We start from the raw sequence: 71,875 nt of genomic DNA, 5'->3' as shown, positions 1-71,875 counted from the left end.
CTTCTTCTTCTTCTTCTTCTTCTTCTTCTTCTTCTTCTTCTTCTTCTTCTTCTTCTTCTTCTTCTTCTTCTTCTTCTTCTTCTTCTTCTTTCCCCAGGATCACACATCCAGGAAGTGTTGGTGCTCAGGGCTGGTGCTCTATCCACTGCGTCCCCTAGCTACTCCCTCCTCCCTTTTAATTCTTAAAAAAATCTGTTGCTTCCTTCAAGATTCAGCAGCTTCCATCTATATAAGACTTTATATGGGAACTTTTTCACAATTAACCGGGGGAAGATATTAAGGAGAAAGACGCCATTAACATGTGGCAAGTTCCTAATGACTCTGTAAGGTGGACTAGATTCCTATAGAAGCAGTTTTAGAGGGGATAATGCTCCATAAGTGGACTAATCCTAAAAAAAAGTTGGGGAGGAGGGATCACAGTAGATTAGGTCTTTGCTAGAAATAGAGCTTGGCGGTGGATATCATAACTTAGCTTTCTGATTAGATCCAGTTCATTGGATCTATGATCCGGTGTGATATTGATGCGGGAAAGATTCCAATCTTTGATTCTCACCCCCTCCTAGTTAATGTAAATTACCCTTTGACTCACAAATCCTGGTCCCTTTGAATTCCAATAGAAGATCGGGACCTGTCCCAGCCCCACCCGGATCTGAGCCAACTTTGGGGCTACACCCAAAAGCCCTTCGAGTTAAGTCTCCTATTATAAAAGGGCCATGCTGGGAATCCCTCTTTGCAGAGATTCCCAACATGCTAGCCATGTGAGGACCCTCTGTCCACTGGACCCTCTATCCAGTGCCCTCCTTATCTCTGCCTTCACCTATCTCCTACCTCTAAACTCCATAATAAACCTCTTTTATCAATCTAGCTCTTGGGCTAATAAATGCTTTTATTGGGGACTCGCACTGCTAGTAGACTTCATTTACCGCCGTATCCTCGCACTGAATCCCAGGGGGTTGCAGGGGAGCTTTACTTGACTCCCTGTACCCCAAACTTGCCACTAGACCTAACTAAACCTTGATTTCATTTAGGTATCCCAAATCTAGACCTAACATTTGGTCTACGCCTCAACAATATCAATTTAGCTTTCTTTCGGATTAGAGCCAATGACACTGTGGTGTCCTGAAGATTTTGTCAATACCCGGTAATTCACAAGGAATAAAAGAATTACTTAAGAACAAAAGATCCACTTTAAAGAGATAATTCCATCTGCTTCTCCCTGCTAGCTTCTGGACAGTAGCTTGGACAGTAAATTTGAAGCTCTCTCCCGACACCACTACTTGCTACCAAAGACCTGGAATCCTATTCAGCTCCCTTCTTTTCCTTCTCCGATTCATTTTACAGATGAGGAAACTGAGGCAAATAGTGAAGTGACTTTGTAATGCTGGAGAAACTGAGGCAAGATAGAGATTAGAGTTTTTAATATTTTATTAAATGGGAGAGATATACTGAGGCCAAATTAGGATCCATGGTTGGGTCCCAGGGCTGAATGAGGCTCTCGTCTCCAAGAATCCAGCCTCCAGTAGTCAATTCGAGTTCTCCATGACATATTTATACACAGTAGCTAAACAAAGGCAGGGGAGTGGAGTCCAAACTCTGGTGGGCGGGAATCTCCAGGCAGGAATCATAAATCGGGTTCTGATAGGTTGGGGGGTAGGACCATAAATTCTAACAAACTAGGAGTTAAGAAAACATCGGACTCCAGACATTGTGTCTGGTTCCTCTTTCTGAGTTTACACATTGACAGTTTATAACCTTAGAGCAAATAGCCCTGAGTTATATCAGTCTTCATGAACCGGGGGAGGGGGCATTGCAATTAAGGGGACTGAAGCAGAACAATTAAGGAAACAAAGGCAGGACTAATTAGGGAAACTGAGTCAGAACCAATTTAGGGAAACTGAGTCAGGACAATAAAAGAGAACTGTGGCACAACTTGTCCAGAATCACACAGCTAGTAAGGCCAGATTTGAACTCAGAAAAATAAGTCTTCCTAACTCCAGGTCAACTGCTCTATCCATTATGGCATCTAGCTTCCCCAGCCATATTTTATCATACGCATCTAAAAACATGTTTCTCAGAAGGCATCCATAAGCATCCTCAGGCTGCCAAAGGGACACAAAAAGTGATTAAGACTCCCAGTTTATGGGGAGCCTTCCCAGGTTTTTGGTGTTGCCATGCAACAGAAGTGGTCTGGTATTATTTATCTCTTTGCACATCAGTTGCCCCCACTTCCCCTTGCAGTTCAAAATAAGCTTCCGGAGGGCACTTCTAGCTCCAGTCCATTGCCCACTGCCTGAGGCAGAGAATGGACGTGGACCTTTGTGGAAGTGAGTTCGTCCCTCTGCTTTCCCACTGATTTGAAGAGGGTGAGAGTTACCTAAATCACGAAAGGACAAACCATTTCCAGCTCTTTAGACTCGGTTCTCATTTGGTTCGGAACTCACCTCCCTCGGGTCAGCAGAAACTTAGGTAATTCGGTGCACCAACAGCTGATTCTGAAATGACAACCACCACAGGGGCAATCATTCACTTCCTGTCTGTTAGGTCAACTTCATTTTTCAAGGAATTTGGGAGTCGCTGTGCCCCCCACTTTTCCATAGATGTTGATGGGGGCAGCTAGGTATGCTATCTTCTTTTGTTCCCTAATCTAGAACCAGGTTTTTTTAATTCCTTTTTTCAGCCAGAGCTGTAAGTCTAGACTCTAGACTCTAGAATATTTGAAGTTTCTCTAAAAAGATAGACTTTGATTAGACGTGTCCACTAAGCCCCTGTTGTGTTCCAGGCTAGTGCAAGTGAAGATGATGGGCTTGGAGGGAAAGGGGGGGGGGGGGAATATTACTCCCCCACTAGAAGACTCTCACTAATTTAACTAAATTTAAAAAACAAACCAGCCTTTATTCAGGGCCTGGACTTGCTAAGGAGGCTGGGGATATAAAGACAGACAAAGAAACAGCCTGCCTGCCCTGAAGGAGTTTACTTTGGAGGAGGGGAGAGCTTTTTCATGGACTTTCTCTGCCTTCTCATTCTCTGCCACAGTAGAAAGTTTAAGATACGAATGGTTTCCATAGCATTTTCTCTCAGAATCTCCCCAAGGGATCCTGGGATCAGCTAGGTAGCCCCAGCACCCAGTCCCTGGAACTAGACCAAGTTTTTAGATTTGATTTCAGAAATTTACTAGTTGTGTGATCCTGGGCAACTCACTTAACCAGTTTTGCTTCAGTTTCCTCACCTATAAAATGGGAGGAATAATACCAGCTATCTCATATAAAATTGTTTTGAGGGTCGAGGGAGTGAATAGTTGTGCAGCACTTGGTCCAGAGTCTGGCAGATAGTAAGTTATGTGTGTTATTCTTGTTCCGTTCTCCTTCTTTGTCACTGTAGGCTCTCCTATCTGTATTCGCAGAGATTCTCCTTTTTTCCTCAGTCTCCTCGTCTTTCCCTCTATCCCCTCAGTCTTGTGCCCTCTCTCCATAATTTTACCGTATTTCAATTTCTGACTTTCCTCCATTCCTTTGATTTCTCTTCTCTTTCCTCAGTTTCTCTTCTCCCCGTCTCCCATTCTCTGACCCTCTGCCTCTCCTCTTTCCTCTTCTTGGATTTGGGGGTTACTTGGGGGGGGGATGAGGAGGAAACAGCTTGTGGTCGCCGATATGGGCTAGGAGGAAGCCTGTCTGAGTAATAGCTTTTTGGGTGGGGGTGGGGTGGGTGGCTTACTGAAAAAGTCAAGCCATCTCCTCCACGAGCAAGGTAATAGAACCGAGCTTTGGAAGCGATTTCTTGCTTTTAGCTCGGCTGCAGGATGGCATCCGAAAGTGCGAGAGGCGGGTGGGACCCGCTACTATCCCGATCTGATCCTCATTTCTCCTGCGGGGATATTGGGTTGATTGGAAAGTTAAAAGCTGAATAGTTTTGGGTTTTCCTCTTTCTTTCTTCAGTCTAAAGTTGGAAGCGCGAGCCCCAGGCTCGGTATTCGGCCCTTCCAGCTATTGCCAGATGTTGGAGGCGGGGCACAGATTCGTAAAGAAGCCTGGGATTCCGATCGCAGCGTCGGGAAGATTTCAGGGAGGAAAGACAGCCCTCCTTCCTTCCCCCCCAAATTTCAGCGAGGCCTTGGACTGGTCCAAGACGTCGAGGATCTGGACGAGAGGGGCGGATACTGGAGGCCCTCCCCAACGAGCTTCGATCTACGTTGGGGAGCCTGCCCCTTGGTCCCTCCCCTCCTTTCTTCTCCTCCTCTCTCTCAGTCTCTCCCTCCTACTTCTTCAAGCCCCTCCCCGAGGTGGGACTCCGGACCGAGGCGTCTGTCTGGATCCCAAACTCGCTCCTCCTGTTGGCAGCTTCACCGAGCTTCGCCTTTTCCAGCCAGGCTCGGACACGTCGCCCGAGCCGGAGACTTTGTGTTGGTCTCCGCCGCGGCACTTTTCCCCCGGGACTCCGGGGGTTCTCGGGTAGGGATTAGGGAAGAGACCCCCTCGTTCCCCTACGCCGGGGTCTCCCCGCCCGAGCGCGTCTGTCCTGCGCTGGGAAAGGCCCTCCCTCCCGGACGCCTGGGTCTCCCCGCCGGAGCCAAGTCTCTCTGGCCCCACGTCCTGGACGCTTCAAGGACCTTCTCCGCCGTGGGCTCGTCTCCCCGACTTAGGGCTCTCCATCGTCCTCGACTCTCGGACGCCCGAGCCTTCCCAGACCCGGGGAGCCCTCGGCTTCAGGACACTTAGGTGTCCCCGCTGGGGAGGGGCGATTTTCCAGTGATTTTCGCCTCCACCCCACCCCCACTGTCGGGACTTTCCGGAGCCGAGGAGCCCCAGCTCCCGGACGCCTGGGTTTGCCCTCCATCGGGAGGCCGGAGCCGCGAGGGCCTGGGGTGGGGGTGGGGGGGGGAGATGCGGCGGGGGGCGCTCCTGGCCCTGGCCCTGCTGGTGTACGCGGGCTACCTGCTGCTGGGCGCCCTCCTGGTGTCGGCGATCGAGCGGCCCCACGAGAGCCGGCTGCGCGCCGAGCTGCGGGCGCTGAAGGGAGCGCTCCTGGAGCGCAGCCCCTGCCTGGACGACCCGACGCTGGAGCGCTTCCTGGCGCGGGTGCTGGAGGCCGGCCGCCACGGGGTGTCGGCGCTGCGCAACGCCTCGGCGCCCTCCAGCTGGGACTTCGCCTCGGCTCTGTTCTTCGCCAGCACGCTCATCAGCACCGTGGGTGAGCGCGCCCCGACTCCCGGCCCTCCCCCCCGGCCCTCCCGCCCAAGTTCTCTGCTCCTCCACTCGATCTTCCCCCTCGCCCGGCGCCTCTCCCTTCCTCCCCTAAAGCCCTTTTCTTCCCCTTCCCCCAAACTTCCTCTTTGTTTTTAGCTTTTAACCTGTTGTTGGAAGCAAAGGGGAGGGAAATCCCAGCTCCTTCCAGCCTCCCCCTTCCCGGATGAACCTAGAACTTTCTTCCTATCCAGCTCAAGGAAGGAAGAGGGGCCAGTTCGCTGGAAAGGCCCCAGTCCAGGACTAGTTTCCCTCTCCTAGCTGTCTCCTAGGTCTGGGACACGTTAAACCTCCCTGTGCCCTAGCGGGGGCCTGAGATTCCAGCCTCTAGCCTGCCTCTTTGCCCCTGCCCTGGTCCCCCGACCCCCCTGTAGCCTTCCTTGGTCTGCGAACGGCCCCAGATCTCATGCTGTCTGCAGCAGAAGCAGTAGGGGGTGCAGTGGGACCAGCAGCCTCTAGTCCCATCCCAGAGCCTTTTCTCCATCACCCAGAGATTCCATGTCAGGGGAGTCTAGTCCAATTTCCCCCCGCAAAGCCTTGTCCGAGGCGGCATCGTGGATGGAGAATGCTGGGAAGAAGGGCTGGAACACAGGAAAAAAAAAAGGTGGGGTTTTTTTAAACCCCACCTCTTCCTCAAAGGGATTGTAGAGAGGTAATTTGAGAAGACGCTGGGGAGGACAGTTTCAGAGTTATGAAAACAGGGAGGAACCAGTTGGAGCTTCCCAGCAAAGTGGGACCAGACTAACAGGGGCAATGCGTTTTACAGGAAGGGATATAAAACTCGGAGTCAACAAGAGCTGGGTTCACATCCTGCCACAGCTGTGTGATGCTAGGCCACTCAATTTTTCTGGGTCTCACTTCCCCCATCTGTCAGATAAGATAGATGTTGTTTTCCATCTCAAAACCTAGGATGCTAGAAATAATTCATTTGCCTCAGTGGGGAAACTGAGACCCTGGCAGGGTTACCGACTTGCTGAAATCCAGTCTTTGGGCAGGAATTGGCAGCTTGATGGGGGAGCAGAACTTGGAAATGCCATCCTGCCTTCCTCCCCCCCTCCCCCATGAAGCTGGCTCCTCTCTTACTTTTGTTTTTTCCTTCTCATCCCTAGGTTATGGCTATACCACCCCTCTGTCGGATTCGGGCAAGGCTTTCTCCATCTTCTTTGCCTTGCTCGGGGTGCCGTTTACCATGCTGGTGCTGACTGCCACAGCCCAGCGTGTGGCCTTGCTGGTGACGCACGCGCCACTGCGCTGGCTGCAGTTACGTCAAGGCTGGGACCGAAGGCTGCTGGCCCGCTGGCACCTGGTGTTGTTGATGCTAGGGGTGCTGGCCATCTTCTTCCTGCTGCCGGCCGCCATCTTTACCTACTTGGAGCAGGCCTGGACTTTCCTTGATGCCTTCTACTTCTGCTTCATCTCTCTTTCCACCATTGGGCTGGGGGACTATGTGCCTGGAGAACAGGAAGGTCAGAAGAACAGGGCCCTCTACAAGGTTCTGGTCACAGGTGAGTAGTGGATCTATCAGCAAAGGATCTGGGATCCCAAGGCCCTCTGCAAAGGGCTAATTAGGAGAAATTGGGGAAGGTATGATCCTGTGCAAGGGGAGCTTGCACACACACAACACACACACACACACACACACACACACACACACACACACACCCCTGTCTGAAAGGGCAAGGTTTTAGCCTGTGTCTTACCTGGATCAGGGAATCCTTGAAACCTGGGAGTCCGTGGGTCATGTTATTGCCAACATTTATTTCCCATTCCTTTCCTTTACACTCAGTGTACCTGTTCCTGGGACTGGTGGCCATGGCTCTCCTTCTCCAGACCTTCCGGCGTGTGGCTGACCTCCATGGATTGACTGAGCTTGTTCTGCTGCCCCAGGAGTGCCAGGCTGAGAATGAGGAGGAGGAACACGCAGATATCCTGGACTCTAGAGTTCATTCCATTCGCCAGCAACTCAACTCTGGCATCCACTCAGACTATGCTTCCATCCCCCGGTAGCCCCCATCCCGTTTCCCTTGCTCAGGCCTTTTCCTTGGGGGCAGGGATGGACTTTGGACAAGACAGCCCCATTTCATCCTTGCTGTGACTGTTCCCTGTGTCTAATTCCTGAGCCCTGCTGTTCCTTGGCATGGGATAATATCACAAGTGTTTTAAAAGGGTCCCCCATCTCATTCAATGCCAGCTGTGCCCAAGTGTGATTGGGGGCGGGGGGAAGGCTGAGAGAAGAAGGACATAGGTTGGGAAGGGAAGTCCCTGGCTGGGTCCCAATTCCCACACTCACAAGAGTCCTTCAAGCTTCTTGGGGTGAAGAGATAAATGCCCCAGGTTTATAAGACTCATGATATGAGTAACCGGGAGGAGGAAGGCAAGGTCCTTTCAGGAAGAGAGAAGTTGGAATTTCTGAGTTGGTCACTTTCTCTACTCTGTTTTCCCTTCTGTACAATGAAGAAATTGAACTAGATAGCCTCTCAAGAGTCCTTTCAGCCTTTTCAGTGGGGTACATTTCTGGGTCTTTTTCATATCCCAGCTAGGCATCTCTGTCCCATTTCTTACTCAGTAGAGTCAGCAACTAGGGCTAGGTGATCAGGATTTAGTATTAGGGCCTCCAAATTTAGGGTCCCTGTCTACAAGATGCACTTTCGCCCTCTGGCAGCCAAATTGAAGGTAGGTTACTTTGCCCCTGACTCCTACTTGCCTTGGGCACAAATTCCTAATTATAGTTCTTCCCTCACTCTTTATATTCTGGTTGTGATTACTGTTGCTCCTTTTTCAAAGAGGACCATAAGACGTCACGAGGGTGATGTCTTGACTTGTAAGTGAGTCAGATTTGAAGATTGCCCCAGATGCAGTGGGAGACCCAGGTCTTTTTACATTTCCCAAGTCTTAAGTAAGTCTTAAGAGGCAACACCCATTCAGTAATTGAAAGTTAAGTAAGAATCGAGGCAAAAGAAGCCCAGTTTTCCTTCATAAAGAGTAAACTTGGGAGGGGAAGAATTATCAAGCCATTGTATGTAGGGACCCCCTTTTTCTTCACTTATCCCTATCTGCTTTCTCTTTGACCTCTTATAGGCCGAAGGAATGATCCTTTGGGAAAAGGCAGTGGTTTATAGAGTTGAAAACAGGATCAGTGATCTCTCCCTCTATCCCTGCCTATCTCCAAGCTCTAGGACTGCCCTTCCTCCACTATGTACAATGTGGAGTCTACCTGGTCCCAAGTTTGGTGAAAGAAAAATTCTGACCTTTGCCAGAAACAAAATTATTTTTATTTAAAAAATTAAAATTTTTTAAAAATTTATTTTTAATACACATTGCTTTAGGAATCCTGGTGGGAGAGAAAAATCAGAGCAAAAGGGAGATTTATGGAGAGATTTTAAAAAAAAGAAAAAAGTGAACCTAGCATGTGTGAGAGACAAAATTCTTAATCCAACGATTCTAGTTATAAGCCTATCTGTTTCTGGAGGAAAATCCAAAAAAAAGTCCAGTCCTGCCTTTAAAAATCTTTGCCTAAGCCATTTTCCACCTACAATGGCTAGGATAAAGTGTGAATTCATCAATAGACGTGTCTCCTCTCTCCCTCTAGTGGTCAAAAGTGGTACTGCTCAAGTCAAATAGAAAAGTGACTTCTCTCCCTCTAGTGGTCAAACGTGGTACTGCTCAGGTCTTAGCAAGGCTATCAGGCACCCCGAGTAGTTTTAGAAATGCTATTGACTGACTGCTCATAATTAAGCTAGGGCCTCTTTTTCCCAGCCAAGAAAAGCCCAAATGGGATCAAAAAGCCAGACATGACATGACTGAACAGCATCGAATTAATGGGCAAGCCGCTTAACCTTAAATCTGCCTCAGTTTCCCCATTTGTATAATGGGGGAAAAATAATAGTACCTATTAACCAAGCTTGTCAGGAAGATAACACACTATGTAAACACTGGCTGTTATTGGTAAGATTTTCTATGGAGGGGGTCACATAGGAGAATACAAAGATACTGAAAAAAAGTTTCTACATGACGGGGACAAGATGAGTTTGAAACAAAACCAAAAATTCCAGTAATGGCTGAAAAAAGCAAACGATAATTTTTGTTAACTTTTTGCCCAGATCGGCCTGACTCTTTATGACCCCATTTGGGGTTTTCTTGGCAGAGAGGTAGAGTGGTTTGCTATTTTCCTCACCAGCTCATTTTACAGATAGGAAACTGAGGAAAATAGGGTTAAGTGACTTGCTCAGCGTCATGTCAATTAACCAGGAAAAAGACCACTAACAATGGGAAAGCCCATAAGGCAGGCCATTCCTAACGAATCCACAAAAAATTGGGAGATTACAACATGGACTGGTAGGCTAACCCCAAAAGGCTTTGGGGAGGTAGCTAGGAAGTGAGGTACAAGTAGGTTCTTGTAAGGGAAAAATAACAGGGTTGACATTATAACTTGGCCTTCAGTGGATACAGTAACTGTGGGGTTTGTCAATAAAAGGAAATGAACAAGGAATACAACAAAGTATGGATCAATTCTCTGCTGTTGGGCTAATTTTGGTCTAACACCACTAAGAAAACAGATACTACATCAGTGGAATCACTGGTTACAGCAAATGGAGAAGTTTTGGATGCTCTGGATAAGTTCATTATTTCAGTAGCACGCTTTCCAGGAATGTACACATTGACAATGAGATTGCCAGAGTGAACTCAGTGTTTGGGAGACTGAAAGTGTGGCAGAGGGGAGGTATTAGCCTGACTACCATTCAGAAGGTCTACAGAGCCATTGTGCTGACCTCATTGTTGTATACCTATGAAACCCGGACAGTGTGCCGGCGCCAGGCCATGAAGCTGATTTGCTTTCATTTGAATTTTCTTGGAAGATTCTGAAGATCACCTGGCAGGTTAAGACAGCAGACACCGAGGTCCTCTCTCTACTGCAAAGAGCACAACTCTGTTGGGCTGGCCACATTGTTCGAATGCCAAATGTACGCTTGCCAAAAAACTTATGGAGAACTCGCACACCCCAAATCTTCATGGGGACTATTTGTGTCCAATCTGTGGCAGAGCATACCAAGCTCATATTGGTCTAACCAGCCACAGCTGAACACACTGTAACTCGACTCTAACATAGTGATGACATTTTGGTCCTCTTTGAGAAGAAAGGACAACCACCAATCGATCAACTAAAACTGTGCCATGTGATAAGTTTTGTATTTTGGGTAAGATCCAGTCTGCCAGAAGGACAGCTAAATGGCTCAGTGTATAGAGCACTAGGGCTGGAATCAGGACCACCTGAGCTCAAATCCAGCCTCAGATACATACTCCCTGTGTGAGCTGACACAAGTATCCATTTCGTGATCTATAAAATGAATTAGAAAAGGAAATGTAGCGAAAACACTTGGGTATCTGCCAAGAAAACCCCAGAAGATACTGACTACAGCAGCCTGCCAGCAACTGAGAAAAGGTTCTTATTGAAATAAAATGAGGATGCTTAAATTGTTACAAAATAATGTATCCTTGTTAGTGTAGCCATTTACACTGGGCAGAAGAAAACAGCCTGGGAGCATTTGTTCTGGGTCCGCTTCATAGGACAGGAGTATTGTGAATCCACGGTGAGGGGTGGGCAAGGTAGTCATTCCGGCCTTTGAAGGTCAGGAGACTCATGGAAGATGAGAGCCCAGTGGCCAGAGGCAGGTGGTGATTTGAAGTGGTTCATTTTTTTTTAACCGCAATTGTAAGAATTAACATTTCTTCCTACTGCATTTACCCATATTAGGTTCAGCTAGTGCTCATGAAGAATGTTTTAGATGCTGAATGTTATCCAGTGAGCTAGCAAGCCATTCCTTCCAGTCTGGTGTCATCAATAAATATGATAAATATGCTAGTTGTGCCTTTATCCAAGTCAATGATTAAAACATTTAACATCACAGGCACAGATCCCCGGAGCGCTCCCCCAATTTTCTCCTTTGTGACATTAAACCATAATGGATTCCTAGATTCAGAGCTGGAAGGAATATTGAGATCACCTTTTCCAGTCCTGCCACTTTGAAGATGTAAAAGCTGAGGGTCCAGAGATGAACTGACAGGCTCAGAGATAGGGCTTCCAATCAAGGTCCTCTCATTCCAAATCTTGAGTTCTTTCTACCACATCATGTTATCCATCAGTTACCAAGTCTTCCCAAGACATCCTATTAATCTTCAAATCCTTCATTGAATCCCCATTGCTTCAAGAGCAAAACTCCATCAGCTACCATTTTATTAGCGTACTCCTGAGCTAGATTCAAAAGGGGTAACCATTAATAACTCGATCGTAATTTGGAAGGGTAGCCGCTAGTGGAGTTCTCCAAGGATCTCCAAGGCTCCTGATTCTGCATAGCTGAATATTTTTTCTCAGTGACTGAAGACTCAGATTGCATCTTCACAAGTTTTCAGATGACCAGTGGGACGACAACATTGGGATTCAAAGAAGACCTTAGCAGGCCAGATGGTTAACCTGAATTATTAGGATGAAACTTTAAAAGTCTATATGTCAAATCTTATGGTTGAGTCAAAAAACTTTCTTTCATAAGTACAAGATGGAAGAAGTGTGACTAGAGTACCAGATGGAAGATTTTCTAAAACAAATCTTAATAGTTTCTGTGAACGGCAAGCTCAGAAAGTCACCTGAGTGATATGACAATCAAAAAACTTAGTGCAAGCTTAAGGAACTTTTTTTTTTTCATTTCTTTATTTTTAACACACATTGCTTTATGAATCATGTTGGGAGGGAAAAATCAGAACAAAAGGGAAAAACCACTGGAGAGCCAAAAAAAAAAAAAAAAAAAAAAACCCAACAGAAAAAAAGAAGTGAATATAGCATGTGTTGATTTACATTCAGTCTCCATAGTTCTTTTCTGGATGCAGATGGCATTTTCTATCCAAAGTCTACTGAGATTGCCTTGGAATTACTAGTGAAAAGTTTTTTTGTGAAAGTTAGGCTTTACAGCACTGAGCAGAACATATTTGGAAGGTTGGGATCAGCTCTGGATGTGACATTTAATAAATTCACAAGATCACAGATAAAGAGCTAGATTGGGCATTAGAAGTCTTTTAGTCCAAACCACTCCTTTTATAGATGAGGAAACTGAGACCCCAAAAGTGAGGTGATCATGGCTACTAAGGGACAAGGATAAAATTTGAACCAAGGGCCACTGACTCTAAATCCAGCACTTCCCCTACCCCCTCTCTATTCTGTCCTTTTGGTTAGTGTTTGTTTTGCTTTGGATTAATCTCTCCTTTAATCTGCTTTCCTGCTAAATCCCCCATCTGTCTTCTCCTTCCTATTTCCCTGTTGACTGAAATGTATTTCTTTCTCAGTCTTGTCTCTGTGTCTGTTTCTGTGTGTGTTTGTGTGTGTGTGTGTGCATCCTTCACTCCTTTGACCAGTTTGGATAAGAGTGAAATTCAGGTTTCAGATATTGCCTCTCCAGAGGGATGCTTGCTAAACTGGTTGGATAACTAGCAATCTGTGCATACCCTTTGATCCAGCAGTATTACTACTGGACTTATATCCCAAAGAGATACTAAAGAAGGGAAAGGGACCTATATGTGCAAGAATGCTTGTGGAAGCCCTGTTTGTACTGGCTAGAAACTGGAAAATGAATGGATGCCCATCAATTGGAGAATGGTTGGGTAAATTGTGGTATATGAATGTTATGGAATATTTTTATTCTGTAAGAAATGACCAGCAGGATGAATACAGAGAGGCTTGGAGAGACTGACATGAACTGATGCTGAGTGAAATGAGCAAAACCAGGAGATCATTATACACTTCAACAACAATACTGTATGAGGATGCATTTTGATGGAAGTGGATTTCTTTGACAAAGAGAAGATCTAATTTAGTTCCAATTGATCAATGATGGACAGAATCAGCCACACCCAGAGAAGGAACACTGAGAAATGAATGTGAACTGTACATTTTTTGTTTTTCTTCCCAGGTTATTTTTATCTTCTGAATCCAATTCTCCCTGTGCAACAAGAGAACTGTTTGGTTCTGCACACATATATTGTATCTAGGATATACTTATATACTATAACATATTTATACTATAACATATTTAACATGTATAAGACTGCCTGCCATCTAGGGGAGGAGAGGAGGGAGGGAAAGGAAAAGTCAGGACAGAAGTGAGTGCAAGGGATAATGTTGTAAAAAATTATTCATGCATATGTACTGTCAATAAAAAGTTATTTAAAAAATAAAATAAATTTTAAAAAAAGAATTGGATAACTAGGTTAGTGAAGGGGCTTGAGGTAATGTTTTGAGGAACAGTTGAAGCACTTGGGATAGTTTAATCTGGAGAAGTGAGCACTTAAGGAAAGGGAAACAATAGTGGTCTTCATACATTTGAAGGACAGTCATATGAATGAGGGATTAGAGTTATTTTGCTTTGTGCCAGGGAACAGAATTAGAACTAATGGATAGAAGTCAAAAAGAGGCAAATTTAGGTTTGTTATAAGGAAAAAAAATTCCCTAAGAATTCAGGTTGTTCAGGAGGGGAGTCTGGAAAGGTAGTAGAGTAGATCAGAAAACTTTCAACTTTCCAAATTTCTTCCATAAAAAAAAAAGGCAGAACATTGCCTCAAAGCAGCATAAATAAACACAGTGTAAAGCAATTGTACTCAAGACAATTTGAGAAGACCCCAGGAAAGACCCCACCTCATGGGGTGGGGGTTCCACTTGAGTGAAGTGCAAACACCAACAGGCCTGCTCTGCAGAATCAACAAACAGCAAACCCTTCAGCTCAGTTTTAGAAACTTATCTCTCCTACGGGTCTGATGCTTAGTAGAAGATTGAAGGATCTTCCTCTGTTGAGGGAAGCCAAGCCCAGTTATGTTAGCATACATCTTGTGAGTACAGTAGCAAAGAGCATAACTCAGGACTATAACTCAATTACACTAATAGTTGCTAAAAACAAAATAAAACAAACAAATAAATTAAAAATGAGTAAGCAAAGGAGAAAGAATTCAATCATACATAGTTACTATGTATGATATACATGTATTTTATGTATAGTGTACATACAGAAGATCCGGATTCATATACAGAAGAAGATAATGGAATTTTAAAAAGGCTCTCCTTTTTTTTAAAAAAAAATAATAGCTTTTTATGTTCAAAATATATGCAAAGATATTTTTCAGCATTCACCCTTACAAAACCTAGTGTTTCAATTTTTTTTCTTCCTCTCTTCTCCCCACTCCCTCCCCAATATATGTTAAATATGTATAATTCTTTTATATATGTGTCCACAATTATCATGCTACACAAGAAAAATCAGATCAAAAAGGGAAAAAAATGGTAAAGAAAACAAAAAGCAAACAAAACACCAACAAAAAAAAGTGAAAATACTATGTTGTGATCCATATTTAGTCCCTTTAGTCCTCTTTCTGGATGCAGATGCCTTTTCCCATCTTGTCTATTGGAACTGGTCTGAATCACCTCATTGTTGAAAAGAACCATGTCCCTCAGAATTAATCATTGTAAAATCTTCTTGTTGCTCTGTACAATGTTCTCTTTTTTTTTATTATTTTATTTTTTTATAGCTTTTTATTTACAAGATATATGCAAAGGTAATTTTTCAGCATTGATAATTGCAAATCCTTTTATTCCAACTTTTCCCCTCCTTTCCCCCCACTCCCTCCCCCAGATGGCAGGTTGACCAATACATGTTAAATATGTTAAAGTATAAGTTAAATACAATATATGTATACATGTCCAAACAGTTAATTTGCTGTTCAAAAAGAGTTGGACTTTGAAATGGTATACAATTAGCCTGTGAAGGAAATCAAAAATGCAGGCAGACAAAAATAAAGGGATTGGAAATTCTATGTAGTGGTTCATAGTCATCTCCCAGAGTTCTTTCCCTGGATGTAGCTGGTTCAGTTCATTACTGCTCTATTGGAACTGATTTGGTTCATCTTCATTGTTGAAAAGGGTCCATCCTTCAAAGTTGATCATCATATAGTATTGTTGTTGAAGCATATAATGATCTCCTGGTCCTTCTCATTTCACTCAGCATCAGTTCATGTAAGTTTCTCCAAGCCTTTCTGAAATCCTCCTGTTGGTCATTTCTTACAGAACAATAATATTCCATAATATTCATATACCACAATTTATTCAGCCATTCTCCAATTGATGGGCATCCACTCAGTTTCCAGTTTCTGGCCACTACAAAGAGGGCTGCCACAAGCATTCTTGCACATATAGGTCCCTTTCCCTTCTTTAAGATCTCTTTGGGATATAAGCCCAGTAGTAACACTGCTGGGTCAAAGGGTATGCACGGTTTGATAGCTTTTTGAGCATAGTTCCAAATTGCTCTCCAGAATGGCTGTTTGTATTCACAATTCCACCAACAATGTATCAGTGTCCCAGTTTTCCCACATCTCCTCCAGCATTCTGCATTATCTTTCCCTGTCATTCTAGCCAATCTGTCAGGTGTGTAGTGGTATCTCAGAGTTGTCTTAATTTGCATTTCTCTGATTAATAATGACTTGGAGCATCTTTTCATATGGCTAGAAATAGTTTCAATTTCTTTGTCCGAGAATTGTCTGTTCATATCCTTTGACCATTTATCAGTTGGAGAATGGCTTGATTTCTTATAGAGTCAATTCTCTCTATATTTTGGAGATGAGGCCTTTACCAGAATCTTTGACTGTAAAAATGTTTTCCCAGTTTATTGCTTCCCTTCTAATCTTGTCTGCATTAGTTTTGTTTGTACGAAAACTTTTCAATTTGATATAATCAAATTTTTCTATTTTGTGATCAATAACGATCTCTAGTTCTTTGGTCATAAATTCCTTCCTCTTCTACAGATCTGAGAAGTAAACTATCCTATGCTCTTCCAATTTATTTATAATCTCATTCTTTATGCTTAGGTCATGAGCCCATTTTAACCTTATCTTTGTGTACGGTGTTAAGTGTGGGTCAATGCCTAGTTTCTGCCATGCTAATTTCCAATTTTCCCAGCAATTTTTGTCAAATAGTGAGTTCTTTTCCCAAAAGCTGGGGTCTTTGGGTTTGTCAAACACTAGATTATTAAAGTTATTGGCTGTTTTGTCCTTTGGGCCTAACCTATTCCATTCATCAACTAGTCTATTCCTTAGCCAATATCAAATGGTTTTGGTAACTGCTGCTTTATAATATAATTTTAGATCTGGTGCAGCTAGGCCACCTTCATTTGATTTTTTTTTAATTCCCTTGAAATTCTTGACCTTTTGTTTTTCCATGTGAACTATGTTGTTATTTTTTCTAGGTCATTAAAATAGTTTTTTGGGAGTCTGATTGGTATAGCGCTAAATAAATAGATTAGTTTAGGTAGGGTTGAACTACCTAAACTAATATCTTTATTATATTTGCTCACCCAATCCAAGAGCATTTAATATTTTTCCAATTGGTTAGATCTGACTTTATTTGTGTGGAAAGAGTTTTGTAGTTTTGCTCATATAGTTCCTGATTTTCCTGGGGATGATTTTCTGTAGTCTTTTTGCTAATATCTTGTTTAAGATTTTAGCATCAATATTCATTAGGGAGATGGGTCTATAATTTTCTTTTCTGTTTTTAACCTACGTGGTTTAGGTATCAGTACCATGTCTGTGTCATAAAAGGAATTTGGTAGGACTTCTTCATTCTATATTTTCAAATAGTTTATATAGCATTGGGGCTAATTGTTCTTTAAATGTTTGGTAGAATTCACATGTAAATCCATAAATTGTTCTCTTGATTCTACTCACTTCATTTAGAATCAGTTCATGCACATCTCTCCAGGCCTTTCTGAAATCATCCTGCTGATCATTTCTTATACAACAATAATATTCTATAACATTCATATATCATAACTTATTCAGCCATTCTCCAACTGATGGACATCTGCTCAGTTTATAATTCCTTGCCATTAAAAAAAAGGGTTAAGGCATTCCTTTTTCAATGAGAAACATTAAATGTCTAAAGCAAAAAAGAGTTCATGGAAGAACTTAAAAAGGACTTTAAAAATCAAATAAGAGAGACTGAGGAAAAATTGGAATAAAAAATAAGAGCAATCCAGGAAAATCAAGAAAAATATGAAAAAAAAAGTCAACTGATTGGAAATAGAGAATCAAAAACTTAAGGAAAAAACTTATTCCTTGAAAACTAATGTGAGATATGAAATCTTGTATTTCCACAGAAATATGCAAGAAAAACATCCCATGAAGATAATATCCTGTTGTATAAATTGTATCTTGAATTTATAATTAAAACCAGACTAAACTAGCTGAAGGTGATGAAGACAAGAAAGGGAGGTAAAGTTGGTAGCTTAGCTGTAGTAACCATGCTTAATTGCTTTATGAATATTAACTTCTCCTCAGGAGGATCTTAGACTCATTTTAATGACGTATGTGATAGGAGGGGGAACATATCTAAGGGTAACTATGTAAGAGGCAAAATAGAAAGCTGTACCTTCTGTACTATCCAGCAAATAGGGAAACAGGAGAGGAACCTTGCAGCCAAGAATAGGGATGTAATACTTGATCCTCCTCTTTCCTGATGTGTATCTATTCTATAAGAGGACACACCCACTTCTGCAAATGTGTAATAAAACAGACTTTTAACTGCACCCCTTTCTGAATCCAAGGGGTTTATTTCTCACCTTAGAGTTGGGCAAAGGGAAGCCAGTGACATTTTAAGACACCAAGAAATAATACAACAAAATCAAAAGAATGTACAACATAAGAAAAACAACTGATTTGGAGAACAGATGGAGAAGAAATAATATAAGACTAGTCAGACTACCTGAAAATTACAATTAAAAAAAAAAAGAACTTTTTTACAATATTATAAGAAATCGTCAAGGAAAATTGCCTTGAAATTCTAGAACAAGAAAGGAAATTAGACATAAAAAAGATCTACCAATCACCACCTGACAGGAGGAAAACTTCTTATAGGAATGTCACAAACTTTTGAGATAAGGAGAAAATATTAAGAACAAGAAAGACAATTTAAATACCATGGAACGACAATAAGGATTACACAAGACTAGCAGCTTTTATGTTGAAGGACCATAGGTCTGAGAATGCTATATTTCACAGAGCAAAAGAGCTAGAATTATGACCAAGAGTAACTTATTTAGCAAAATTAAATATAATCCTGAATGGGGGAAAATGGATATTTAATGTACTCAAAGACTTGCAGGTTTTTGTGACAAAAATCCAAGAATGATGTGGGTGAATCTACAAGAATAAAACTCGTAAAGAGACAGATAAAAATGAATAATTATCTCATGAAAATGAGGCATAAAAGGAAAATTTGATGCAGAAGAAGCAAGTGGAGGGATGGCGGGTAGTACTGGAACCTTACTTTCTTTTTTTTCTTTTTTTTTTAATTTTTAATAGCTTTTTATTTACAAATTATATGCATGGGTAATTTTACAGCATTGACAATTGCCAACCTTTTGTTCCAATTTTTCCCCTCCTTCCTCCCACCCTCTCCCCTAGATGGCAGGATGACCAACACATGTTAAATATATTAAAGTATAAATTAAATACAAAATAAGTATACATGTCCAAACCGTTATTTTGCTGTACAAAAAGAATCAGACTCTGAAATATTGTACAATTAGCCTGTGAAGGAAATCAAAAAATGCAGGCAGGCAAAAATATAGGGATTGGGAATTCAATGTAATGGTGGAACCTTACTTTCACTGGGAATGGGTTAAAGAAGGAACAACATATATGTCTGGAAAGGTATAAAAGTCTTGTAAAATAAGAAAGAAATAAGAGGGATAGGGTTGGGGGAGAGAATAAGGGAGGGACTCAGGTTGGTAGATTAAGGAATAGGAGGGCAAAGCAGCAAAGTAAAGTAAAGCAGAAGAATAAGGAAGAATGAGATAAATAGGGTGAGAAGGATAGTGAGGAAAAACAGGAGGTAAATACACAAGTAATTGTAGCTTAGAATGTAAATGGAATAAATTTACCCATTAAGCTACCCAAAAAAAATGGATAGCTGATTAAAAAGCTGAATTCAACAATATATTGCTTTCCAGAAACATAAAAATGTGAAATATACACAAAGATAAAATAAAGGGCAGGAGTAGAATTTAGTATGTAAAAAAAAAAAAAAAAAAAAAGCAGGGATATTAATCATGATCTCACAAAGTTAAAGTTAAAATAAATTTAATCAAATGTGAAAAAATAGAGAAATTACACTGTGTCAATAATATTATTTGATTTTGTTTTAGACCACTTAAAATACCTAGCTAGTATAAAATACCTTAGTGTATATTGCCAAAACAGACATAGGAACTATATGACCATAAACACAAAATACTTTTTATACAAATAAACTCAGATCTAAATAATTGAAATAACATGTTATTCATGCAAAAGTAAAGCCAATATAATTTTAAGTGACAAATTTACATAACTAATCTATTCATTCCATGTCAAACCAATTCAATTACTAAAAATCATTTTTCTGAGTTAGAAAAAAAGTTAACACATTTCATTTGGAAGAACAAAAGGTCAGAAATACCAAAAAAGAACCAAGGGGAAAAGATGTAAAGGAAGTAGATTCAGCAGTATTAAAGCATATTATGAGAGGATTGTTGAAGTATAAAAAGCATAATTTTGATTATTTTAAATGAAAAATTTCTTGAATAAACAAAATCTATGTAGTCAAGAATGGAAGGAACATAGAAATTGGGGGAGGGGAACTTTCATAGGCAATCTCTCAGATAGGATGTGATTGGATTGGAATATTACTGTGGTCTTCTTGTTGTTGTTTGGTCTGCATTCAAAAAGATGACCATAAACAGGGAGGTAATGCCATGACATACAAGTGAATTGCATTTGAGTGAGTGAAGGCTGTACAAGATCACCAGCCTCATTGCCTCCTCTGAAACCTCCTGGGTCCAGATTAGGATGACTGGAGATAGGTTCTGGATGCAATGGGAAATCTTTGTATTTTTAAGCTAAAGTCTTTAACAGATCTCTTTGAGGCAATGCTTATTCAGTGATTAAGGCTGGAGAGTAGGAAATGAGCTGATTGATTTAGAAAAACAAGGCTTGGACTTATGAAGAAACATGCTATCCACCTTCAGAGAAACTGATGAAATAAGCATAATATGGTCTTACATATATGTGTATTAGTATATATATGTATGTTTATAAACATCCATATACATGTATGTGTATACACATATATATGTATATATGCATACATGTATGTACATAAATATATGTACATGCACACACATCTCCTTAATTATAGACTATTTTAGAGTGGTGGTGAAGAGGAGAAGAAAAATTAAGTAAAAAGTGCACAGCAGAAAACAAAAAAAAAAAATCAGCAAGAAAGCAAAGTTGGGCAATTTAGAAAACAATGAGTAATATGTATTATATAGGTTTTCTTGAAATGGGAATTTATATTTTTAGATTGAATCCTGGATATTTTGTTTTTCTCATTTTGTATTTCAGTTTAAAATTTTAAAATTACCAAAAAAAGAAAAATAATAATTTATGTTGCTCAAAAGGGGAATGGACTGCCTGTGGAAGTAGTGGTAATATTGGATTCATTTTGTCATCTGTAACCTTGTCAAAAAGAAAATGAGGTAAATCTGGCATGATCTGTTCTTGGTAAAGCCATTTAGATACTTTTGATAACCACTTCTTTTTCTCAATGCTTACAAATCATCCCTTGAAAAACATGTTGTATGTAGTGCTTGCCAGGCATCAGGATCAAGTTCACTGACTTATGGTTGGAAGACTTTATTCTCTTGTACTTTTAAAAGTTGGGACATTTGCCCTTTTCTATTCCAGTACTTTTTCCATTTTTTACAGAATTCAACACTGTGCCTCTGAGATCACTTCACACTGAATCTATCATTAGCACCTGAAATCTTTCCTCCTGGAATGCTCCTCCTCAATTGGCCCTCTTTTCCCATTGGTGACTTCTTCCTGGGGTCAACCTTCATTTCTCTCCTGGTTTTGTTTCTGATTTTCTATACTTAGACACTCTATCTTATTCTTCCTTCAACCTTTTCCAACTCCATTTGTGTATTATTTTCTATCAGTGGATTATTAAGCCTTTATTTTATTAAGTGCCTACTATGTGCTAGGCATTGTGCTGGGGATGTTTAAAAAAAAAAAAAAAAGAAAGTTGGAGACAGTCCCTGCCTTCCAAGAGCTCTCAATCCAATGGGGAAGACAACAAATAAATATCCAGAAAGCCAGCTATATAAGGGATCAATAGGAAATAAGTAGCAGAGAGAAGGCACCAGAATAAAGATGGGTTGGGGAAGGCGTCCAGTAGAGTGAATTTTAGTTGAGATTTAAGGATGTAAACGTCTAGAGGTCAGGGACTGTCTCTGAGTTGCCATGTTCTCCAAGATCTTTTAGATATCCTATCTGCCCATTCTTTTAGTACACGCTACTATTTCTAGTCTATCAAACGATATACTGTCTATAAAACACCTAATACCGGAAAAAGTGGAATTTAGTTGGGATGCAGAAGGCAGGTGCCTTGATTTCGGGGATGGCTTTCTCTTTTATCTGTCCTCGGATTGCCATCGTTCTCCAAAATCTTTGGATCATATGTCTGCCCAAGTCACATAGCTAGTAACTGAACCCAGGCTTTCTTCATTCCAGTCTCAAGTAATAAGTGAAAAAATAAATAAGAAAACACAATTTAAAATAGATACAGGTGAGGCACAGTACAATCCCAGTTTTAACCGTGTATGAAATATGGAGAACTTGGACGTGATCGTGTGAAAAACAAGGGACTGGCTGGGATAGAGAGCCTCACCCGACCGGCTTCACCTGAAGGTCCCGAACTTTTCTGAGAGCTCCAACGAGGAGATCTCAGCAGGTCTCAGGGCCACGTGCCCTAGAGGATCAGACCAGCCGTTAGCCACTTAACCCTTTGACTGCCGGAAACTGCAAACCAGAAGGGCTCTAGGAAAACAAAAGGATCTGGACCTTCTGGGTGTGTCTGGTTCCCCTGGCCTGGCGTGGGGAGGGGGGAGGGGGGTGAGAGGGAGGAAGAAGAATGGAGGAATGGATGAGAGGGAGCAATAGCTGGGATGGGATTGGGCGGAGAAGTGGACCAGAGGAAGGTAGACCCTGGGATGGGGAGAGAAGGGAGGGAATAAGGCTGGAGGGAGGGGCGGAGTTTAGGTGACTCTTAGGTACCGAGAGAACCCCTCCCCCAGACTCCTTGAGTGGCCTGGAGCATAAATAAATCTTGGCCATTGACTCAGTTTCCTCATGGGTGAAAAGGGGAATTAATGATTTCATAGTTGTCTGGTCCCCTTCGTTTTCGGAGAATCGCTCAGTCGGGTGCATGGAAGAGGAGAGGACATAGGGGCAGCAGCGGGTGTCCTTCCGCTTCCTGGATTTAGCCTGTGACTCCCTGCCTGGGCTCCCCAGCTCTGGACTCCCCATGCTAATGGGATCCCTACTAATGCTGTTGCTACTGCTGTTATCGCCGCCGCCAGTCCAGCTGTGGCCACAGCTGGACGATTCCTGCAGATGGCAAGTGGTACTCAACAAGTACGAGACCTTGGGAGTGGGCAGTGAAAAGTTTTTCTTGCAGCAACCAATTGCCAATATAGACAAATTCTTCAATAAACTAGTGGATTCACCCATAGATCACAAAGAGGTAAGGGCCTGGCCCAAGGGTATCCTCTGTCCCTTCCACACCATCCTCTTAGCCACCCATCCATCCAACTTTGCCTTTCCATCTTTCCAACTGACCTCTGACTCTTCAATCTTGTTCCACTTGATTCAGGTCTTGTCAACTCTGGACTCTCCTAGGGGAAGCAAGTCACTTTTACCTCTCTTAGTCTTACTTTTTTTCACTGTGAAATGAGGGGCTGGAGAAGGTCCCTTCCAACTGTCTCAACTCTTCTTCCTTCCTTCCTCCCTCCCATCTATCCCTCTGTCTTCCCTTCACTGGATCTGTTCTTTGTCTCTTTTGTCACTCTTTCCTTGGTTCCTGCCCCTTCATGTCTTCAGGACATTCTCCCAGAGCCTTGACTATCCCATGCCCTGAGGTTTGTGGAGGGAGGTTGGAAGGAAAGAAGGGAATGGCAGAAGGGGAATGTGGGTCAGGGTGACTGCCCTGAGCTGGATGTATTGCTTATCTTTAGAATTATGTGGGATTCCCTTACTACATGAAGATTAACTTCACCTGCCCTGGAAAGGTGAGGGAGGGGTGGAAAAGGAGGAGGGAGAATTGGAACAAGGTGGGCCCACAGAAACAGGGTAGGTAGAGGGGGAAATCCTGATTTAGAGATGGATCAGTGAAGGTTCTGATGGGTGGGGAAGCATTTTGGGAGGGGTGGCCTCTATCTCACCCAAACCATCTTTGGGGGACCTACCCAATAGACCTTGTTCTCCTGCCTCCAACATCTTTGCCCACTTCCTATCCAGCTCCCCAGCCTACCAAAGAAGTTTCTGGACACTGCCATCCCTGCTCCTCCAACCCAACCAGTTTCCATGTTCTATTCCTCAGCCCTCTCCTGAATTGGAGAGTCCTTGGAAGATTTCCTGGAGGCTGAGGAAGGGGAAACTTGTTTTGTCTGGCAGATAAGGAACCCAGTCCCTAGAGGCCAGTTCCTGTGTGGGCTGTCCTAGGAGGCTGGCTGTGTAGCAGGAATCCTGTTGATAAGGAAGACTTGAGGGGAAGGGAAGGCAGGGAATCCCAGGAGGAAATGTAGGTCCTGGAGGGCTCCTCTAACCTTCAAAGATGGTGCTGGTGCCTTGATTGGCCCAGGGGGTACTCTTTTCTCCAGCTTCCAGCAATGAAGTTAGTATTTTTCCCTAAGTTCTTGCCTGGCAGAGTTCTGTTCCCTAACCCATCCCCCTCCAGAGAGGTAGAGTCTCTAAGGCCAGGGCTCAGGCCTAGACATGGTGAGTGGGGCAGAAGGGTCTGGCCATACCTATAGCTTGAGCAATGTCACTCCCATTTTGACCCCCTCTCAGACTCCAGAAGCCTTTGTCCGTGGGGGTTACCTTAAGGGCTTGATCCCTATTGTGCTGGTCACCTTCTATGCCCCTGTGAATTTCCGGAAGTGGAAGTCAGAGAGGCTGCAAATCCAGATGGAGGGAGCACCATTCCAAAGCCAGGGTGAGGGTCCTCTACCAACAATGAGCTGGGCACCAGGGGTCAGAAAGGACAATATCTTGAAGAAGGGGGCCACCAGGAAGTTGGAAAGGATAAGTAGATCTACCCTTGGTCAATTTAGCACTTGGGGCATGGGTAAACCTGCATAGCAGGCCTTGAGAGGTAGAGTTCCCTGGACACCCACCTAGGCCCCTGATCCTAGAAAAGAGCTGAGCTACAGGTCACAAAAACCTTGGGATCCCACACTTGCTGGTCACCTTTGCCCTCAGCTGCTTTTGTGCCAACTTCTTGCACTTGGGTTTCAGTTGTATTTGGGCAGGGGAGGGAAAGCATGGCCAGTTAGATTAAGCTGATGTTTCTTGGGCTTCTATAGGAGAGAGGGAGGAAGCATAGCTTACTATGGAGTCTGGTGCCCTACATTAAGGCCCAATCCCTTGGTAGAATTCTGGTAAGAAGGGAAGGTGAGGCAGTGCTGACTTAGGATAGCCCCCAGGCCTCTGCCCACCTCATTTTATCTAATATCTAGCAATGTCCTGTTCTCTGAGGAAGCTTGTGTCATGAATTGGTACACCCCAATGCCTATGAAGAATGGCAGTGTAATGATGGAAGTTGAAATCTCCAGCAACCGAATGGGGGAGATCATTGGTAATGGCAGGTAGGTTGAGTCTTGGGCATCTTTGTGGGGAGCAGGGGATGGTAGAGGGCATAGCTTTCAGATGGTATAGTTGTCGGGATCGGGTTTATGGACAGAAGGAAAAAACTGGTGACAACTTAGCTCTGAATGGCATCTTCATAGAAATGATGATTAAACTCGTGGCAACTGATGAGAGATACTAAGGGAGATAGCATAGAAGGGCAGAGCCAAGGTGGCAGTGCCCTAGGTGTCCAAGGCAGGAATTGAACCCAAGTCCCTTGACTTCAAACTCAGTTCTTGTCACTACACCAACTTACCTCCTGTTCAGATTCAGTGACCTGAGGCTTGAGGTGGGCTTATCTGGGCATCAAGTTAGGGGGTTGGGTGAGAAGTCTGATTTGACTCTGGCAGGTGGCTAGAAGGCTATTCCCTCTCCCTTTGCAGGTTCATGATAAATATCAATGGGTTCCTGAAAAAAGAGAAGGACAAAGTGATATTTTCCCTGGGACATGAGGTGAGAGAAAATAGGGGGAAGGGAATAGGAGAAAGGCTTAGGGGCATAAGGAGGTGTGAATACCAAGTTAGCACCCTGGATGCCTTAGAATCAGCCAGAGTTAGGATAAGCAAAAGTCCTTGGTCTTTATTCTTGGTCTTTAGGTGGAGAAGTGAAGGGGATGGACACAAGCTCTCCACAACCTCCCTTCTCTTCGTCCATTGCCAAAGTGACTCTGGCTTGTCTTACTCCACCCCTTAATCCCTCCTACAATTATCTGTATATACCAAAAGATAGAGCCAACACAGAATAGTGGGAAGGGCCATTTTCCAAGCATATGCTAATAGAGTATTGTCCAATGGGTAATTAGCCTCAAGTGTTCAGTTGTTTGATTCCAGTGCACCTACTTAAGAGTTTCAGCCCTTTACAAGCAGGGAAGAAGGGAAGTGATCCTCTTAACTGAGTTTCATGGCTGGGATTGAGAAGCTAGACTATTCTTCCATTGTATCTCTTGGGCCCCTCTCCTCTTAGGTCAGGCCCATTATCCATCGGGATTTCATCGATGCACCATCTAGGCCTGTCTGGGCTACAGTGGGCCAGGCTCCTGTGCTAATCCTTGGCGGCATTCCACATGAGAAGATGATTCTCATCTCTGACTCTAGCTTCAAGGACTTCTCCCTGGTGGAGGTGAGGGAGGCTGAATGGCAACTGACTGGGTCGATGGAGGGTGGGTAAGAATGGACATTCTCTGGACTTGGGAAGGGAAGGGTGGAAGGACATGTTGATCCCCAGGACCGGAGTGTTATAAGGTCTGACCCTAGCCAAGGGGCACACCTAGCCCCATCCCTCTGCCAGAGACATCAAGGTATGAGGTGGGGAAGTAAGGGGGAGGAGGTAGAGAAGGACCTGGGTTCTAGGCTCCATTCTGCCTCTTAGTTGGCCAAGTCTCTGTCTTCTCACTCTTTAAAAAGGAGGGGACTTTGGTGACCTAAATGGCCTCTTAATTCTTCTCCCTGCTCTCAATCCTGTGAACCTCCATTCCTGCACTGATGGGCTCAGCTGAACATCGACAGCTGCTGGCTGGGCTCTCTTCATTGCCCTCAGGAGGAGTTCACGGCCTCGATCTTTGATGCCATCTCCACTGAAAGTGTCCTCTTCATCAGACAGAATCAACTTGTCTACTATTTCACTGGCAACTACTTCCATGTAGCTGGAAAAGGGCCTAGCACCAGTGAGAAACATGGAGATGGGAAGTACTGTGAGAGTAGGGATTGGGAACTCCCTCCCAGTTCTAGCCTTTGCAGACCAGTTTGTAACAGCGGGAATATCTGATGGCTGCCCTTCCTTGGAGAGAGTGAGCATGTCAGTGGATACCCTAAGGAGAAGACAGGGTGTGGCCAGTGGGCGTGCCCACTCTCTCCATGAGGAGGAACCACAAAGGCTTGCCTCCCTCCCTGAAACCTCATCCCAGTTGATAGGAAAGCTCATCCGACTGATCAGGGAACTCTTCCCCCCTGTCCAGAGTTTCCACAAGGTCCATTTCCCTCCTTTGTCATAGAGCCCATAGCAGGGCTATGATCCAAGCAGAGAAAATTATCATATACAAGCCAGGTGCATGTGTGCACATGCGCACATGTATGTATATATGTATGTGTGTGTGTATATGTGTGCATGTATGTATTGTGGGTCAGAGACCGGTTCAGTAGCAATCTTGGGGAGTTGATGGAAGCTAAACCATTCTCAGATGGTCCTTAGAAATTTCTGGGAATCAAGTTTCCTATTGAAAGAATGGGGAGTGGGGTGCCAGTCTTGGAGCAGGGAGGGGAAAGATTCCTAAACCTGAGAAAGGCCTCCCCTCTCCCCAGGCAATTGGGTCAGAGTCTTACATAGTCGGTGTATCAAGAAACTTTGTCCTGTGGAACTTCACAGCAATGGCTCTGAGTACGTCTTGGCCTTGGCTGGGGGCAATGAAGAGGGCTTCTTCCACTTTGGAACCATCACAGGTAGCCTCCCTCAGCTTCCTTTCTCTGAAAAGAGACTCCCAGCCTCTATAATAATGGGTTGGGGATGTGTGATCTTAGGTTCCTATACTTCCCTTCACCTCTATTCAAGTATTTATTAAGAATCATGGAATTTAAGAGTACCTCCAAAGACCAAGCTGCCTCAATGGATGTTGTGCATTTTTTTAATCCATAAGGCAAAGCAAATCAAGATAGTAGAATGAAAAATTTAATTCAAGAGTAAAATGACAATATCTATTCATAATGATCAGCATTTAAAATGCATTTGCACAGATAGGAGGAATTTTAACAAACCATAAAAATTTTTGTTTTCATCAATTGTTATATCTGGTCCTTCTAATGGTTAATCTGCTTCAAATGCTTCTATCATTTATTACGTGAGACTTCTCTCCTGGGTCATGGTTTCCTCATGAAAGGATTGAATTAGATGGTCTCTGAGGTCCCTTCCAGATAAGATCAATCATAAGTTTCATTATGACTTTGAAATTCTCATGAAAAAATGAAAATTGGTTCATGCATTCTATTGGGAGATAAACCATACACATGAATATGTAAATATAAGATAAATTGAGGGGAAGACACCTTAATGAAGGGGGCACAAAAGGGTCATTGATCGAAAAAAGCCTTCCCCTAAGAAATGGCTCCTCAGTGGGGACATCCTTTGTAAGACATGGAGTTGGCAAGATGGAATAGCAGCACTTTATTCTCATTTTGACTGGAGTGGTGATTGTTTGAAGGGAAGTAATTACAAATAGACTTAGAGAGTTAAGTTGGAGAAAAACTCAAAAGGCTGAGGAGTTTGTTTATATTATTCTGGTAGCAATAGGGATGAAAATTCAGAGGTTTTTGAGTATGAGTGTGACCTGCTGAGACCTGTGCTTTAAGAATATTAATATAGCAGCCGTGTGGCAGCCTGTGTCCAGGCAAAGGTGATGAGAGCATGAACACCATGATATATGAAAGAAGGAAGTGAAGAGAAAGATAGATTTGAGAGACATGGTGATATGACTTGATTACTACTTAGATAATGAGAGAAAAAAAAGGGAGAACCAAGGATAATTTTAGATTGTCAATCAAGGTGATTAGAAGGGTGATGGTATCCATAAGAGAAACAAATTTAGAGGAGGTGGGTTTCTAGGAACAAATTTCACTGAAAATTTGAGATGAATTGAGATAGGGATTAGGCATCAAAATATCTAGGAAAGAAGTTCATGGTATGTACTTGGAGAGAGGCTATACAGATCTTGGATTTTTCTTCATAGGAATAATGACTGTACCTGATGCAACTAATGAGACATTACCACATGAGATAATGAAAGGGGCAGTGCAGGGATATGTTAAGTCTGGGCTAATTCCCTGGAGGCCTCAGGATCAGCCAGAGTCAGGATAAATTAAAGTCCTTGGTCTTTAGGGGGAGAAGTGAAGGAGACAGACAAACTGCCAAGAGGCTCTTGGATTCTCAAATCCAAAGTCACCAAGTTCTCTCCTCCTCATCCTGCCTCAACTGATTCTGGCCTCTGTCCCTCTGCCCCCTAATCCTTGCCTATGATTATCTTAACACCAAACATTGAGTAAGCATCAACAGTGAGAAGAGCCATTTATCCAAAACATATGCTAATAGTCATTATCTCACATTGAATAGGTACTTAGCCTTTAGTACTCAGTTGTCTGATTCAAGCACACCTTTTCCAGAGTTTCAGCCCTTTACATCTCCCCTTTTCTTTTGTTTTAGAATACAGATGGTCACACCATCCCTGACTTCTCAGGGAGGTGAGAACCCCAAAAAGGAGGTGATCACACTCTCCCTGACTTCTCAGGAAGAGAGATGAAAAGCACTATAGGAAAGCGGGGAGTCAAGCCAGATATTGTTAGTGGGTTTCTGGGCTGAAGGGTCTTACTAGAAATGGGTATACACAAACCCATCAGCATGGGAGGTATTACACAAGCATATAGCACTAAAGCACAGGCTAACAGTGATGACTCTCCCAACAGCTGGCGCAGGCTCAAACGTGAATTGTACATGCAAATAGTGATATAACAAACAATATGAATCAACATGGTGTTGTAAAAGGTCCCCAGAAGTCCTAGAAGGAGGGTATGTAAATAAGAATCACACATATGCTTCCTTCTGCAACCAAGAGATAGTCTAAAACCAATCTATTGTCCATTACTTCATGTGTCAGGGAATCCAATGATCCCGGCAAATTTTTGAAATCCTCCAACAGTCTTTTTTTTTTTTTTTTTAATTTATATGTGAATTCTAACAAACTTTTTTTTTTGTTATAGCTTTTTATTTACAAGATATATGCATGGGTAATTTTTCAGCATTGACACTTGCAAAACCAATTTTTCCTCTCCTTCCCCCCATCCCCTCCATCAGATGGCAGGTAGACCAATACATGTTAAATATGTTAAAGTATATATTAAATACAATATATGTATACTTATCTATACAGTTATTTTGCTGCACAAGAAGAATTGGACTTTGAAATAATGTACAATTAATCTGTGAAAGGAATAAAAAATACAGGCAGATAAAAACAAAGGGATTGGAAATGCTATGTAGTGGTTCACACTCATTTCCCAGAGTTCTTTCACTGGGTGTAGCTGGTTCTATTCATTATTGAACCAATGAAACTGATTTATTGGTTCATCTCATTGTTGAAGAGAGACATGTACAACAGAATTGATCATCATATAGTGTTGTTGTTGAAGTATATAGTGATCTCCTGGTTCTGCTCATTTCACTCAGCATCAGTTCCTATAAGTCTCTCCAGGCCTTTCTGAAATCATCCTGCTGGTCATTTCTTACAGAACAATAATGTTCCATAACATTCATATGCCACAATTTATTCAGCCATTCTCCAATTGATGGGCATCTATTCAGTTTCCAATTTCTAGCCACTACAAAGAGGACTGCCACAAACATTTTCTGCAACAGTCTTTTTATGTGTTAGGGAATCCAATGATCCCTGCAGATTTTGAAGTCCTGCAAGTTTCATCATGTGTCAGGGAATCCAGTGATTCCTGCAGATTTTGAAGTATTGCAACAGTCTTATGTCTCAGAGAATCCAATGATTCCTGATGGTTTTCAAGTCCTACAACAATATTATCAGGGATACAAGAGTAAAGTGAGCTTTTTTGCTGAGCTCTCCCAATATTCTCCACTCAAAAAATTTTAAAAGTGCATCAAATAAAATTTTAAGTGGAATAACTAACAAAAACTCACAGGAAGTTATTTTTTCAGTCCCTGGAAGACAAAAGTCTGCAGACTCTTGGGGTGATCTGGGAATGTATTATGGTGGAAGCAATATCAGCTGTGGTCCCTGGAAACACAATAGCAGCAGCAGAAACAACAGAGGTATTGGGAATGTTTGGCACCCAGAAGACAGGGGTATTGAATATATGGTCAGAACAAAATTTAGGGGACCTCTGTGCTAGTATTGGGTGGAGAACCAGCCATCATTTGGCAACTCTACTGTATATTACCCTGTTTCAAGTTGCAGTTTCATGGTAGAGTGAAATGCTTACAGTTGCAAGGAAGCTGAGGTTCCTACTTGGGAAAAGACCAGAGGATACACCAAGAGGCTCATGATCGGAACTCACCCCAGATCACATAATCTTGGAAACAACAAAAATTTGTTAACATCCCCTCCCCCAACCTATCCATGAAAACAGCAGGACATAAAAGCCTGAAAATCAGGACAGTCATCCTCTCCACTCTCATCCATCACCACCCATCCCAGGGGGAAGCAGAGTCCAACTCTAAACAGTTCATCAAAAAGCAAATAAATAAAATCCACCTCTTAAGAGCAATCTCAAAATAAAAATTCCCTGGAATCTTAATTACAGAATTCTTGGGCCAAGGAGAAAATACTAAAAGAAGCCAGAAAGAAGCTACTGAAATACCATAAAATCACAGGATATTTAGCAACTACCATGATAAAGAAATGGAGGTATGGGCATGCAACATTACAGAAGATAAGAAATTAGGCTTATGCCCAAGAATAACCAACTCAGCAAAACTAAGCATAATCATAAAAGGGAAAATTTTTAATGCAGTAAAAGACTTCTAAGCATTCCTGATGAAATGACCAGAACTGAAAAGAAAATTTGATAATTCAAACACAAGAGTAGTGATAGGTATGAAAAAAAAACATGAATGAGAAATTATAGTTAATTTTTAAAGGTAAACTATACTTCTTAATGGAAAGCTGATATCATGTAACTCAAAAAATTTCATCATTACAACAGAAGTAGTCTACTTAGAGGACATGGGTATGAATATATTTTGTTATGTTCTCAAAAACAAAATGGAAGAGTGAGAAAGAGGGATGTACTGTGGGAAGGAAAATTATCTGACATAAAAGACAAGGAAGTGTCTTTGCCATAAAGAAAAAAATAGTGGTCTGGAGGGACTAGGGATTGTTTGAACCTAATCTTTATCTGAACTGGTTGAAAGAGGGAAGAGTGTGTGTGTGTATGTGTGTGTGTGTGTGTGTGTGTGTGTGTGTGTGCGCACAGCTGAGTATAGAACATTTTACCAAGGGAAAAGGAACTATGGGAAAGAGGATTGATATGATAAGAAGAAAAATAGTTTAAGAAGGGAATAGTCAGAAATACAACAGACTTTTTTAGAAGGGAACAAAGTAAAAAAAAATAGAAGTATAATAGTGAATAAGTTGAAGAGAATTACACATTCATTTTTTTATTTTCCCTAGTTACATTTTTAAAAATGTATTTAAGTGAGGCAATTGGGGTTAAATGACTTGCCCAAGGTCATACAGCTAGTAAGTATTAAATGTCTGAGGATTTGAACTCAGGTCCTCCTGACTTTGGGGCTGGAGCTCTATCCACTTTGTCATCTAGCTGCACCCGTCTCTTCCCATAGTTACATATAAAATAACTTTTAAAAATTGTTTTTTTCAAAAACTTTTGAGTTCCAGACTCTTTCTCTTGTTACCAACCCTTGCCCCCATTAAATGACATATGAAGTTATGTAAAACATTTCCATAAAAGTCAATTGAAAAAGAAAACATAGATCTCCTACCTTAATAAAAAGAAAACAAAAGAGAGGGAGAGGGAGAGACAGAGATAGAGAGACAGAGAGAGACAGAGAATATGAGAATGTTTCAATCTGTATTCAGGTACAATCGATTTCTTTTCTGGGCATGGACAGGATTTTTTTTATCATAAGTCCTTCAGAGTAGTTGTGGATCACTGGCCTTCTGATAGTAGTCATTTATAGTTAGTCATCTTTGAACAATGCTATTTGTATATGATACATTTCACTTTGAGTGCTCATGGAGGACTTTGCAGGTTTGGGTTTTTTTGAGAGTATCTAGCTCATCAGAGAAATACATATTTAACAATCATAATAATGAATGTAAATGGGATTAATTTACCTATAAAATGAAAGAGGATATCAGAATGCATAAAAAAATAACCAAATAATATGCTGTTTACAAGAGACACACTTGAAAAACAAAACTTAAAGAATGAGTGAGTTAAAGAACAAATCACAAGAACAATTTTATTAAAGATGACAATGAAATTTTTAGGATTCGGTTGAGGCAATATTTGGGGGACATTTTATATTTCTAAATGCTAACATTAATAAAAGAAAGAGTAGATCAATAGATTTGGCATGCAACTAAATAAAAACTAGAAAAAGAACAAATTAAGAATCCCAATTAAACACCAAAATGATAATCCTAAACATCAAAGAAGAGATTAATAAAAGTTTTTAAAATTTGAATAAAAGTAGGAGCTAGTAGTATGGGGGAAAAGATAAACCATTGTTTAATTTGATTTTTAAAAAAAAGAATAACAAATTACCAGTATCAAGAATGAAAAAAAATGACAAACGCACAACAAATGAAAATGGAAATAAAATTAGATGCTATTTGGGTCTGTTATATGGCATTAAAATTGACTAAATGAAATGGACAAATATTTGTGAAAATATAAATTGCTCAAATTACCAGAAAAGGAAGTAGAATGCTTAAATAACCTCATAAAAAAAAAGAAAGAAATTGGACTAGTCATAAATGAGTTGCCTAAGGAGGAAAGAAATAAAATCCAAGACCAGATGGAAGTACAAGTGAATTCTACCAAACATTTAAAGGACAATTCTAATATAATGTGTTTGAACAAATAGGCAACAAAAAAGAATCTTACCAAATTCCTTTTGTGTCAGTAGTTCTGATCTCTGAACCAGGGAGAGTAAAAACAGAAAAAGAAAACTATAGAGAAATTTTCCTGATGAATATTGATCAAAAATTTAAGTCTACTAAGGAAATTACAGTAACATATCACAAAGATCATGCACATAAACAAGGCTGGACTTATGCCAGGAATGCAGGTCTAGTTTTTAAATACTATAAGCATAATTTGACCAAATCAATAGCAGAGGCAAAAAAAAAAAATTGATTATCCCAATTAAAAAAATGTCTGAAGTAGCATAGAAGAAAAAAAAAAAGGAGAAGAGGACCCTGGAAGATAGGTTGAGTACACCGAGTTAGTGGGTACAATGTCCATCATTTGGACATTTAAGATCCATCAAAAGAGAATGAGGGTTTATTGAGGTGATTCCTGGAGAATAGTGGATTAGGTCAGAAAATCCCAAGCTATTCCCCATAAGCAAGACAAAATATCACCTCAGGGCAAATGTAGAGCTGTGAAAATAAGCAAGAGTTAGGGCAGAACAGTGGTGATCCTAAAATAATCAGAAAATAGGAAGATAACAGAATGGAGATTTGGCCCACATGAAGTATAAACACTTTCAGGATAATTCTGCAGAAACAGCCAGTGGGGAGGCCTGAGGACAATTGGATTGGGAAGTAACCTTGATCCCAGTTACAGGAATTTGTATTTCTCAGACAATGTGGGGACTCAGTCATCTGAGTCAGAAAATATTGAGTCAACTTCTGTTAATAAGTGATACCCAGCTGTGCTGCTAAAACTTGGCCATAGATGAGAAGGAACCAGGACATATCTTGTGAGTGCAGAAGCAGCAGGGTAAAGACTCTGCTGATGTGAGAACTTATTCCTTCCAGGGCAGAGGAGAAAACTGAAAGAGGACTGAAGGCCAGAGGCACCATACTTCACACTCCAAGACTAGAGGTGATTACATTAAAAAGTTCCTATAAATTTAAAAAAGAACAGGCAAAAGAGAAAGAATCTAACCATAAAAAGTTATGATGGGAATAAAGAAGACTAGAGTTTGTTTCTGGAGGGGGATACTTAAGCAAAAAAAAAAAAAGCCTCTCCTAACCCAAAAAGTAACATCAAATGGTCATCTGCCCCAAAATAATTCATAGAACTAAAATAAAACCTTTAAAAGCCAATGGCAAAGACTGAGGGAAAAATTTTTAAATAAGAATACAAGACAAGATTATTAAAAAGTCGATCCACTAGAAAAGGATATCCAGAATTTTAAGGAAAATAATGACTCTTTGAAAGCTAGAATTGGGCAGAGGGAAGCCAGAAAAGTTACAAAAGACCAAGGAATAATAAAATGGAATGAAAAATTAAATATGTGATACATAAGGAAAACAACAGATTGGGAGAACAGATCAAAAAGAAAAAACATAAAGCTTTGATCAGAAGAATCTTAATACAATAGTATAATTTTAAAAATTGCCCTAAATTGTTAGAACATGAAGGGAAAGTAGAAATAGAAAAATCCAACAATCATCACCTGAAAGAGATCCTACAAGGAAATTCTACATGAACATCATAGCCAAATTCTTAAACTCCCAGGTGAAGGAGAAAATACTAACAAGCAACAAAACAAAAATTCTAATATAGCAGAACCACAATGAGAATCACACAGGACCTGGCAGAAGCTAGTATATACAGTGTATACTGTAGAACAAAAGAATTAGGAATGCAGTTGAAAATATCATACCCAGTAAAGTTAAGCATAATCCTTAATGGGGGAAAAAAAAAAGGATATTCAATGAATTGCTAGAATTTTCAGGATTTTAGCAAAAAGACCTGAATTTAATAGAAAATTTGACATGTCAGATCTAAGAGAAATATAAGGTAAATGTCAAAGATTAATTACAAAGGACAAACTTTTATATATGGAAATGTAAACCATATGGCTAAGATTAATTGAGTAGTTCAAAAGAAAGATTAGGGTAGAGCTGAGTATATGATTCTAAAAAGTTAAGCAATATAGGAAAAGATAAAAGAAATAATTGCTTTAAACAATGAGGTGCAATAGATAGAACTGACACAGAGAAATTAGATGGAGTAGGGGGGGCTGATAGTTCTGGAACTCTAACCTCATTGGTAAGGGTAAAGAGAGGACTGCATATGTGTGTGTGTGTGTGTGTGTGTGTGTGTGTGTGTACACACATAAGTGTAAAAGTCTAAATTCAGAAAGAAAAGAAATGAAGGTAAGAGAATAGGGAGGGGGAGAAGATGAGAGGCATTTTTAGAGGAAGCTCTATTCATGTCAGATCTGAATTAAAAGAACAACATGAATTTAGAAGGGAATAAAAGTTATTTAGATTTATAAAGAAATAAGAGGGAATAGGATAAAGGGGAGGATATAGAAGATTGTGTAGATCAACAGGAATGGGATAAAGAGAGATGGGAGAGGATAAGGGAGAGATTGTTGGAGGGGAATAGGTTAAGGTAATGGGTAGAAGTAAAGTTAGGAGAGTTGTGAAATAAGAATAATAAACATTATTTTAGTCTTTTTAAAATACACAGTATAAGGTTGAAATATTGCTGTGGTGTAGGAAATGATGAGTTGGTAGAGTTAGAAAATTATTGAAAGTCTTGCTCTTATAAAGGAAGCTTTTTATTATTCACCTTCACAGAAATAAAAGACATAGTATGGTCTTACATAGATGCATATGAATATATTTATATGTATGATTATATACATATGTATGTATATGTATTAATATAGGTTTATATGTATGCATAGATAACATTTGTGTGTGTATATATGTGTGTGTTTATATCCTCACTTAATTGTAGCTTTCTGAGAAAAGAGGAAAGGAAGGGGATAAAAAAGAATTAAATTAAAAAATGCACAGCAGAGAACAAAAGAAAACCTTCAAGGAAATAGTGAAAAGATGAACACCTCTGCACACAATGTGTAGTATTTCTTATATAGACTTTCTTGAAATGGAAATTATTGCTTTATATTTTTAATACTCCATGTTCTGCTGTGTACATGGCAATGTGGTTTCTTTTCTTTTCTTTTTCTTTTATTAAATTTAAAATAAAGAATAAAAGAGAATGAGAAGAGTTGGTCAAACTGAAGGAGAATCAAGAGAGAATAGTGTCACAATAACTTAAAGAAATGAGAGTATTCAGGAAGAGAGGGTGGCCAACCATGTGGCTTCACAGACTAGATCAAGGAGGCTGAAGCCTGTGAAAAGCCCTGTGGATTCAACATTTCAGAGACTGTGTAAGAGAGTAGCTTCAGAATGTAGATGGCTTTTCCTAAGAGATTATTATGAAAAGAAAGAGAAATGAAAGATGGTGGTTCAAGTGATGGCAGAGTTGAGTGAATGAAAGGGACTTTTGACTTGTTCGAGGAAACATGGCAGAAATTAATAGGTAAAGAGAGACTATGCCTATAAGAAAGGTAATGCTCACTGACACTGACTTCTGAAGGAGACAGGAAGAGGGACTGATATTGACAAAGAGTAAGGACATGTCTTCCTCTAAGACTGGAGTAAAGGAGGAGGTAGGGAAATAGTATGACTATGGAGAAAGATACTCACAGTGAGGTATCCTTCATTTTATCATTAAAGGAAGAAGAATGACCTCTGCTTAAACCAAGAGTTCTTAATCTTTTTGTGTCATGGACCCCCTTTTCACAGCCTGGTAAAGCTCATGGACCCTTTTGAGAGGAGAGAATCATGTTTTTTAATGCATAAAATAAAATACCTTGAGTGTCCAACCCCCTCCCCCAATTATGTTGAAGTACAGTTATCAAAATATTTTTAAAAAACAAGTTCATAGGTCTCAGGTTCGGGACCATAAAAAAAGATCAAAATTAATATTGCCTTGAGTTTCTACTGTATTGATACTACAATGTAATTGATTTTTTTTTGCTGTGTTTTAAAATTGAATATATCTACCTAAAGTCACCTTATATCCTTGATTTGAGTTCAGGAATTTTGTTTTCCCTCTGAATTAGTTTAGAGGTAAAAATTTTTTCTGTAAGTTTACTTTTTTTTTTTTTTTGCATTTTTTATTATTACAGTTTTTTTTTCATTTACAAGATATATGCATAGGTAATTTTTCAGCATTGACAATTGCAAATCCTTTTGTTCCAACTTTTTCCCTCCTTCCCCCAGATGTCAGGTTGACCAATACATGTTAAATATGTTAAGGTATAAGTTAAATACAATATATGGATACATATCCAAACAGTTATTTTGCTGTATAAAAAAAGAGTCGGACTTTGAAATAGTGTACAATTAGCCTGTGAAGGAAATCAAAAATGCAGGCAGACAAAAATAGAGGGATTGGGAATTCTATGTAATGGTTCATAGTCATCTCCCAGAGTTCTTTCCCTGAGTGTAGCTGGTTCAGTTCATTACTACTCTTTTGAACTGATTTGGCTCATCTCATTATTGAAGAGAGCCACGTCCATCAGAATTGATCATCATATAGTATTGTTGTTGAAATATATAATGATCTTCTGGTCCTGCTCATTTCACTTAGCATGTAAGTTTACTTTTAACACACATAGTTTATGAATCATGTTGGGAGAGAAAAATCAGAGCAAAAGAGAAAAACAATGGGAGAGATTAAAAAACAGAAAAAAGAAGTGAACATAGCATGGATTGATTTACACATTAGTCTCCTTAGATCTTTTTCTTGATGCAGATGGTGTTTTCTGTCCAAAGTCTATTGGAATTGTTTTGAATCACAGAACTGCTTGGAAGAACCAGGCCTTTCATAGTTGATCATCACACATTCTTGCTGTTATTGTGTACAATGTATTCCTGGTTCTGCTCGTTTTGCTCAGCATCAGTTCATGTAAATCTTTCCAGGACTTTCTATAATCAGCTCTGTCATAATTTTTAATAGAACAATAATATTTAGTTAGCTTCATGTACCACAGCTTGTTCAGCCATTCCCCAATTTATGGGCATTCACTTCTTTTCCAATTCTTTATTACCACAAAAAGAGCTGCTACAAACATTTTTGCATAGGTAGGGCCTTTTCCTTCTAAAGGTACAATTAAGAGGGAAAGTTGGTATTTCTCATGTAATTATATTTCCAGTACTTCCATGTTATCTGTTCTTGCCTATCTGTTGGAATACATGGGAGAGCTGTTGGAATACTTGAGAGCCACCTGACAGTGGCTGCTGGAGATCCAACCCAGAATGGATCTCCTCTTGTGAGAAGATGAGACAAGGAGACTGAGAGGCAGTTGCTGTTCTCTGACCTCTCTCCTCTTTCTTCCCTCTGCCTCCAATTTATCTCATTCCCAGTCCGCAACACCAGTGTCAGTAAAGGCTGCCTTGCAATTCCTTCATATGCTGTGATCCACAACTGTGGAGGCTCTTGGAGAATTGATCTGTCCCTTAACAATTCCCTGTTTTTTGTTTTTTTTGCTGTTATTTCCCCCCTACAGCATAGTCCACATACTGAGGAATGCAAGCAGCAGTATTCACTTCTGGATGGTTGTAGCAGGTGTTGATTGAGGCAAACTTTCAAAGAGAAGAGAACTATAGATAGAACAAGCATTTAAGTCTCTCATCAGTCTCCTGGCTCAGTCCTTTGATGTGTTGGCTCATTTAATTACCCTGACTAAAAAAGTCTTACCGGGGCTCTTCTTCCTTAACTCTGAAAGGATCCTCCTCACAAACAGCTCTGGTTCTTCTTGTAATTCTTGCCCCATGTTGGGCGCCATATGTTGGAATACATGAGAGAGCTGTTGGAATACTTGAGAGCCACTTGACAGTGGCTGTTGGAGATCCAACCCAGAATGGATCTCCTCTTGTGAGAGGATGATACAAGGAGACTGAGAGGCAGTTGCTGTTCTCTAACCTCTCTGACTGAGAGGCTATTGTGTTTTCTGATCTCTCTTCTCTTCCCTCTGCCTCCAATTTATCTCGTTCCCAATCTACAACACCTGTGTCAGCAAAGGCTTCCTTGCAACTCCTTCAGATGTTATGATCCACAGTTTTGGAGTCTCTCAGAGAATTATCTGTCTCTTAACACCTATCCTTCTGAAATGAGAGATTTTATCTCTTCCAGCAAATCTGATAGAGATTTTATAAGAGGGTTTACAAGATACAGATGGATCTCATACAATGTTAACATGCCTGAATTATCAGAGAGGTAGGTGCATTCGTTAGCTCCATTTAATAAGGAGGCTGCTAAGTGGTACAGTGGGTAGAGCCTGCATCAAGAAGACCTGCGGTTCAATGTTGCCTCTGACTCTTCACCCTGTCTGCCTCCATTTCCTCATCTGTAAAATGAGCTAGAGAAGGAAATGGCAAACCAGTTCAGTATCTTTGCCAACAAAATCCCAAATGGACTCACAAAGTCTCACACCAGTGAAATGACTGAACAACATATACATATGTGGGCATGTGGTTTTTCCTTCACTAGAATATAAGCTCCTTGAGGGCATGGATTCTTCCATTCTTTGTCTTCCCATCACCAGCACCTAGCACAGAGCCTGACAAATAAATAGTCAGTGCTTACTATATGCTTGTAGACTGATAGAGTGATTGCTGCTTTCTTCCTGCCACAGGATAATGTAAGTGATATCTCACTCTGTCAATCCACAAGCATCTATTAAGTGCCTACTGTGTGCCAACCACTGCTTTAGGTGAATAAGTGCTGGAGATATAAAGCAAAACAATCCCTCCTCTGGGGCAGATCTTACCTCTTATCAGTGAGTTCTAGAACAAGGATGCTTCCTCCATCCAATCCCTGAGTTTTGTTATTGTTTATTCAGATGGCAGCATTGCACTGAGCTTTAATAAGGTTAAGATAGTTGGGGTGCTTGCCCAGAGCACACAAGCAAAGAGGCACCAAATTAGTTTTTAAATTTATTTCTTATCCCAAAAATACTAGGCTACTGTATTAATCTTGTCTTGATTCTAGTGCTGATGGCTGACACAAGGGTATGGGTTTTCCCCTCAGACTCCCATCTATAAGGGTGTTTGAGGTTAAATCTGGGAGCAGTGCCCTGCTGGTCCCACCAGGCATCTAAATCCAATTCTTGAAAAGGACTGGGGTTAAATCCCATTGCATGGGGGAAATAATGGAGGACTTGGTATGAGGTTCCTGTATTGCTGGGGACCTAGAATTCATCACTGACACCCAAAGAGGGAATGGAAAGCAATAGTTCGAGACCAGGGACCATAAGTGGCACATGCTTGTGAGAAGTCCTCCTGGCCCTTTGTTCATAAGTTCATCTTGGGAATGGTGTGTTTATAGATTCCCCTCTTTCAGAGATTACAGGCTGCTCATCCTGGGCCACTCTTAAGGCTAGGGAGTAAGAAGGAAGCTGCTCTGCTTTAGCCCTAATACTGACCCCTAATGCTGATCCCTGTCTTCATATCCCCCTCCTACCTCTTTCCCCAGATGGTAGAGTAAATTTTAGAAGGATGCCTAATATGAAATCATTGTGTGACATCCAAAAAGGTATGGATAATAGGGTGATGGTGGTGTCCCCCAGGGGTGGTGTTGAAGTCCAGGTGTGGGGAGGTAGTGCAATACAGTGGAGAGTGAGTGCTGGATTTAGTCCATCTTGCCTCTGCCACTGATTAGCTTTGTGATTCTGAGAAACATGCTTTTCCCCTCCTTGGGCTTCAGTTCCCTCATCTGCAAAAGGAGAGTATTGGGCTCAGTGACTTCTAAGGTCCTTTCCAGTTTCTAAACTTCATGGTGTCTAGGGTCCTAGGAAGACTTTTCCCCTGGGAAGGTCGTGAGCTCTTTGGAGTGCTTATAGCCTAGGGAAGGGAAGTTGGCAGAGATTCCAAGGCAGACCCTGAATCCCTGGGGGAGTTGTCATTGCACAAAGAGGTTCCAGATTTTTTCCAGGAGATGCCAAGGGGCTCCAGTGGACAGCATCCGGCCAGCAGCTCTAGCCACTATTTCACACTCCCAAAGTGTCGGCTCCATTGGGTGGTGTACAACATGGAGGACTATACTTTCTTGCTTCTCATGGAGTTTGTTCAAGGCAACAGGTCACGTTTCCAGATTTTACAGTACTCACCAATTCTTAAAGGAGTCCATTTGGATTCGCTCAACTTGCTCTTTCAAATTCCTCCTTTCATCCCTATTGGTAGGTGGAATTACCTGAGAATTTGCAGGGGATCAAAAGGCTAAATATCTGGGAAAATCTGGGGAGGGAGAGAGGGTTGTGAGAGACTGGAGGCTCTGGGAGCTAGGGGATGAAGAGATGGGTATGAGATGCTGAGCAAAGGGAGGAGTGGTATGAACTGGGGGAATTCACTACAATGGTATTGATCCCTAAAAAGGTGATGACATGGATTTCGTGATGCTGCTGGGCATGGAGAAGTACACTGACTACCCTCTGGTGCCCAAGGGATTGTTCTACAATCCTTTCTCCCACCTGCTGTTCATTTGGGGCAATGCTATTCTGCAGAGGTGAGGGCAAAGGGGAAAACAGGGTGGGAAGGGAGGGCATCCAGACCAGTGGCCATGTGCACAACTAGAATCCCTGAGTTTGGGGGACCGGAAGCCCTTCCCTCTCTTCTCCTCCTCCCTTTGAGAATTGGCTACAGCCTTCCTCTTGCTCACAATGCCCCAAGAAACATGAATGACTAGAAATCGAGGTAGTGGAAGTGGATGGAGTGGTGAGTCTGCAGTAAGGAAGAGCTGAGTTCTAATCTAGCCTATGCACTTAATAGCTGTGTGACTTGGGTAAATCCCTCAGACTCCATTTGCTCATCTGTAAGACAAGAAAAATAACAGCATCTGCCTCTCTGTGTAGTTGTGAGGATGTCAAAGGAGCTGATATTTATAAGCCCCTGTAAATGTAAAACTAGTCTAGATTCTGGCCCTGAGTGCCCTGAGACTGTGGGCTAGAGTAAAAGGGGTTCTGAGTTCAAGTTCTGGCCTCTTAACTCATTATGTGATTCCAGCCTTTTTATTTCCCCATCTCTCCAGTAGGGACATTGGAGCCTATGAATCCTTGAATCTAGAGCCCAGGGAGCTGAGGGTGTAAAAGGCGGGGAGGAGGGAGCAGGAGAGGAGGAACAAGTAGAGAGAAACAGCTCTTTGGGCTCTGTTCCTCTCAGATGCTCTTGACTAAGTTCCTTTTTGCTCCCCCCACAGCTATGATAAGAAGAATTACATATACATGTCTAAATTTCCCAAGGAGTCCTCAGTAAAGTATATGACCAGCTCCTACAAAGGCCAAGTGGTCTGCGTCACTGAGAACGAGGAGGTGGGGAACAGAAGGTTGGCCCGACCATTCCCATAACTTCTGTCTCCCTATTCTTTGCCCTTTCCTAAACACCCAGCTCCTCCCTGGAGGATCCCCATCCCTTCATGGCCTTCAATGCTCCTACTCCCCTCATCCTGGGCGCCCTACTTCTTACCCCCCCCTCCAAAGGATCAGGCTGGGGCCCTCAAATTCCTGTCCTATCTCACTTTCTCTCTCCTTATACCTCCTGGGCTCTCGGCTCCAGATCTGGTTGATTGTTGAAGGCAGCTTCAAGGTACATCGTCTGTACCCATCAGATGGCTGGCAGGTTGTATTCAACCTTTCCCAGATGAAGGGCTCAAGCCTGTACACAGCCAATGAGACTTCAGTCAGCATCTTCTATGACAGTATGGGTGTGCATCAGGTGAGGTTGGCCACCAAGGAAAAAATCTATCCACAGAGGGTTGAAATAACCCACCCTCATTCCCTTTAAAAACTTTTCCCCCCACAGTTAGTCTACCTGATTAACCAAAAAGGGGAAGGGAAGCTGCTGAAAAGGCAGCTGCCAGTGGATCAAATCTTGGTGTATCAACTGCTTGGTCTGACCACCTTTGAGATTAATATTAGCCCGTGAGTAAACCTGAATCCAACTACCCACTGGGAATGACAGAGTAGTTGGGGTGGGGGTGATAAAAGGAGAAGTTGTCAGAGCTTAGGACCCCTGAGAGTCCCTCCCATGCAGAGCCACCTCAAGAAGCCATTGTATGTCTAGCTGAGATGACATCTCCATAAATGTTTCTGTGACTCCATTAGGTAACAGTAATGCTTCTCTTCTCATGCTTTGCATAGTGTAAAGGGCTGAAACTCTGAGCAGATGCACTTGGACAACCAAGCACTTAAGGCTAATTGCTTATTGGACAATATTCCATTAGCATATGCTTGGAAAATGGCCTGCTCCACTATTCTGTGCTGGCTGGATCTGTTGGTGTATACAGAGAATTGTAGGAGGGATAAGAGAGTGGAGTAAGACAAGCCAGACTTACTTTTTGGGAAGAGAAGAAGAGAAAGAAGGTGTGGAGATTGCTGTGTCCATTCCCTCTATTCTACCCCTAAGACCAAGAATAAAGAGCAAGGACTTTTGCTTATCCTGTCTCTGGCTAATTCTAAGGCATCCAGGGTGCTAATTTGGCCTTCACAGCATAGACCTTTCACAATGATTTCACTATCTGATTTCATAGTTATTTTTTCACTTGACATTTCATCTCTCTTATTCTTATGCTATAAGCTCTTTGGGAACAGAAAGACTTATCACCATTTTCATTTTACTGAGTATTTGCTGAATAAATAAATAGGACTAACAGATGGATGGATGGATGAATAGATGGATGGAGAGATAGATGGATGAATGAATGCATGCATGAATGGATATATAACTGAACCAGTGGATGGGTGGTTGATATGTGTATAGATAGATGAATGGACAGAAAGGGAAATATCTAATTAAATCAATGAAAAGCTGATTAATACAGAGATTTATGGATAGGATATATAGATAAATGGATGGAAAGCTGATTAATACCGATAGAATGTATAGATAAATGGACAAACATTTACATGGATGGATGATAAATGACATGTGAATGAAAGATCTGGGGGGGGGGCTTGTTCAGACTGGGACATGGTTCCTCTCCAATATCTTTCCCTCCTTGCCCTTCTTAGGGTTCTAGGGACCCTCTCCTTTATTAATCCCTGCCCTTTCGAGCTGATGCAGATAAAAGACCTGCCCAATCCACAACGATACACACGGCTGGAACGCTATCGTGCAAAGCCACCTTTCATAAGCTCCGATTCTGGCTTCCACAGCAAAGTCTCCCTGGCCATCTACCAGGGCCTTGTCTACCACCTGCTCTGGCTGCACTCCAAGTATAACAAGGTATATTTGGGGGAAGGAGGGGAAGTCCTAAGTAGCTGGAAGGCAGTTGGAAAACTCAAGGGGTTTCCTTCCCCAGCACTTGCCTGAACATTTTCGGTTGCCTTTCTAGCCCTATGCTGATCCTGTCCATGACCCCACCTGGCGTTGGTGGAAGGATAAGAAGCAACATAAGGTAAAAGGGATGGGCAGGGGGTAATCCTCCAGGCTCGTTTTCCCTCCTACTTCTGCATTCTGCTACAGGGACATGGGAGGGAAGTTAGGGGAGTATGGAGGCAGGGATTGTGGGATTGGGCCAGAGGTTCCTCAGCAGTGTACTGAAGGAGAGCTGGTTGTTAGATTTTCAGGGTGAGCATTATGCTTTGGAAATCACCAAACACTATAGCTGGAGATCTACTTGTTAAACCATCTACCAGCATGCCCCGGGTCCCAGGGCTTTGGAACCAGGGACAGGGGATACCATAGCCAAGAGGGATTACTAGCTCATTGGATGGCAAGATCTCAAAAGCAAAGACCTTAATGGTTTGAGGCTGGGGTGGTATCAGAAGTCCTTAGGGGAGGGCCTCAAGGATATGGGCTTGGCTCAGTGCTAGTTAATATTTGGATCAATCATTTGGATCAAGGCATAATATGCTCATTAAATCTGAAGGGGACAGAAAAGAGAGATAGCTTATACAGTGGATGAGAAAGTTTAGACTGAAAAAGCTCTGGGGCAAAAGAGCACAGGGCTGAATCTGATATGACGAAATTCAGGAAATAATAATGTACAGTCTTAAAACACTTGGGTTCAAAAAGTCAGTGTCCAAAGCACAAGTTGGGGATGGTTTGGCCACACACAGGAGGGAAAAAAATGGTATTAGGGTCTTAGTGGATTGCTAGCCCAACACATCTTCATCTTCTGATGTAACAGCCCAGAATGTCAGTGCCATCTTTACTCCAGTAAGAGAGAAGCAAGGAGGGGACAGGTGGTGCTCTGAACCATCACACCTGGAAAGCTGTGTTTGATTCTGGCTGCTACATTTCCTTAAGGCCACTGACAAGCTAATAGTCTAGGGGAGGGCATGAAGGATGATGAGGGCACTGGGGGTTATGCTGTGGGAGAATCTGTAGACAGAACTGGCCATGCTGAGCCTGGACAAGAGACGACTTAGATGGCCTTAGTGACCAACTGTCATGTTGAGATTTTGTTGAGAGCGCTGCTGTATGAAAGAGGGATTTAACTTACTTTGCTTCACCCCTGAGAGCAAAACTGGGAATAGTTTGGAGGAAAAGGGAAGAGAGACAGGGAAGAGAGGAAGGTTTAGGGAAAATTTTCTACCGATCAGAGCTTTCCAGAAGAGCTGAGCAAACCTGGATGGGGTTGGAGTGGGACAGTGTAGAGGAGGTACCCTGGAAGGAGATTCCTCTTTGAGTCTATGAGTTCCTGTCCATTTCTTTCTGGGATCCTTGGCACTATGGGGACTGATGGGATTTTCAGGAAGTGCCCAAAGCCTGATGATCCCTCCCTGGTCTTGGCAGGCTTTCTATTTCTACAGAGCCAGTAACTTTCAGAATGTATACGGCATACAAATTGACATGGATGGCTATGAAAAGCTTTATCATGTGAAAAAGACTGGGATGCCCAAATACATCTACTTGGACAAGGGGGATGAATACAATTTCACCTTTTTCCTCTTCGTTCGGAAAACTTCCTGGAAAAGTGGGCGTATCTATGGGAACCTCAAGGGCTGGTGGAATGGAACCAGGTTGGGGGGAAGATGATGGGATAGCCAGGCAGGGGGCTAGGAGGAGAGTCTTGGACTGCTGGTTCACCTTTGTCTCCTTCCTCTCCTCCAACATATATAGGACTGCTTGCCATCTAGGGGAGGGGGTGGAGGGTGGGAGGGAAAAATCGGAACAGAAGTGAGTGCAAGGGATAATGTTGTAAAAAAAAATTACCCTGGCATGGATTCTGTCAATAAAAAGTTGCTATAATAAAAAAAAAAATAAGGTGAGAGGGGCAGACCATGTGCCCAAACATACATGTGTATTCCTGTGTGGGTGTATTCTAGCTACAGCTCAATTTACCTGGATTCTTGGGCAAGAAGGAATTAACATCTTAGATACCAGATGAAGTGACTGTGAAAGACAAGACAAATAGTTGAGGTTCCAGTCTCAGTTCTAAGCCTCAAGGCTCCTTAGCCAGTAGTGTGCCTCAAGTCTCCACTGCACCCCAACACATTTATTAGGTGACCTCTACAAAGCAGGCAGTGTACTAGACCTGGGACACAGTCAATCACCACCACATTTGTCTGTCTTCCCCTGAGGACTCGCATTTTATACAGGATCGGTGCACAAGACAAACACGGCCACAGAATCACATAGAATGGTTGTAATTGAGTAACTAGTAACTAGCTAGGATGGGCCTTATGGCCTCAGGACAGGGTCAATTCTGTCCTCCCCTCACCTTGCCTGGAGAGGTCTGAGGGGGAGGTAGGGAGGAGCTCTCCAGAACCTTAGCACCTTCCCTTCAACCTGACCAGGTGATTGTCAAGGACAAACGCAAATGTTTCAATCAAAGTATCAGTGGACACAACTTGATGAAAACAGCTGTACACTTCAAGGTGAGAGATAGGGAAGAATGGAGGAAGAAGCTACTATTGGGTGGGGTGGGAAGATGGCTCAATGGCTCAATGATAGGGTTGACAAATTGGAGGCTGTAGTTGAGAGAAGTCTTTGGGCCGAGGCTGGAGTCAGCTTGCTTTCCTACTGTGTACCTTTGATGTTAATAGGAGAAGAAGCAGAAGGTGGATGACAGTAAAAGAAGTGGGGTTGGGGGTAGCTGGCTGCCAGCACTGAGTAAGTAGTCCTTTTTACAGGTAGTTGACTCAGCTGCGAAGTGCTTTGTTAGAACCCGATTTGGATATCGTATGCTGGTAACAAAGGATAAATCATGGGGGGTTGGCAGACTCTTAGGGAGGGGAGGTATTCCACAGTCTGGGTTCTGGTCTTCCCAAGGATGGGGAGGGGGAAAAGTTCATTCTCCTGCTCACTCAAAACTGACTCTTCCCACCTTTTCCCATCCCAACTTCCCATGTGGGAATGGCAAAAAGCATGCAGTGGTCCTTGTCCTTTGGTGGGTCTCAAGTGGATAAAATGTTCTCTGTGCTCTTCAGCTCTTAGAGAATGAGGAGGAAGGATCTTAGAAGTCCTGCCACATGGCCATTTCCCTTTCTCCTTCAGCTCTACATATTAGTGGGTAGAGGCCAATTAGAGTCAGCTCCAGCCAGGAAGATTTGCTCCCAGTCAAGGGGGTACTCTGGGGGATTCCCTGGGAGAAAGGCCATGACATGTTCTTGCTTCCTCATGGCTTGGCCTAGAAGACAGTGGGGAATTGGGAGCAATGGATGAATTTGATGTTTCTCTCTTCCCTCCCAACTCTTCTCTCTTGCTCTCTTTCCTCCTTCTCCACTTCCTTGGGTAGGGCAATCGGCAGATCCCCATGTTCATCGGCTGCCCCCCAGGCAAGCGGTTGGCCTTTGACATCACTTTGACCCTTCGGCACAACAAGAAGACCAATAAACGCTACTTTGACTGTGTGCACCCAGACCCTGAAATGCCTTGCTTCTTATTCAGTGATCGTGAGAGAGGGGCCCCTGCCCTGCCACCCAGCACATGACCTTCCCCCAGTCCAGTACCAGCCCTCTGCCCTAACACAGCTCCACCCTTTTCCCAGTTCAGCCTTGTTTCCTCCTTCCACAGCTTTCCACCCTTTCTTCCTGATCCAAGACATGGTGACTGGTGAGTCTGGAAGCTTCACTGGCAGGTAAGCCCCATGCCTTCCCTGTTGTGGCTGCTTTTGGGAAAGCCTTGGGAAAAACAACTGGGGACTTCAGCAGTATTGGTTACATGCCATAGTGAGATACAAATCCTGCCTGAGAAAGTGCTGACAAGCTAAGCCTTTCCTTAAAACCCCCAAGGCCACTTTCTTTCCTCTGGACCTCCCCTCTTGGGCCCCTGCCTCTTGCCTAACTGTGTGGATGTATCTGTCTGTCCATGTCTGTGTCTGTGTTTTGTAGGGGTGGGGTGAAGCCAACAGTGATCCTCCCTTTGTCAGGGTGGAGAAGAATTTGGGAGACAGGTGGAAAGGGGACAGGGAGCTGCTTTTCTGGCTAGGTCCTTGTTGCCCAAGCCCCTGTGTCTCTGGTGCAGCTATGTCCTAAAGGTGATTGGTGGAGGAACTTCCCTGGACAAGATAGTGGATTACTCAGAGGAAGAGATCGTCCGCTACAACAGTCCTAATGACACGTAACTACTGACCCCAAGCCCATAGGGCTCCTGGAGTCTCTCCCCCATATCAACCTTCCCCTGCCACTTTTTCCCAAGACTTTCTGAAGTCCAGAAAGGCGGAGTAATTCTCCAAGCTGGTATCTGTAATATGTGTCGGAGCTGGGATTCAGACTCACGTCCTTTGGCTATCTAAAGCCAGCTCCTGTACCATGGCACCATCTTGGCCTTGAGGGACAAACCGAATCCAACTAAACCTTTCTCTTTACAGTCTTACAGTGACTTGAAGACAGCCCTCATGGGCTCTCTGAGGCTTACCTTCTGCAGGTTAAGCATGCATAAAATCATAGTTTTAGAGCTCAAGGTCAGAGGTCACATGATCAATATTTGTTAATAGCAAAATGCCTACCATGAGCTGAGACATGGCCTCAGGCAAACCTGTGCACAAACGGCGTGCAGGCACTCACAAGTATCCCATGGAGGATCCAAGTTCACCAGACAGCTGGCCTAGGAGGCCCAGCCAGAAGCAGAACGTAGCCTTTCCTCTCTCTAGCTCTGAGAGCCTCATCTGGATTGTCAGGGACAAACGGAAACAGTCACAGACCTTTAGGATCCTGAGTTATAACAGCTCTGGCATTGAGTAAGCAAGGCCCGGGTCCCAGAGCCCTTCTCTCTGCCTGGTCAGTATCTGCAGGCTGCTCCCAGCCCTTGGGGAGAAGGAAAGAGCTTCTTATTTCCCTGGTATCTTCAGGGTATTCCCAGCCCTTGAGGAAGGGAAAGAGTTCCCTGCTTCCTCAGTATCTGCAGGCTGCTGCTGGCCACCTTCAAGATGGAGTATTGAGGGGGGGTAGGGGTGGAGGTGGGAGGTTGCCTTGGATTTCCCCAGTGCCCCATAGCTGCAAATCTCCCTAGGTGGCTATGTCTGCCGAACTCTCCTTGTTATGATATCATCCCCAAGTCTATCTATTCTCCTGAATTCTATTTCAAAATCATGGTGAGCAACAGGTGAGATCTTCTGGGAAAGGGAAGGGAAGGTGGTGTAGAGCCATATGGGAGAGCCCCTCGTTTTTCCCTTGGGCACAATGCCATCCAAGAACAAACTCTCTGTCCTGGCCAGGGATGTAGACACAAGTACTTACTGTGATTATCAGCTCATCTTCTTCCTCCACATCCATGGCCTCCCCCTCAGTCGTCGAAGGGCCTTCTTCTTTGTACGGGTGAGCCTCTCTTCTCCCTGCCCTTCCCCTGCCCTTCCCCCATCACTCCTTTCCCAGTCTTCCCCAGTCTGGTATGGTGGGAATAGCTCTGAACCTAGAGTCAGAGGGCCTGGATTTGCATCTTGGCCCTGCCAGTCTTGGATGACCTTGGCCAAGGTATTTGACCTCTCCTGGCTTCAGGTCCCTCATCTGTAAAATGAGGTGATTGAATTGGATCCTTAGAAGGTCCCTTTCACCTTTAAATCTCTGCTTCCGTGGACAAGGCTTACCATAACTATTCCTCCCCACCCAGCCCTAAATGACTGTTTCACTGCCTCCCTATCTGCAGTTTCTCCCCTTTGCCTCCCTTTCCATCATCACCACCTCTTCCCTAAAGCCTTTAGGTCTCCCGCCTTATGCCCATCCCTTCATGCCATCCCTTGGAGTTCTCGGGGATGCTTTCCTTCATTTCTGCTCTGCCCCACAGTCCTCAAGTCTCCTCTCCTAACCTCTTACCCTCACCAGATATCCTTGTATATATGGTTGGGTGTTATCTTTTTGTACCTCTTGTCCTACTTCTTCTGGCCACACATAAAGAATGGCTGGGTAAAACTTAAAGCAAAGTTCACTGATCTCATCACTACAGGTAAGTCCTTGGGCAGTTGGCCAGAGGGAGCCAGGGAGGGGCAAGGGCAAACTAGGGGCAGGGAGCAGGGGCAGCGTCCTTTGAGTTATACTAGGAGGCTGCCCCACTAGTGTCCTGGATCTTCTCTTTGCAGAATCTTTCTATACATACACAACATCTGCCAGTAGTGTGCCCTCTGTGATCAGCTCCAGGATAAGTACATCAGAGAGGGGTTCTTTCAAAAGAAGAGTCAAGAAAAGCCTATGAGGCTGATGGCCTCTGCAAACCTCTTCCAGTTTCTCCTTATCCTTGGTCTGTTCTCTTCCACCCCAACCTTCTTCCCCTCTCCATCCCTTCTGGCCTATCTTTCTCCCAGGATACCCCTTTCCTCTCTAACTCAACATTTCCTGAGACTTTCCAGCCCCCCCCCCTTTTTTCCTCCCTAGTCCCCTGCCATCTTCCATTCCTTTTGGCCTCCCTCATCCTCTGGATCAATCAATAAAAAGCCACTTCTAGGGAATGGGTATAATTCCTGCAGTGTCTGGGCCATACAGTATCAGAGGAGGCCGTCTCTTTCCAGAACCTAGTGTACACTGGGTTGGGGATGGAGGGAGGGTGGAAAGAGGGAGACTACAGCACAAGGACCTGAAAAAATAGAGAGGAGGACCTCCTTGAGTGCTAGCCTAAGCTTGGGAAATGGCCAGCTAATGGCCAGCTAAACTGATGCTCTAAAAGTATGTTCTAAAAGAGTCTGGAAAGGACATGGAAACCACAATTGTAGGGGACAGGCACTTCTCTTCTCTCCTTCTTCCTCTCTACATGTCTGCTACACTGATCAAGGATGGAGCTAGGGGACAGGCTGAGAGACATATTCTTTCCCTGCTTCTAATCTCATGAGCTCCAGTCCGACATCAATTGCTTTTGGATATTTTGATCAATGTGACCCACAGGAATATCAACTTTGATCTGTCCAATACAGAATTCATCTCCCCCCATACCTTCTCTCCCTTCTTCCAAATTTACCTATTGATGGTAGAAGACATCATTACTTACCTAGTTATCTAAGCTCACCATCTCCAAATCATTAACACCTTTATCTCAACCCACATCCAAACTGTCTCAATTTTGCTTCCACCATCTCAACAGCACTCCTAAATGTCCTATTTTTCTTTAAAAACAAATACAAACTCCCTTAGCATCTGAAGCCCTTCCTAAGTTAACCACCCAACTTCTGCAGCCTTGTTACATAGGCTTCCCTTAAACACACACACATACACACACACATGCATGCACACTCACATGCATACACACACATACATATACACATAGTCCAGCCAGCAGGCAGAATATTAAGGTTCTCCAAGTAGCAAGACAGATGTTAGAAATCTCTACCAAAAACAAAATGGCTAATGCCTTTTTTATTTTTTAAATTATAACTTTTTATTTACAAAACATATGTATGGATAATTTTTCAACATTGATCCTTCTGTTCCAACTTTTCCCCTTCTTCCCCCCACCCCCTCCCTAGATGGCAGATAGTCCAACACATGTTAAATATGTTAAAGTATATGTTAAATCCAATATATGTATACATATTTATAGTTACCTTGCTGCACAAGAAAAATTGGATCTAGAAATAAATAAAAAAACCTGAGAAGTGGCAATGGCTCACCTGGGATCACACCGAGCCACTCCCAGTGCTGGGTGGGTGTGGCCAGGTCCTCTGAGACTCCAGTGCTTTAGGGTACACTTTTTACCTTTTGTGTTTGTGTTGGATGATTAATAACTTCTCTGCTGAGCTACTGGCTTGCAACCAAAGCAGAGTAGCCAACACTGTGGTAGAGTCCTCCCCAGAGATTCTCCATCCAGCGGAGACCGCCCCCCTACCCTCGGTCTGCTCAGCATGAGCTGGCCTGTGTGCTCTGCCACCTGGCCTGCACCTAGGGCCCATACCCGATCAAAACAGACCTTTTCTGGCAATCTTTGAAATTATCTTCTGCCGGTAATTTGCTCACTCCCCATATTTGTGGGTTCTGCCAGTCCAGCACTATTTCAGACGCTGAATTTTTTAATTCACATGAGGGTAGTAGGAAAGCTCAGAAAGAAGCATGGGTCCTCTCAGCCATCTTGGCTCTGATCCTCTCCCTATGCCTTCTTAATGGCTGCAATAGTGTGCAACAGTCCTGTATAAATTGTCAGTTGACCTAAACAATTGGAAAAATATTACTTATGAATATGTTAAGCCAATATAATAAAAAAGGCTACACCCCCTAAATGAATTTACTTATTAAATGTCATGTCAACTGAACTAAATTATCTAGTTTATTATTCTAGATTATTCTAGCTGCTAGAATAACAAAATTCATCTGATAAGAATTCCAGAATCTCAAGGCAAATAATGGGGGGAAATGAAAAGGGGAGCTTAAAATCTCAAACTATACTATAAGTAGTTATCAAATTCATTTGATGATCAAATTAATTTGGTACCAGTTAAAGAATAGCTGAGTTAAGCTTGACTTTAAAAGTCATGAAATAGGGGAGAAAAAAAATGGCCAAGAAAGAAAAAAGAACTTTGATTATAGAAAGTTACTATGGTGATAGGGAAGACCAAAACACCAATAGAGAAGAGGACAATATACCCATCTGCAAAACCTGAAAGGGATGTGAATTGGTATCAAGCTGAAAGAGCCTTCTTGGAAGAGCTCATAAAGAATTTTTATTAGAATCCTACTGTTAACTCAATGGAATTGATAGAAACAGTGCTTATGTGCTTGGATTTACACCTTTGGAGTTCACACCTTTGGGAGAATTCACACAGAGGTCACAGATTAGAGCTCACCTTTAAGAGTTTATACATTAGAGCTCACACATTGGAGTTCACAAGTACGGGAGATACACAAAGTTAACTTTGTAACTTAATTCACATCTCCCATAATCCCACTCTTGGAGGAGTAATCAACTTTTGAGTTTACACCTCTAAAAGAGCATAAAAAGAGCTGAGTTAGGAAATGAAGTCAGTTTGGAAGATTGTCAGGAGTCGGAGTTGAGGTAGAGGCAGAAGGTGGCAGAAGCAAAGGACTAGCAACAAGAGCTCTCGGAACCAAGGAAAACTAAACCGGGCTATTTTGGAAGAGACAATAAATGACTGGATTTTAACTCCTGGCTGTATTTGAGGTGATTATTATTTTGAACGGAAACTAAGGCTGCCTCCAGAAAACCTCCCCAAGAAACCTGCTCCCAAAGAGAAACAACATATATTATAAAAAAAGAAGAGAATACTACATTTTGGTGCCCTATGTGGGGCTGACAGGACCCTGATTTCAGTGGAAAAGCCTCTGATCCTGATCCAGTGGAAAAGTCTCCTTAACCCAGAAATTAGGGGTGAGTACAACAAATAAATTTTGTTAAAAGAGTTAAAGTAGAATTTCAGCTAAGATGGGATAGATGTTTAGAAAACAACCTTCTGTTTCTCTTCAAGGAAAACGTTTAGAAGAGCATTGTCAAGGTTATGAAAAGCCAAGGTTTGATTATAATTTTGCAGCAGATCACTGAACTTTTAGAAACTGTAAAGTACATATGTCCTTGTTTCTCTATGGAGCTCAGTCAGGAGAGGTCATTTGAAAAAGATTGAAAGCCAGAAGTCAGTGAGTTCGGGAGATTGACAAGCTAGAGACTGCAGTCGGGCAAAATGAAGGATTCGGAGGAGTAGAATGAAGATTCAGAGGGAGCTGGAGGCGACAAAGGACAAGCTGCAAGAGCTCTTGGAACCAAGCAGAGAGATAGGCCTCTAAGAAAACTAACAGGGCTATTTTGGAAGAGACAATAAAAGATTGGATTTTAACTCCTGGCTGTATTTGAGGTGATTATTACTTTGAATGGAAACTAAGGCTGCCTCCAGAAAACCTCCCCAAGAAACCTGCTCCCAAAGAGAACCATCATATATTATAAAAAAAGAAAACTACAGTTTTTAAAAATTGAATAATAGAGGTAGATGAAAAAATGGGAAAAGAAGAGATATGCAAGAGTAAGTCAACAGCTTGGAAAAGAAAGGACAAAAATTGAAGAAAATTCCTTTTAACGATTCCCGTACTATTTGAAAAAATAGGGAAAGGAGTCCTACCAAATTCCTTTTATGACACAGATATGGTGCTTATAACTAAACCAGGTAGGGTGAAAATAGAGAAAGAAAATTATAGACCAATTTCCCTAATGAATATTGATGTAAAAATCTTAAATAAAATATTAGCAAAGAAATTACAAAGTCATCCCCAGAATAATACATCATGACCAAGTAGGATTTATGCCAGGAATGCAGAACTGGTTCAATATTAGAAAAAGTATTAGCATAACTGACTATCAAATAACCAAATCAAACAATAACCAAACCAAAAACTCATATCTCAATACATGCAGAAAAAGCATTTGATAAAATCCAACACCCATTCCTATTAAGAATACTAGCGAGGGACAACGAGGTGGCACAGTGGATAGAGCACCAACCCTGAAGTCAGGAGGACCCGAATTTAAATCTGGCCTCAGACACTTAACACTTCCTAGTTGTGTGATCCTGGGCAAGTCACTTAATCCCAATTTTCTCAGCAAAAAAGGAAAAAACCACTGGTGAGTATAGAAATAAGTGGAGTTTTCCTTAAAATGTTTAGTAACATTTAAAACTATCAGCAAACCTCATATATAATGGGGACAAACTAGAATCATTCCCAATAAGATCAGAGGTAAAACAAGATCTCCCACTATCACCATTACTATTCAATATTGCATTAGAAATGTTAGCTTTGGCAATAAGAGAAGAAAAAGAAATTCAAGGAATTAGAGTAGGTAATAAGGAAACCAAATTATCACTCCTTGCAGATATGATGGTATATACTAAGGGAACCCTAGAGAATCAACTGAAGAACTTATTAAAAACAATTCCTAACTTTAGCAAAGTTGCGGGATACAAAATAAATTTACATAAATCAGCAGCATTATATATTACCAACAAAGTTCAGCAACAAGAGATCTAAAGAGAAATTCCATTTAAAATAACTGTCAGTAGTATAAAATATTTGGGAATCTTATCTGCCCAAGGGAAAGCCAGGAACTATATGAACACAACTATACAACACTTTCCACACAAAGTCAGATCTAATCAGTTGGAAAAATATCAAGTGCTCATGGGTAGGCTGAGCAAAAAAAAAAAAAAATTAACAATACTACTAAAATTCATCTACTTATTTAGTGCCATACCAATCAAAGTCCCAAGAAATTATTTTACAGATCTAGAAAAAAAGTTCATCCGGAAGAACAAAAGGTAAACAATTTCAAGGGAATTAATGAAAAAAAATGCCAATGAAGGTGACCTATGTCAGATCTAAAACTATATTACAAAGCAACAGTCATCAAAACCATTTGGTACTGGCTAAGAAGTAGTCAATCAGTGGAACAGGTTAGGTTCACAGGACAAAAAAGTCAATGACTATAGTAATCTAGTGTTTGACAAATTCAAAGATTCCAGCTTTGAGGATAAAAACTCACTATTTTACAAAAACTACTGGGAAAATTAGAAACTAGTATGTCAGAAAATAGACATTGACCCATACCTAACACCATCTACCAAGATAAAGTTGAAATGGGTTCGTGATTTAGACATAAAGAGGGATATATTAGGGCAGCTAGGATGGAGCACCAGCCCTGAAGTCAGGAGGACCTGAATTCAAATCTGGTCTAGCTGTGAGACTCTAGACAAGTCACTTAATCCCAATTGAATCAGCCAAAAAAAAAAGTGATATAAGCAAATTAGGACAGAGGATAGTTTACCTCTCAGATCTAGGAAAAGGAAGGAATTTGTGACCAAAGAACTGGAGCTCATTATTGAACACAAAATAGATAATTTTGACTATATTAAGTTAAAAGGTTTTTATACAAAAAAAAAAAACCTAATGCATTCAAAATTAGAAGGGAAGCAAAAATTGGGAAAACATTTTTACATTCAAGAGTTATAATAAAGGCCTCATTTCTAAAATATATAGACTCAAATTTATAAGAATTCAAGCCATTCTCTAATTGATAAATGGTCAAAGGATATGAACAGACAATTTTCAGATGAAGAAATTGAAACCATTTCTAGTCATATAAAATTAGGTGTCCTAAATTACTATTGATCAGAGAAATGCAAATTAAGAGAAAACTAAAGTACCACTACACACTTCTCAGACTGACTAAGATGACAAGAAAAGATAATGATTATTGGAGGGGATGTGGGAAAACTAGACCACTAATATATTGTTGGTGGAGTTGTGAAATGATCAAACCATTCTGTAAAGCAATTTGGAACTATGCCCAAAGACCTATCAAACTGTGCTTACACTTTGATCCAACAGTGTTTCTATTGGGCCTATATCCCAGAGATCTTAGAGAGAAAAGGACCCACCAGTGCAAAAATGTTTGTGGCAGCCCTTTTTATAGTGGCTAGAAACTGGAAACTGAGTGGAAGTCCATCAATAATTGGAGAATGGCTGAATAAGTTATGGTATATGAATGTTATGGAATATTATTTTTCTATAAGAAATGATCAGCAGGATGATTTCAAAAAGACCTGGAGAGACTTATATGAATTGATGCTAAGTGAAATGAGCAGAACCAGCAGATCATTGTACATGGCAACAAGATTATACAGTGATTGATTCTGACGGAATTGGCTCTTTTCAACATTGAGATGATCCAGCTAGTTCCAACGATCTTGTGATGAAGAGAGCCATCTTCACCTAAAGAAAGGACTGTGGGAACTGAGTACGGATCATTTTCACTCTTTTTGTTTGCTTCCATTTTTCTCATTTTTTTCCTTTTTGATTTTATTTTTTCATGTGCAGTAAGATAATTGTACAAATATGTATGTATATATTGGATTTAACATATATTCTTACCATGTTTAACATACATTGGATTACTTGCCATCTAGGAAAGGGATGAGGAGAAGGGAGGGAAAAATTGGAATGCAAGGGTTAATGTTGAAAAATTATCCATGCATATGTTTTGAAAATTAAAAAAGGTTTAATTAAAATAAAATAAAATTGATCAAATGAAAAAAAAAATCCATTGAGGAAAACATCTCAAAAAGTAGAATAAATCAAATGGAAAAAGAGATACAAAAACTTAACTAAAGAAAATCATACTTTAAAAACTAGAACAAGGCAAATGAAAGCTAATGAGTATGAGACATCAAGAGTCAATCAAACTAAAAAGAATGAAAAAACAGAAAATGTAAAATACCTCATTGGAAAAATAATTGACCTGGAAAATAGATTCAGGAGACAGAATTTTAAAACTTTTTTTTAATAGCCTTTTATTTACAGGATATATGCATGGGTAACTTTACAGCATTAACAATTGCCAAACCTCTTGTTCCAATTTTTCACCTCTTACCCCCTCCCCACCCCCTCCCCTAGATGGCAGGATGACCAGTAGATGTTAAATACCTTAAAATATAAATTAGATACACAATAAGTATACATGACCAAAACGTTATTTTGCTGTACAAAAAGAATCAGACTTTGAAATATTGTACAATTAGTTTGTGAAGGAAATCAAAAATGTAGGTGGGCATAAATATAGGGATTGGGAATTCAATGTAATGGTTTTTAGTCATCTCCCAGAGTTCTTTCTCTGGGCGTAGCTGGTTCAGTTCATTACTGCTCCATTGGAACTGATTTGGTTGATCTCGTTGCTGAGGATGGCCAGGTCAGTCAGAACTGGTCATCATATAGTATTGTTGTTGAAGTATATAATGATCTCCTGGTCCTGCTCATTTCACTCAGCATCAGTTCGTGTAAGTCTCTCCAGGCCTTTCTGAAATCATCCTGTTGGTCATTTCTTACAGAACAGTAATATTCCATAATATTCATATACCACAATTTATTCAGCCATTCTCCAACTGATGGACATCCATTCAGTTTCCAGTTTCTAGCCACTACAAAAAGGGCTGCCACAAACATTCGTGCACATACAGGTCCCTTTCCCTTCTTTATAATCTCTTTGGGATATAATCCCAGTAGTAACACTGCTGGATCAAAGGGTATGCACAGTTTGATAACTTTTTGAGCATAGTTCCAAACTACTCTCCAAAATGGTTGGATTCGTTCACAACTCCACCAACAATGCATCAATGTCCCAGTTTTCCCGCATCCCCTCCAACAATCATCATTATTTTTTCCTGTCATCTTAGCCAATCTGACAGGTGTGTAGTGGTATCTTAGAGTTGTCTTAATTTGCATTTCTCTGATTAATAATGACTTGGAGCATCTTTTCATATGACTAGAAATAGTTTCAATTTCTTCAGAATTTTAAAACTTTAAATGATTGGACTACCTGACTACTTTAAACCCAGCTTTTGATTCATCTAGTTTGGTATTTTGCATATACTCTGCATGGAAGTTAAAATAAAGTAACAATATACAGTCTTGTCATACTCCTTTTTCACCTTTAAATCAATTAGATGCTAGGTATTGGGTTCTAATTGTTGCTTCTTTGTCTACATATAGATTCTTCAAGAGAGAAGACAATCTGATACTTCATCTCTTTAAGAACCTGCCACATTTTGATAGCGTTCACACAGTCCATAGCTTTAGTGTAGTCAATGAAGGAGCAGTAGATTTTTTTTTTCTGGAACTCCCTTTTCCCCTACTCCAGCCAGTGTAGGCAATTTGGTTTCTAATTCCTCTGTCTCTTTAAAAACCAGACTGCTCTTCTCTTAATTGTCAGTTCACAATTGCTGAAGCCTAACTTGCAGAATCTTAAACATAATTATATTAGGGTTTGAAATGAGTGCAACATTTCTTAACATTGTTCTTCTTTAGGACTGGGCTGCTGGCTTAGAGTACAACACTTGAACTACTATTATCTTTTAGAATTTTGAGTAGCTCTGTTGGAATTCTATCATCTCCACTAGCTTTATTGTTAGCAATGTTTCCTAAGGCTCACTTAATTTCACTTTCTAGGATGTCTGGTGGTTATTGATGATGTTCAGATCTTTCTTGCATAGTTCTTTTATATACTTGCCATTTCTCAATTCTTCTGCTTCTATAAAATTGCTACCATTTTTACATTTCATCCTGTTTATTTTTACAGAAAATGCAAAATGCCTAGGACTTGATAATAGCATTTATGGATCACTTTAAGTTTGGCAAAGCACTTTGCAAATATCTCATCTGATTCTTACAATCATTCTGAGAGACAAATACTATTATTCCCATTTTATAGATGAAACGGAAGCTAAGGAAAATTAAGGGTCACACAGAGAAGTGAAACTAGAAATTAAGTAGAGAACAGCTTTTCCCGTTGCATGCCATGACAAGCTTTAATCAATCAGATACATGATTTAGACTTAAAGGGTCACATGAACCACAGAAGACAGATGCTAAGCAGGGCATGTGCTATTTTTCTTTTTTTTTTTCTTTTTCCCAATTAATTTTTAATAGCTTTTTATTTACGAATTATATGCATGGGTAATTTTACAGCATTGACAATTGCCAAACCTTTTGTTCCAATTTTTCCCCTCCTTTCCCTAGATGGCAGGATGACCAATACATGTTAAATATATTAAAGTATAAATTAAATACAAAATAAGTATACATGTCCAAACCATTATTTTGCTGTACAAAAAGAATCGGACTCTGAAATGTTACCAAATTTATTTTTTAAAATTTATTTCTAATACACATTGCTTTATGAATCACATTGGTAGAAAAAAATCAGAGCAAAAGGGGAAAACATGGGAAAGGGAAAAAAAAAACATTAAAAAGAAGTGAACATAGCATGTATTGTTTACATTCAATATCCCTAATTCTTTTTGTGGATGTAGATGGCATTTTCTGTCTAAAGTCTATTGGGGTTGCTTTGGATCACTGAATCACTGAGAAGAACCAAGTCATTCCTAGTTGATCATGGCACATTCTTGTGTACAATGTATTCGTGATTCTACTTGTTTCACTCAACATCAGTTCATATAAACCTTTCCAGGTCTTTCTAAAATCAGCTTGTTCATACATTTTTATAGAATATCCTATTATCTTTATATATCAAACTTATTTTGCCATTCCCCAATTGATGAGCATCTACTTGTTTTCTAATTCTTTGCTACCATAAATAGAGCTGCTATAAACATTTTTGTGCATGTGATTGTTTCCCCTTCTTTATGATTTCTTTGGGATACAGTAATGGCACTGCTTGGTCAGAAAGTATGTACAGTTTGATAGCCCTTTGGGCATAGTTCCAGCTTACTCTCCAGAATGGTTGGATCATTTCACAAATGCCCCAACAATGTATTAGTTTCCCAGTTTGCCCACATACCCTCCAACATTTATCATTATCTTTTCCTGTCATCTTAGCCAATCTGAGAGGTGTGAGGTGGCTCCTAAGAATTGTTTTAATTTACCTGACATTTTTCAAAACAAGGAGTTCCACCTGTGTCAGCACATTCCATCTTCTGATGCTGCCAACCTGGTTCCTCAACCTGAATGTGTAGAAGCTCCAGTACAAAGAGAAATGATTTCTCCTTTGACTTCCAAACTTCCATCTTTTGCTTTGCCCTTTCCTGCCTGATTTCCAGCCTTGAGATGAGGAAGACTATGAAGTAGGGTCTCCATTCTGTACTTTACTTGGTCTTATCTCCAATCACCTTCAGGAAAATGAGTGGTGCCTTCCACTCAAGGGTAAACATTCTTACACTTGGTCATGCCCCTCCTATCCTATCCTCTGCAAGTCTTCATTCAAACTGCATTTCCCTCCTTATCCTGCCCTCAGATTTTTTTAAATTTCCATCTCCCTCCACCCTCCCATCCCAAAGTTCCAGCCAAATGCCATTCACCTCTTCTGCTATGCCATCCGGAATGGAATTCCATAGGCAACAAAGTTTCCTTCATCCTAAATCTTTATTTCCTTCCATTTTCTAGTTATTACTGGAACCTGTCTTGCCCGGATGATACAAGCACCATGGCCATTGTTTACAACCCAAGTTCCTCTTAGACACTTTTAAGATGGGGGAGTTGGAGTATTACTTTCTTCCTATTTTCACTTTCTTTACCTCCATCATAGTACTACTAATAAAATAATAGCAAATACATACAGCTTATTATGTTTCAGGCAGTGTGCTGAGAAAGCTCACTTGTAATCTCTTCTCCTTTAAGGGTCATATATTTACCAGCCAATCAAAATCCTGATAATTCTTGTCTATCTCTAGGATACTCTTCATTCATCCTTTTTTTTTTTTTTTTTTTTTTAAACACACTCAATTTCTAGACAAGTTTTTATTGAAAAGAATTTTCTAAAATGGAAACATTGTGAGTTCTGATTCTCACCATTCATGAAAAGAATGACTAGATTTTTTTTCATAAAATTGATCCTTTTAAAGTGAAGAATGCCCAGAAAGATTTGGATCTTAAAAAATGCTTCCACACGTGGCCACCCAAAACTAAATTTGAAGTAGGTGCTACAAGAAAAATTCGTCAATGTTGAATTCTACTATGTTGCTCCTTCTGGAGCACACAGTGCCCAAAAATGAAGCAACTAGCCAAACTTTTTGTGCAGAAATGCAAGAGAGAAAGAATGGTATTTTTAAAAAAATCAACCCAGCTGGGAAGAAAGTAGAGATGATACTTATTCAGGCACATATTCATTCAACAACTTATTTATTTAGGTCTGTAATTCTTTAAAAAACAGGAGTAAATTAATTTGGTTTAAACTATGTCTAAATATAACATATACAGAGGCTACTTTTTATATTCTTTATATTCTTCTCTTCATAGCTAGAAAGTTTTCTTTTCTTGAAGCATTCCACTCTATTTTCTTTTTTTTTTTTTTTTTTTTTTTATTTAATAGCCTTTTATTTACAGGTTATATACATGGGTAACTTTACAGCATTAACAATTGCCAAACCTCTTGTTCCAATTTTTCACCTCTTACCCCCCCCCACCCCCTCCCCTAGATGGCAGGATGACCAGTAGATGTTAAATACATTAAAATATAAATTAGATACACAATAAGTATACATGACCAAAACGTTATTTTGCTGTACAAAAAGAATCAGACTTTGAAATATTGTACAATTAGTTTGTGAAGGAAATCAAAAATGCAGGTGGGCATAAATATAGGGATTGGGAATTCCAATGTAATGGTTTTTAGTCATCTCCCAGAGTTCTTTCTCTGGGCGTAGCTGGTTCAGTTCATTACTGCTCCATTGGAAATGATTTGGTTGATCTCGTTGCTGAGGATGGCCAGGTCCGTCAGAACTGGTCATCATATAATATTGTTGTAGAAGTATATAATGATCTCCTGGTGCTGCTCATTTCACTCAGCATCAGTTCGTGTAAGTCTCTCCAGGCCTTTCTGAAATCATCCTGTTGGTCATTTCTTACAGAACAGTAATATTCCATAATATTCGTATACCACAATTTATTCAGCCATTCTCCAACTGATGGACATCCATTCAGTTTCCAGTTTCTAGCCACTACAAAAAGGGCTGCCACAAACATTCATGCACATACAGGTCCCTTTCCCTTCTTTATAATCTCTTTGGGATATAAGCCCAATAGTAACACTGCTGGATCAAAGGGTATGCACAGTTTGATAACTTTTTGAGCATAGTTCCAAACTACTCTCCAAAATGGTTATTCCACTCTATTTTCTATCCTATCCATGAGGCAAAACCATTCAAATACAATTTCAGAAATGAATAAAACCATCAAAATAAGTGAACTGCCCTGTCTAATTTGCGTTTTGCATCCTCTACCATTGTTCATTTAAAGATCTGAAATATACATCAAGACTCTTAAGCTATCATCCAAGGCAATCCAGGACTGAGTCCTCACTCTAGTGAGCTCTTCCTTTCTTGGCCACATGTTTCATGAATTGGCAATGACTAGCATAAACTTTGAATTTGTCACTGATGTCACCTATTTCACTTTCCCAAAATCATCTCCTGCTTCCAAAGGCAGATTATCCATTGTCTCACCTGCTTCATCATGATAGTTCACTGCTTCTGTCTCCATCCATGCATTATCAGTGTTCAAGGATCATCCACATATATCTTATAAATTACCAAATGTTCTTGGCTCAAGAATTTGCTTAATTGCTCTTCCATCTCTTGCTTCTCAGCACTTTATTTCTTCAAGGAATTCATAGCTTCTTCACCAAACTCTAATTTTAAGGTAGCACTGATTTTTCTCTCCTGGATCTACCATCTTCCCCTTAGATTGCTGATTCTCCACAGTCTTTCTTTTTGATTGCTACAAATTATAATATATCTTTCCCAAAATGAGACTGAATGACTATTTCTACTTCTGTCCCTTTTCTACCTAATAATAATGAGATATGCATCATGTTTTGGGCCCCAGCATCCCATCCCAAAAGTCCTCAGGAAATTGGCTGACTGCCTGGATTTCTAGTTTGTCCATTTTCAATCTCATACAAGCCATTCTGGCTCTTTTGTTTATTGTGTTCATCCTTTTCATTAAACTTTGGAAAAAATTTTCTTTTACTGATCTGTGGATCTGCCTACATAGGTCCAGCCCAGACATACTACAGTATATACCATGGAATTATATTCTTGCCACTCAACAAACAGCCACTTTCTCACTAAGTACCTCTATACATTTTGAACCCAAATAAGGTGATGTCCGAGATGTGTTGTGATGTCTGAGACGTCAAATATTCAACAATATTTGAACCTGACATAATGACTGGGTTTAGATGGAAAAGATGTGATGAAAAGTATTATGGTAAAGCAACTCTTGCCTTAGAAGCTTAAGAGGAACTCAGCTGCGGCCCTCAGAGGCTCTGCCAGTCACACAGGACAGGCTCTCACTGAGACAGACAGTAGTTAGGGCCTGAGCCAGGCTTCCCAGAGGCACTTCAGGGCTCAGCAGGAGACTTTGCATGGAGATGGGTTCCTCATCTATCAGCCACAGATTGGTCCACGGCTCCTTAGGCAGCTCAGCCTTTGGAATAGGAAAGTACCACCTGTCCATGGGGCAACCTCACAGCTCAATCTCTTATACATACATATTGACCCTTTAAAAAAAAAAAACACCTCTATTTGCTTGCATTCTGTTTTCTTTCTCAGTTTTTCTTTTTCTTCCATCTTGATCTGATTTTTCTTGTACAAGATAACTGTATAAATATGTATACATATATTGGATCTAACATGTATTTCAACATATTTAATATGCTAGGGGAGGGGGTTGGGGGAAGGAGGGGAAAATTTGGAACAAAAGGTTTCGCAAGGGTCAATGTTGGAAAAGTTACCCATGCATATGTTTTGTAAATAAAAAGCTTTAATAAAATAAATATTACTTTAAAAAGAAAAGAAATGTTTTGTTTCATATTTTGAATCATCTCTTATGTTTGCTGTGTACTTGACAAGGCTTTTTTCTTTTTCTATTTGTATTTAACTTTTGAATAAATGTATAAAACAAAAAAAGAAATGCTAACCATGAACACTAATTTAAGAACTAAGAATAACTGTGTTATGGACCAATCCCATTTATATATATAAGTGGCCCTAGCCTTAGCTGCCTTAAAGCCCTCCTTCTTGGGGAGAGGGGGGAAAGGTTGACCTGCCAGTATCATTTTCCTCATTCTGAAATTAATTAAACTTCTGTTTGTGCCCTGGCGCTCCTGGCTTTAGCCTGCTCTGGCCACTCACAAGTTAGAGGGCAGTTCCATCCAGTTGAAACAAAGAACTGAAAATCAAGAGTGTCCCCATCAATTGGAGAATGGCTATAGTACTGTGTCACAAGAAATGATGAAAGAGACAGTTTCACAGAAATTTGGGAAGAGTTGCGAACTGATACAGAATAAAGTGAGCAAACTAGGAGAATAATTTATATAATAACATTGTAGAGACAACTTTGAAAGACTTAACAAATTTTGATAAATGTAATGACCAACAGGATTCCAGAAAATCCTTATGCTATCCATGCTACCCACCATCTGACAAAGGATGAACTCAAGATACAGAATGAAACATATATTTCTGGATATGGTCAATTGTAGAAGGTCATGTCAGTGGGGGAAGTCTGGGTGAGCTATAAGACCCTTCAGCCCTGAGGGAACCTGCTAACAATGTCTGGTTCAGCTCCCCATCTCCTCTAAGGGCTCTCGGCCTTCCTGAAAAATCAGAGGTGGTAACAACCTGTGCTGAGATTGAAGTGGAGTGATACCAGGTAGAAGAGTGATACCAGGTGGCAAACTACATGCAATAGCAAGTTGTTTATGTGGTCCCAGTGTCGGTGATGTTTTTGTTACATTATATAAAGGGGAAAGCCCTTGAAATAAATGGACTCCATTTTTCCATCCTTGGGAGTCCCACCTCATCACTTCTCTACTAAGAAGGTATATTTTAATCACCCCAGTGTGGGGACTCTAGAAAGCAACAGTACATTTTGTTACCCCAACTTGGAGGCTCTAGAAAGCAGGACACAACAGCAAATGTGAAAATTTACTTTGCTTGGCTATGCACATATAAGCATACATGCACATCCACACGCATACCTGTGTTAAAGGAAGATTAGAACCTCTGATATGAGGGATGTTGAACCTTTTTTAAGTCTCCTTTTTAACTTCAGTGTCCACCTGATCCACTTAATTCTCACCTATGGCTCAAAGATGCTATAGTAGGTATAGCAAACCATTTTGGCAGCCAAGTTAAGCCAAGTTGAGGGTAACTGAGGGGTCTCAAATCTGTCAGTGATTTAGGGGTGTGTCTGCCCCAATATGTGAAGACTTACCCTGTTGGAATGGATGGATGAGAACAATTTGTTTCAATGGCCATGAAAGTAGCTGGAGCAGGTGTGTGAGCTTGGTCAGACAGCTAAAGCACCAAGGTTATCCACTGCATCTTGGGCAATCACCACTCATCTTGACTTTTATCTTGCCACTGGACTTTGATAACTCTGGAAGAGAAAGGTCAATGACATCACACAACCGCCTCACTTAAATCCAATTTATACATAAATCAAAAGACATCATCTACACTATTTTCCCATTCTTATCTATTTCAAAATTCTGTAACAAGTAAGTGATAAGGCAGCAGGGGTAGAAAAACTAGGAGTTGCAGTCACAATCCTGCATGCAGGCAGCCTAGATCACATAGTTATATTCTTACTGAAAATAGCACTGGGATTCAGTGGCTCCCTGGATCTCTGAGCAGCCTTTTTAAATAGGCCACATTGCTCAGCTCCTAGCATGAGGAAGGGGGTAGAAAAGGTGCCTGTTTTACCCAATAGTGGACTGCTTATTATGAGCCATCTTGGCTTAAAACACAATACTCATCATTGGTGCTTGGAATGTGCATATGCTTAAAAAATATACTGTGAAACTGGCATAGGTTTTGTAATCACAACTAATCAAGTTTGTATGCCTACCAAAAGGAGTAGCTATCACTCTCACGAAACATGATTCTACTTATAGGAAAGCTCCATGCCACCATCACCAGTGTGTGTGTGTCCACCATGGCAAACTCCGATGAGGTTAAAGAAAAATTTTATGAAGACCTGAAGATTCTCATCAGCAGTGTGCCAAAAGAGGACAAGCTCATAATACTGGGTGATTTAATGCCAGATTGGGTATATACTACCAGAGGTGGCAGGGAGTTCCTTGGAAGGGAGTTCCTTGCTGAGTTACAAACAGCAACAGCAATGAGTTAATTACTGCTGAAGACTTGTGCATTTGATGACCTCACCCACAGCGATTTCTGTTTACCTAAATACAATAAAACTTTGTGGCTGCACCATGCAACCAAAAATGGCATTTAATAGACTATGTCATTGTAATGAGAAGAAAAAAACAAGATGTGAGAGTAACAAAGGCAATGTGTGATGCAGAGTGCTAGACTGCTCCTAGACTTATTCTCCAAGCTAAATATTTGCATGCAACAGAAGCCACAGTTCCATGGCAAAATGACTACCATAACATCAACAGATTAGAATATTTCTTTGAGGGGGAACAATTTATTGTTAACTTGGAGGGAAAGCTGAGCCAACACATTGTTTGCAATAGTGAAATAGAAAAGGAGTGATCAGCTTTCAGAGATTGAGTAGATAGTATATTTACTCATCTGGGTCAGAACACAAACATCGAGAATGATTTGACAAAAATGATGGGGAAATTCAGAAGCTGCTAAATGAAAAACAAGAACTCCACAGAATTCACCAGCAGGATGGTTCATCCATCTCTAAGAAGGCAAAATTTAACTCCATCAAAAGTAAAAGACAAACAAAGCTTAGGGAGAGGCAGGTTTCTTGAATCAGTAAGAAGGCAAAATAAATTCAGTAAATTTTACACTGATAGTAACAATCCAAAGTGTTTTTATAATGTTGTGAAGGCTATTTATGGGCCAAATGGGCCCAAATGGGCCTCTCAACTATTCAAAGCTGATGGAGCTACATGGATTAGTGATAAGGACATGATCCTGAATAAATGGGTTAAACATATCCATCATCTTCTCAACAGACCATCATTTATCAGTGCTAAAGTCATTGACTTTATATGTCAATTTGAAGTCAATTCCTCTCTAGCCAAATTTCCAGCTAAAGAAGACATTTTGAATGTCATTAGACAACTCTTGTGTGGCAAAGCTCCTTGTGCTGATTCTATTTCAGCTAAGATTAATAAGGCATTAATAATTATCTTATTAATAATAAGATCCACTGCTCATAGAAAAGCTGAGTGAAATCTTCAAGATTATATGGCAAGAAGAGGTTATCCCCCACGACTTCAAGGGTGCTTCTATTGCCATCTCTATATATTTGTCCTGTAATAATCACAGAGGACTGTCTCTCAATCTTGGTTTACATATTCTTGCCAGAGGCATCCTTAATAGGTGAGCTCCTTCACCTAGAAGATGGTCATCTATCTGAAAGTCAGTGTGACTTCAAAAAGAACCAAAAAAAAGATCAATATTGTGTTTGTTGCCCAGTAACTCCAGGACAAATGTCAGGAGCAGAACAGAAGTCTATAAACAATGTTTATTGATCTGACCAAAGCATTTGATAATGTCAGTTGTGAGGATTTGTGGAAGATAATGACAAAATTTGGTTGCCCAGAGAAGTTCATTGGGGTTGTCTGTCATTTGGGCTCTCTGATTAATGAGGCAAAACTCATAACAAAGAGAATTAAGGTTTTTTGTTAGTGATATATCAAGGCAGCAACACCTTGACTGCCTGATCACTGAAGATGAGCAATAGCTTCAAGGTGGGGACTGCTTTTATAAGTAACTTTAAGCCATCTCAGATAAGTCTACTTCTGCAAAAGAGGATTGGGTCCTCACATCTCAGTTCTTCCACAATGTAGCAAGAATATGAAAGTTTGTAGATATGAGTACATGACAAAAAGTAGGTGATACAAAAAGCTGTTGACTTATTCTTTCCTTCCCAACCAGAGCCTCCACCAATACTGATTGATAAGCAAAGTTGGGGAGGATGGGTAACTGAGTCAACAAAAATTTCAATGCTACACTTAGTGAACAAAGACCATATCCATAGAATTTAATAATCTTCATGAGATTTATTGAAGGACATGTTTTGTGATCAGTGGAGGTTTTGGAAAGGATGGAGACGGAGGGTCTCTTAGACCTGTATCTTGAGTTGGGACTTAACAGAATAAGCATATCACAGAGACCTATAGTTTCAAATCAATTAGAGTGCATAGAAAGTGTCAGTATCTATTAACCCCAAGGGTGTTAGCTCCCCTGTATATTAGAACATCTCAAGTATTAACACTACAAAAGACAGATGGGGCTGGGGAAACCGGGAAAGGAGCTCATACCATAAGACAATTTCTAAGGCTTCCCTTTTCATACAAAGTCCCACCTCTGAAGCACATAGAGAATATTTTTAAATTTGAATTTCAACAGTTCCTAAATGATTAGCTGAATGGGATGGAGAGGAAAAGAATAGAAATCTATTTAGGTGGCCTCTAGGAATAAGGGTACTACAAAAATGTACAAACAAACAAAAACTTCATTTGGGTTTCAATGAGTCTTACACAAATTGGGAAACAGGAAGAAATCTACTCAGAAGTTTAGGGATCCTTTGATCTAGCAGTGTTACTACTGAGTCTGCATCCCAATGAGATCATAAAAGAGGGAAAAGGACCCATATGTGCAAAAATGCTTGTAGCAGTTCTTTTTGTGGTGGCAAGGAATTTAAAATTGAGTGGATGTCCATCAATTGAGGAATAGCTGAATAAGTTTTGGTATATGAATATAATGAAATATTATTGTCCTATAAGAAATGATAGCTGGCTGATTTCAGAAAAGTCTGGAGAGACACATATGAACTGATATTGAGGCAGAACCAAGAGAACATGGTACACAGTAACAATAAAATTGTATGATGATCAACCGTGATAGACTTAGCTCTTCTCAGCAATGCAGTGATCTAAGACAATTCCAATAGATTTAGGTTAGAAAATGGTCATCTGCATCCAGAAAGATAACTGTGGAGACTCAATACAGATGAAAGCATACTACTTTTCCCTGTTTTTTTTTTTTAATATTGTTGTTTGTTTGTTTCTTTTTGTTCTAATTTTTTTTCATAACATGACTAATATGGAAATATATTTAAAATGATTGTACATGTATAACCTCTATCAGATTGCTTGTGGTCTTGGGGAGAGGAGAAATAGAGAAAGGAGAGAGAAAAAAATCTTATGAAGATGAATGTTGAAAGCTATCTTTACATATAATTGGAAAAGTAAAATACTATTGAGGGAAAAAAAGTTGTTCATAAAACTGCAAATCTATTGTGTACAAAAGACATAACATTATAGATACATAATAACAAATATTATGTTTTACATAATAATATATAACAAAATAACAGAACATAATAGATAAATAACATTATCATGTAAATAAAAATATTAATTATAAATATATCTTATGTTATATATTATATATATTAAACATATAAATATATTTTATTTTGTATAAAATTATATATATTTAAATATATAAATATATTTTGTATATATTAAATATATAAATATATTTTGTTTTATGTAAAATTATATTAAAATATTAATTATAAAATAAAAATTTAAAAATTAACTTTAAAAAAAAGTTTACTGATCAAAAATAAAAGAGTGGAGGTCCGATGAATTAATTACATAGGGAAATAGAAAACAAAATAAGAGGTTTTGGTCTCTAGCCTGACTAAAGTGACCCTGAGTCATTCTTTTGGTTAAAAGACAGTAAGATTTACTTTTGGATGTTAAAGCTTTCTCTTTCTTTTGATACATTTCTAACAAGCAATACTAATTCACCCACGAGGACAGCAAGTCCTAAATAATAGACAAATAGCCACTAGGGTACACAATGAAAGTTAGGCACCTTTATTCAAGGGAGGAGAGTGGCCCAGAACTCAGTTATCAACTTCTGTTTTGGGGTCAATGAGAGCCTAAGTCTTAGCAGTATATAATACATGCATTTACTGTTTGATGAGAACTGAAAGCCTGGGCCAAATGGTTTATAATATTTGCCCTCCGAGAGATTCTCTTAACTAGAAATGTACTTCCCAGTCAACATTCTTTGGTATAGCTAAAATTCCATAGCGACTCCAGCATTTACCGAAATCTCAAACCAAGGAACACAAGGACACACCCCAATCTAAGTCAACTATATTTTTTTAAAAGGCAGAAGGAGGAAAAGTCACCCTAAAGAAAACAGTTTTGGTGATAACAGAAAAGCCAGTGGTTGAGCAAAAAGAGAGGGAAGGAAAATGCATAGTCACATTGCCTGCAAAGCATCCATCTTGGCATGAACATCTCACATTGAACATTGCACAAACAACAGTCTTTACACCTCTCCCTGTGCCCTTGAAAGAGAAACAGTATCTGAGCTGCTGGCCTAAGATCGCTACTGTTAAAAGTGCTCCTACTTTTGTTTTCTCTTTAGTAGAGAATCACA

General features: G+C 40.8%; 2 protein-coding genes and 1 pseudogene across 2 annotated transcripts; 2 read left to right on the top strand and 1 right to left on the bottom strand.

Annotated features, from left to right (window-relative positions):
* Positions 1 to 4,141: 4,141 nt before the first annotated feature.
* KCNK6 (potassium two pore domain channel subfamily K member 6) lies at positions 4,142 to 8,541 on the top strand. The gene is made up of 3 exons (XM_031963154.1): positions 4,142 to 5,184; positions 6,347 to 6,742; positions 7,024 to 8,541. Exons 1-3 carry the CDS (start codon positions 4,878 to 4,880, stop codon positions 7,242 to 7,244), a joined length of 924 nt encoding a protein of 307 aa, XP_031819014.1. The 5' UTR covers positions 4,142 to 4,877; the 3' UTR covers positions 7,245 to 8,541.
* Positions 8,542 to 22,097: 13,556 nt separating this feature from the next.
* CATSPERG (cation channel sperm associated auxiliary subunit gamma) lies at positions 22,098 to 51,436 on the top strand. The gene is made up of 28 exons (XM_031961623.1): positions 22,098 to 22,209; positions 22,523 to 22,884; positions 23,375 to 23,428; positions 24,210 to 24,354; positions 24,901 to 25,006; positions 25,430 to 25,499; positions 26,010 to 26,165; positions 26,538 to 26,709; positions 27,344 to 27,481; positions 41,090 to 41,149; positions 41,538 to 41,792; positions 41,989 to 42,118; positions 42,809 to 42,920; positions 43,165 to 43,323; positions 43,411 to 43,529; positions 44,619 to 44,832; positions 44,942 to 45,004; positions 46,348 to 46,586; positions 47,306 to 47,432; positions 47,688 to 47,744; positions 48,293 to 48,449; positions 48,571 to 48,634; positions 49,021 to 49,116; positions 49,649 to 49,735; positions 50,008 to 50,100; positions 50,213 to 50,312; positions 50,817 to 50,937; positions 51,071 to 51,436. The coding sequence occupies exons 2-28, from the start codon at positions 22,666 to 22,668 to the stop codon at positions 51,181 to 51,183; spliced, it is 3,426 nt and encodes a 1,141-aa protein (XP_031817483.1). The 5' UTR covers positions 22,098 to 22,209; positions 22,523 to 22,665; the 3' UTR covers positions 51,184 to 51,436.
* A 12,308-nt stretch (positions 51,437 to 63,744) lies between these two features.
* LOC100929572 lies at positions 63,745 to 64,964 on the bottom strand (annotated as a pseudogene).
* Between the last annotated feature and the right edge of the window lie 6,911 nt (positions 64,965 to 71,875).

This window comes from Sarcophilus harrisii, chromosome 3 (assembly GCF_902635505.1).
Source record: "Sarcophilus harrisii chromosome 3, mSarHar1.11, whole genome shotgun sequence".
In the NCBI taxonomy this organism is placed as follows: domain Eukaryota; kingdom Metazoa; phylum Chordata; class Mammalia; order Dasyuromorphia; family Dasyuridae; genus Sarcophilus; species Sarcophilus harrisii.
The sequence above is the reverse complement of the archived record's forward strand: the minus strand, read 5'-3'. Positions and strand labels throughout refer to the sequence as shown.

Coding starts and splice junctions, on each gene's coding strand:
- CATSPERG (XM_031961623.1), top strand. CDS start 22,666: ATGCTAATGGGATCCCTACTAATGCTGTTGCTACTGCTGTTATCGCCG. Junction 22,885..23,374: donor CACCCATAGATCACAAAGAG/GTAAGGGCCTGG, acceptor GCTTATCTTTAG/AATTATGTGGGATTCCCTTA. Junction 50,313..50,816: donor GGGCCTTCTTCTTTGTACGG/GTGAGCCTCTCT, acceptor TACCCTCACCAG/ATATCCTTGTATATATGGTT.
- KCNK6 (XM_031963154.1), top strand. CDS start 4,878: ATGCGGCGGGGGGCGCTCCTGGCCCTGGCCCTGCTGGTGTACGCGGGC. Junction 5,185..6,346: donor CACGCTCATCAGCACCGTGG/GTGAGCGCGCCC, acceptor TCTCATCCCTAG/GTTATGGCTATACCACCCCT. Junction 6,743..7,023: donor CTACAAGGTTCTGGTCACAG/GTGAGTAGTGGA, acceptor CTTTACACTCAG/TGTACCTGTTCCTGGGACTG.